General features: G+C 46.8%; 1 protein-coding gene across 1 annotated transcript; it reads left to right on the forward strand.

The window, feature by feature from the left end:
- Positions 1-2,442: 2,442 nt before the first annotated feature.
- On the forward strand, positions 2,443-46,569 carry LOC118833391 (the record flags this gene model as incomplete). The annotated part of the gene is made up of 5 exons (XM_036740747.1): positions 2,443-2,491; positions 18,771-20,540; positions 30,600-30,741; positions 37,842-37,951; positions 46,465-46,569. Coding segments are annotated over exons 2-5 (2,070 nt in total), but the record flags the coding sequence as incomplete, so codon positions are not given.
- Positions 46,570-50,491: the final 3,922 nt, after the last annotated feature.

The following is a 50,491-nucleotide window of genomic DNA, read 5'->3' on the forward strand; positions in this document are numbered from 1 at the left end:
ACCCTGGACAAGTTCCTTCCATGCTATGGGCCTCACCTTCCCCATCTGTAAAATGAGGAGATTTGGACTAGAATGGAGCTCACGGTGGGCCAAGAGAACCCCTATAGGTATCCATTTGGAAAGGAAAAGGGTCAGGGCTGGAACGCTGGGAAAGGCTTTGGTTGTTGCATCAGCATGCAGGTCAGTGAGTGCCGGGCATTGGGTGGGCAGAATGAGCCTTTCAGGGCTGTTGTAGACCCATCATCCACTCCCCCTGCTCACTAGGCCCTGGGCTTGCCCCTCCACCCTCTCGAGGGTCCTTTCCCTGGAGCTTGCCTAGAATGTTCCAACCACACAGAAGGGAAGTCAGTCACCCCTATGCTCATCACAGGAAGCCCTGAGCCAGTAGAAGTAATATAGGGATTATAGAAACTACCCTTTCGTATGCTTTGCTGACACCACTCCTGAGGGGCTGGTAGTGCACATATTATTATTCTCAGTTTACAGATGAGGAAACTGAGGCCCAGAGAGGGAAAGGGATTGGCCTATATCCCACCACTAGTAAGTCTGAGAGTCAGGATTTGAATCCAGAGCTCTGGTCTCTGAGATAGACTTTCTGCCCCACTGCCCTCATTCCCCCTCCACCCCTGCCCATGGATAAAGTCATTCCCTTAGGAATCCCCTCCGACTGAAAGGGTAGACTGTTTTCCAAGTGGTAGTCCGAAGGTGGCTGCCAACCCTCCCCACCTAGAACTAGAGTATTGAATATTATCAGGCAGAACATTTTGGGCTTAATATGAGGAAGAACTTCCTTACAATCAGCACTGTCTCAAAAAGGAGTGGTCTGCCTTGGATAAGGTAGTGAGCTCCCTGTCACTGGAGGTTTTCATGTAGAGGCTGAACTTTCACTTGTTGGAGAAGTTAGAAAAGGGAGTCTTATTTGGATAATGTTTGAATTAGATGGCCTCTAATCTGCCTTTGAGTTGAGATTGTATGATTATTTCTAGGAATGTGGTTAGGGTTTTTTTTTTTGAGGGGGGGGGAGTGGAAGGAAACTTGAGGTAGTAACCTGCTGTTTAGATTCTGTCCAGCAGAGGGCAGTGGTGTGACATTTGCTGGCAGCCTTCTACACACCACCCCCTTCCTCTCACTGGCTGTGGGATGTGGGATGCTCCCATTCCACCATGACAGTCTGATCACTACCCACTGTACTGCTTTGGCTGGTGCTATCTTGCTAGCTACCTGTGGGATAATGTCAGGGCCCTTGGGAGTATGTGTTGGAGGAGGGGGGGGATGGGGCGGGGGAGAGGAGTGCTGACTGGCCTCTAAAGGACTCCCTCAGCCTTCCCTACCTCTGGGTCACTCACCGCTTGGCTTTCTGGACTACCTTTGTGGGCTATCTGCATCCCCCTGAACCCATCAGATCCAGAAGGCAGGATTGCAGAAGGAAGACTTAAGGCAGAGAGATTAATTAAGCAAAGAGTTCAAATAAGAAGTTCTCGGGACCTAAAATGGTGACCCCGTGCATAGAAGGGGGCAGATTTGAGAGATGCTAGAAGAAGAAATCTGAAAGACTTGGCCATGGAAGCCTTCCAAGGCTGAGTAAGAGGGAAGAATTGCCTCTACTTGTTGATGCCTTTTAAAAGAAGTTTCTAGTCAATTCAACATGTTGCTTTTGAAACCATTGAGTTTATCTGTGTTTCCTTCTGGCCTTCCTTCTCGTCTGTATTTAAAAATGCTTCGCTGAACCTTTTTTTTTCTTTTTTTGGGGGGAGGGGGGAGCAACATTATCACTAGCCCCTGTCCCTCACACCAACGAATAAAGAAAAACACAACCCTTTCAGCAAATATGCAGAGTCAAGCAAAAATAGATTCCCATGTTGTTGGCCACATCCAGAAATGTGTATCGCATTCTGCCCCTGGACTCTATCACCTTTGCATCAGGAGGCGTGAAATGTCCAATCCATCGCCTCTCCGTCAGGAGGGGTGAGGAGCCTGAATTACCGTATCTTTGAGCTTGCTCTCTCTCTGCCCTCCTTTCTCAAATGCTTTCCCTCCTTCCATCTGCCTATAGAGGTTGGTCCTGATTAGTGTGAACACCCGATGTGATCACATGCACATAGTGGAATTCATACTCTGAAGTTATAATGCAATTACATTTAATTATATATTATTAAATATGGTCATTGGTTACAGCTCAATTGTAATGTGCAGTGTCAATTCAAATAATGGGACTGCTTCAGGGGAACTTGTCATTTACACTGGGTGACCTGACTGTAATTGCAAGCTTCCTTAAAAGCTCAGCCCTATTGGCTAAAGCCTTTCTTCATCCTCCCTACTGCTAGAGCCTCCCCACTCCCAAATTAACATAAAAACAAACAAACAAACAAAACCCCTTGTATTTACTTATACTTGTGTGTTTTGTTTCTGCCAATAGACTGTAAGCTGTTGGAGAACCGGGGACCATCTTGATTCTGCCTTTGTGTCTCCATCGATTCCTGGCATATAGTAGGTGCTTATATGAATGCTTATTGTGTTATTCTAGATTGATTCCTGGGTTGTGAGTCTGGGTGACTAGAAGAATGGGGATCCCTTTAACAGAAATGGGCAAGTTAGGAAGCGGGGGAAAATATAATGAAGATATTTTAGGCATGAGTTATTTGGAATGGTGTTGGTCCACTGAGAAGGGTGGGCGGGGCATGGATTATCTGTCCAGCAACCCAGAGTGTGTTCCCCTTCCATAATCCAAACCACAGGTAGGTCTGTGTAGGACCCTATGGGAGAGAGAAGGTCACTGGTATGTTAGGGTGTCCCAAGCTCAGTTTACCTTTGAGGGAAGTCCAAACCATGGAACAATCAGTCATCCCTTCAGTCCTCTGTCCTGTGTCTCTCCCACCTCTGACACTCTCTGTTCTAAGAAACCAGTGCACATTTGGGGGATTTCTCAGTCTATGGACCTATACTTGTGTCACTGATTCCTTTCATTACGATTTAGGGACAGCCCATTCCTACACCTTACCTGCCCTGCCTCCTCCTGTACTATATTGACCTTAGGATTGAATCTGGGATAGCTACAAATCCTCCATCCCCATCCCAGCTCTAATACAGAGCCCCCTGACGTGGCTCTTTCTTCCTAGGTTTTTAATTCAGCCCCGGTGCTGACTCACATTGTGACCTTAGGCAAATTCCTTTGTAATGATGGTAAATAAAAATAATAAGGGGGCCTTCAATTTCTATAGGTCCGTTCTTCCAAAGATCCCCAAACTTTCATAGATAGGATCTTATGTAGTCGTCATAGACTCCCTGGCAGGTACAGCAGGGTAGATACTAACTTATCCAGTTTACTGCTTGGAGAAAGCAGATCCAAAGAGGCTGAATTTCTTGCCCAAGGACATACGTAGAAACTTGGTGTAGAAGCATCGGGGACTTAGCAAAATGAGCACTGGCCTTCGAGTCAGGATATCCTAGATCTAGAGCTGAGGGGGATCCTAGAGGCCATCAATCCGGTCTCCTTATTTCACATAAGAGGACACTGAGGCCTAGGGAGGGAAGGGATTTGCCCAAAGTCACATAAGTGGTAAGCCAGACTCTGACTCTAAATGCCATCCTCTTTCCCACCAATCATGCTCTCTCATTTGCTACTCTACTTTTGACAGCTGTAGAGTTCCAGCAGATAGATATCTGGATAATTGAAGTCTCCCATCACTCACTCCCATATTATTCCTCTTTGCCAGGCTTATGATCTGTTTTACGAAGTCTGTATCTATTTCCTCTTTCTGACCAGGTAGTCTGTAGTATATTCTGATGACAATATTGTTTCTATTTCCACTGATGTTCACTCAAATTCTCCCTATCATGCTTCCTTCATTGGAATCTGGATTTTCTTACCTATTTCTTCTTAATATGTTGTTGTTGATTGTCCTTTGTTCTCAAAGAGGACCATGGCATCAGGAAGGTGATGTCATGACTTGCAAGTGGATTATTTTAAGTGAGGAAGTGCTGTGCAAGGTCACCAACCTCACTTTCTCCTCCAGAGCCATCTGGGCCCAGTGGCAAGATATAGATCAGGACCACTGGGAGGGGAAGACCCTCAGGGTTTCTGGCCAAAAAAGAAACAGCTACGATTTACATTCATTACATACATACATTACATACTGAGCTGTAGAAGCCCAAACCAGGACTAGGTAGAGCTTGGGCTGGGACTTCTTGTTGGCCAATCAATGAAAGCCAGAGTATAGTATTGCCCTTCCCCCTTTTGCATATTCAGGTCATTTTGGATAAGGTTGCACATTCACAGCCTTATTTCAGGCATGAATTTCTTCCCAGCAAGTCTCAGAGATACCCACAAGAGTGACTCTGCCTCCTGGCATTAGGGCTCCTAATTCAGTTGCTTTTTATTCGTGTTATGGACCTTTGTGTACTGGCTCCTCTCTCTTAAATTTTAGCTTCTGTGACCTTTTGGGTCCCTGCTGCTCATCTCCTTTTTTACACAGTAGCTACTTCCTGTAGTTTCTAACTTGGTGTATAAACATAGGCAGATTTCCCTTTTTTTCCTACCTTTTTTCCCTTTCACTTTAAAGGCCTTTTATTAGATTTGCAAGATACCAGACAAATACTTTTATTTTTAAGAATAAATCTTTATTGTAAATATTGCTCTATTTGGGTTTTACATTGCCTAAATTTCTCCTGTATCCCTCCCTCACTTTCTCCCAGAGAGCCATCCCCTTTAACAGAGGGTTTGTTGTTTTTTTTTTTGGGGGGGGGGGGGGTTTGGTAATGATTTTTATTTTAAGCTTAAATACAAAGTGAGAAAAGGGGGGAAAAACATTGCCATGTACACAGCAGACCATAAGAGAGGATTCAATATAAAACAAATTTCCATTTCAAGAAAACCTGTATAATAAACACTACGTGTTGTTTTCAAAGCTATCCAACTTTTCTTTGCTTCCTTCTAGGTTTTCTTTCGTTTTCTGCCATGCACTTTTTATTTGTTTTCCCCTTTCCTCCCCCCTACCACCCTAAAGAAGGCTACAATTAAGCATGGATATATACATATACATAAACACACACATATACGCTCATACACACATATGTGAGACCATGCTATGTTTACTGCCACCTGTCATCTGTTTCTCTGAAGGTGGAGAGCATCTTCCTTCGTAAGTCCAAGTGTTTCCATGTTTTTCTAAATCAGCTAGATCATCACTTCCTATACCACAGCAATATTCCAACACAGTCATATCCTATCTGAGAGATTGTCTATGAAAGGTTTTTTCCCCAATTTTCCACATTCTTTCTATTCTTGGCTATATAGGTTTTATTTATATAAGAAAATTTTAATTTAAAATAATTAAAATTATCCTTTTTTACACTTCAACAACCCTGTAGTTTAAAGTCTGATACTGCTGAATCTACTTCCTTTACATCTTTTTTCCCTGGTTTCTTTGAAGTTCCCGACCTTTTGTTCTTCCGAATGAACTTTGTTATTATTTTTTCTATCTCAGTAAAATAATTTAGTAATTGAATTGGGATGGCATAGAATAAATAGATTAGTTAGGTAAAACTGAAATTTTAAAAATTATATTGGCTTTACCTACCCATGAACAATGAATACTACTTCAATTATTTAGATCTGACTTCATTTGTATAAAACGTGTTTTATGTTTGTGCTCATATAATTCCTGTGTGTGTTTTGGCAGGTATACATTCAGGTATTTTATACTGTCTATGTATTTTAAAGGGTCTAAAACAATATTTAATAAAATTCTTGACACATAGTGTAGTTTCCCTATTTTTCTCTTTTGATTCAATCTATTTTAGCTTTAACTTTGTCTGAGATCATGATTACTACCCCTGCTTTTTTTTACATGCTAAATTCTTCTCCTGCCCTTTATTTTATCTTTGTGTGTATCTCTCATTTTTTATAATACTTCCTGAAAACAACATATTGTTGAATTCCAATTTTTAATCTGCTATCCATTTCTACTTTATGGGTAAATTTTTCCCATTCACTTTCTAAGCTACGATTAGCTACAATTGTGTATTTTCCTCCATCCTATTTTTCCTCGCTATCCTTCTCACTCTATTTATCCTACTCCTCCTCACTCCTCTGCTTTACCCACTACTTTGTTCTCCCATTCCTTAACCTACCCACCCCTCTAGGAGTCCCTCCCTTATCCTCTCCCCCCACCTTATCCCCTTGCCCTCTTGTTTCTTTCTGAATTTGGAAGACTTTTATACCCTTCTAGATATACATGTATTGTTCTCTCTTTAACCCATTCCTGATGAGAGTAAGGTTCCAGCACTACCTGCTCTCCCCCCTACTAACTTCTTCTGTATCAGTTCTTTTTTTATGCCTCATTTGTATAATTATTTCTTTTTATCTCTCCCCACACAGTTTTATTTTTTTTAGAATCACCCCATTGTACTCAGCTCAGCCCAAGCCTTTCTTTCAAACTACCCAAATAATGATGATAATCATAAGAGTACTGCTAATATGTTCACATATACAAAGTAAACAATTTGACCTTATTGAGTCCCTTATTACTGGTCTTTAATGTTTACATTATATTTCTTCTGGATGTTGTATGTTGAATTTTCCCTTAAGTTCTGCTATTTTTGTCACCCAAACCTGCAAGTCTTTGAGTTTGTTAAATGGCCATTTTTTTTTCCCACTCAGGATTATACTTAACTTTGCTGGGTAAGTTATCCTTTTAATCTATGGAATACAGTATTCCAAGACCTATGGTCCTTCAACGTAGTAGCTGTTAGGTCTTGTGTAATCCTTATTGTAGCTCCCAGAGTTTTTTTTTGAAGAGGAAATCAGTAGAACCAGTCAATACATAGGGAAAATCTGAAAAGCTATGCAACATAACATACCCATGGCTCTCCCATCTCTGCACAGGAGTGGGGAGTATGTGTTTTCTCATATCTCTTCTTTGGGACCTAGCTTGTTCTGTGTAATTTTACAATATTTATTTTTTATTGTTTTAGGATGGTTGTTCTTTCCATTTGCATTGTTAGTCTTTGTAGTATAGCATTTTCCTGGGTCTGCTCACTTTACTTTGTATCAATTCATGTAAGTCTTCCCATGCTTCTCTTTATTCCTCACAGTCACCATCTCTTCTATTTTTTTTTGGAGGGGGGAAGGCAGGGCAATTAGGGTTAAGTGACTTGCCCAAGGTCACACAACTAGTATGTCAAGTGTCTGAGGCCAGATTTGAACTCAGGTCTTCCTGACTCCAGGGCTGGTTCTCTATTCACTGTGCCACCTAGCTGCCCCTCAGTCACCATTTCTTACAGCCCAGTTATATTCTATTCATGGATCACAAAGTTTGTTTAATGGCTCCCCAATCGATGGGCATCCACTTTGTCATTTCCAGTTCTGGCAAAAAAACATTCTTACTGCTCATTGTTAGGTGTTCTCCATCTCTGTTCTGCCATTCTCTTCTTTCAAGCAGTGGTCCAGAAATCCAAATGTCATCCCTGGAGCTTTCGACCTTGAGCAGATGTGAGTCTGAATTGGGGTGCTGGCACTACTTAGCTGTCAGATGGAGATAATAAGGCTTGCATGACCTCCTTCCCAGGGTTTTTGGGAGGAAAGCAATTTTTAGACCTTACAATGCTAGAAAAATGTGAGTGATTTCTTGCCTCCCAGCCTGCCCAGGTTAGCAGGCGAGATTCTTTTCTAAAGTAATGACAGCTGACTTTTGGACAGAACAAAATGATTACACAGCATTTCATCTTCATCATTTCAACTGAGCCTTGAAAGAGCCCCGTCAAGAATAGAGGGCTTAAGCTTTGTCCTCACTTGACGATGAGGAAACTGAGACCCGCTTAAGGACTTCTATGTTCTTTCTTGGCACCTCTTTCTATCAGATTGCTCTTTCTTGGTGCCAGAGTGGCTCTGCCTCTGTACGCCAGGACCAGGGAGTCACAGAGGCTGATGCAGCAAGTGTCAAGGACAGAGGCAAGGTGACAGAGTTCTCTTTGTTGTTCATCCTTTGTTTTCGAGGAAGACCAATGACATTACAGGTGACGTTTTGACTTGTGCATGAATTGGATTTAAGTGAAGCAGCTTTGCACAAAATCATCAACCACATGCTCTCTTCCTGAATCATTGAAGTCCAGTGGCAGGACAAAAGTCAGGATGACTGGTGATGGCCTGGGATGCAGTAGATGACCTTGGAGTCTTCCACATATAACCAAACTCTAAGCACTCCACAGTACCTGCTTCCATCACCTTCATGGCCATTGGAACAAATTGTTCTTATCTGCCCATTCCCCCAGGGGAGGTCTTCACATGCTTGGGGTAGACATCCCCCTAACTCACTGATGGGTTTGAGACCTGTCAGTTATACTTAAGGCTAGCACACTGGGCGGCTAGGTGGCGCTGCAGTACATAGAGTGCCTGTCCTGGAGTCAGGAAGACTCAACTTCCTGAGTTCAAATCTAGCCACAGACACTTACTAGCTGTGTGACTCTGGGCAAATCACTTCACCCTGTCTGCCTCAGTTTCCTCATCATGTAAAATGAGCTGGGGAAGGAAATGGCAAACCACTCCAGTCTCTCTGCTAAGAAAACCTCAAATGGGGTCAGGAAGATGACTGAAAACAACTGAACAACAAAGGGGATAGCACACCAGACTTGGAGTAGGAAGATGTGTTTTCAACTCTTGGCTCTGTCTCTGCCTAGTTGTATGACCATGGGGAAGATGCTACTCCTCTCCAGACCTCAGTTTCCCCCTTTGTAAAATGAGAGAATCTGACCAGGTGATCTCTAAGGTTCTGGTTCTATCATCTGGTAACCTATGAACTTTTCTGAACAGAACTACAGAATCTCCTTCCTAGAAGGGACCTTAGAGATAACTGAGTCCATCTCCTCCCCTCCACATTTAAAAGAAGAGGAAGCAGAGGTCCAGAGAGGACAAGGGACTTCAGAGGCCGTCTAGTCCAAGCCCCTGACTTTACAAATGAGGAAACTGAGGTCTCCCCCTCCCCCCACAGAGATGAAGTGATTTGGCCAAGGTCACACAAACAAGAGGCAGCAAAGGTGGAGTTTGCGCCCAGGTCTTCTGAGTCACATGGAGAATATGTGGCTGAGCTTCAGCTTGAGCCCCGTGTTCTTGATTCCCAAGTCTGGCTTTGAGGTACCTCCAGCCCCTTGAGGGTCAAGGTGGAGTGGCTTTGGAGCCACAGGACCTGGGTTCACAGTCTGTCTCTGATGCTTACTATATGTGTGACATTGGGCAGGTTTTTTCTTTAGTAAAATTAGAGAGTCGAACTAGGTAGGTAGAAATGGAGAAGAAGAGGGGAGAAGAGAGAGAGGGAAAGGAGAGAGAGAAAGAGAGAGAGAAGAAAGAGAGAAAAAGGAGAGAGAAGAGAGAGAAAGGAGAGAGAGATGGGAGGGAGGGAGAGAGAGGAGAAAGATAAAGGAGAGAGAAGAAAGAGGAAAAAGAGAGAGAAAGATAACGGAGAGAGAGAAGAGAGGGGGAGAGAGAAGAGAAGAGAAGCGATCTGAGAGAAGGGAGAGAGAAAGATAAAGGAGAAAGAAGGGAAGAGAGAGATCATTTATTAAGGCCCTAGGTGCTCTCAGGGGCCCTATCCACTTCTAAAACCTATAATCCTATAGATAAAATGAGCAAGCAGGCCTGCAGACCAGCTTGTAAAGGGAATCCCAGGGCTCCATGGACTGGAGAGCCAGGAGGAGGCTGTTGAGCTGTGCCAAACCTTGCAGGAATTGAAGGCTTCTTTCTGTTCCCTGCAGAGACTGGGAATGAAAGCGGTATGGGGGTAGCTGTGAAGGTTTCAGGAACTGAGACTGATGCTAGCAAAGGGAGGTAAGGAGGGATGAAGTCGGGAGAGTCAGCGTGGTGCAGCTGCTGGAGGGCTGGCCTTGGAGTCTAGGAAGCCTGGCCTCAGGTTGTGCCCGTGACTGGCCAGCTGGGTGAGCTGGAGCCTCTCCTCAGACCTGCTGCCGCTGCTCTGTCATGCTCAGTCTCAAATGAGTTGTGGTTCTGTGTCTGGTGGAGGGAATTTCCACACTGATCTCCCAGGGCTGGACCAAGTTGGCACCAGCTAAATGGAAGAATTTTGACCAGAAAGTTTAGGGGGCCGGTGTTTATGTTACAGTTAGGAGGTTTGATGTTAAGAAGATTGAAGAAGACATGCATTCGGATTGGTGGGGGAGAAGAGCAATCCTTTGAAATGAAATCATACCATGTCAGAGCTGGGAGGGTCCTTAGAACCCAGAATGGCTGGGCTGGGAGGGACTGTTTTTCATCATCTTCACATATGTGAAGCAGTTTGCAAACCTGAAGGTGCTATATAAATGTTGGCTCTTCCTATTGTTATTTGTTTCTAGTCCAAATATACCCCTCCCCCACTTCTTTTCCTACTAGGCATCCTTTGTAACAAAGAATTAAAAGGGGAAAAAAAACATCAATGCATCAACTGAGTCTGACGGTATATCCAATGTTCTACACCCATAGTCCCTACCTCTGCTAAGAAGGGAAAGAGCTGCATTTTCTTACCTGAAGGAGTGGATTTAAAAATTGGGGAATGACCCCACCCCCAAACAATTCAGAAAGTTAAAAGAAACCTTTAGAAATTCCTCAGCGTCCTGGGTGCATAACCTGGGCATCCTCATGTGGCTGCCGGCCTAGGGAGAAGGAGATTTTTGACATCATGAGCCACACTTTTTCATATAATAAAAGATTAGATAGAAAATGAACATGTGATAGACTTTGGAATCTTTAGAAAGAAGGTCATGACATCAAAGGTATCAGGAGAAAAGCCAAGGCATTAATGAAGAGTCATTTCTTCAGCTTGGGCCCCCACTTCCCCATCTGTAAAATGAAGAGATTGAACTGGCTTTGTGGCCTCAGCTAGGTCACTTGGCCTCTCTGGAGGCCAGAATCTCTGTCCTCCTTAGGAGGAAGACTGGAGTTAGTGTTCTCCAAAGTCCCTCTCCCTTGTCACATTCTGGGTTCTGAGGTCCGTTCCAGTTCTGCTTGATGGTCCTTCTAAGCCAGGGGTGGGGAACCTATGGCCTCGAGGCCACATGTGGCGCTCTAGATCCTCAAGTGCAGCCTTTTGACTGAATCCAAAACTGCCCCTGTTCTAAGCTCTAAATCCAAAGTTCCTATATTCATGTTTAATCCATAGGTATGAATCTCCAACAGCGAAATGTCAGGTATTAGCAGGTGAAAAAATTGGGAATGGGAAGAGGATGGGAATTCCTGGTGGCCTTGTGACGTGTAGCAGAGAGAGAGACAGAGACAGAGAGAGAAACAGAGAGGAGGGAGAGACAGAGAGAGACAGAGACAGAGAGAGATACAGAGAGGAGGAAGGAGGGAGGGAGAGAGAGAGAGAGAGAGAGAGAGAGAGGGAGAGAGCGCAAGAGAGATATCTCCTGGATGTCTTCATGGATAACTACAAGCCTTCCCACCTGTTAGTATCACACCGCCCCCACCCCCCCACACGTTCAGGCCCCTTTGACTTTAGAAAAATTCAGGAAATCCTAAACAATCAGCCGGGTATCCGGCCCCAGGGTCCTCAGCTCTAAATTTTCTGGCACGTAAAAGGATGCCCAATTTTAGATCATTGTTTCACAGGCAGTTTCAGAACTGAGAGAAAGGGAACAATGAGACACAAGCCAGGAGATATTGAAGCTGTAGCTTCGGTTAGCCTCAGCCCCCATCTGGGAAATGGATCTTGGGCCATTATTTATTGCTGGGAAAAACAGTTGGGGGAGGGGCCCTGAGAGTGGGCCGGAGTCAGGGTTGGCTACAGTTCTTCAAGGTCACCCCAGTGGGTTTGTAGATTTCACAAACTGTTATGGTGGGATGGACTCTCAGGGCCCAGAACATCAGATGGTGGTATTGGAAGGGACCTTGGGACATGGAATGACTGGGCTGCTTAGGACCTTGGGATATAGTATATCTGGACTGGTTAGGACCTTGGAACGTGGAATGTCTGGGCTAGAAGGGACCCTAAAACATAAGAAAAGCAGATGTTTCTGATTCAGAGAAGCAGTGTCGCAGAATAGATTGGGAGCTGACTTGGGACTCGGGAAGACCCAAGTTCAAGGCCTGCCTCAGACACGCTGGGCAGCTCTCTCAGCTTGGTATGTACTGGACAGGGCATTGCCTTGCTGGGAGTTCCATTGTACCAATGACATCACAGGTCCCTTCCAAAGAAAAATTGCTATACAACTTCAGGGCTTACAAAGCACTTTACTTAATACGCTCTCAACTGATCCTCACAACAAACTTGTAAGGCAGAAATGCAGGTGGTATTCTATCCATTTCACAGCTGAAGAAATCAAAGCTCAGAAAGGGTATGTGGTTTGCCTATGATTACACAGCCATTACATGTCAGAGACAGGATTTAAACTCAGGTTTCTCTTGACTGAGTCCAAGTCCATTACCCTGTACCCAGATGCCCTCACGTTATGGCATTTCAGAGTTGCTAAAATAGTGCCTTCTATGATACCCAGCCTGCCTTAGTCTGATGAGATCTGAGAAGGAAATCAATTGCTTATGCAGAAAACCATTTCCACATCCTAAATGTAATCAGGCAGCAAAAGTTGGGAGGGGCCTTAGAGTTCATCTAGTCTTACCACAACCCTCCAAACATTTTCTAGAAAAGGAAACTGAGGCCTATAGAAAGGAAGTGACTTGTCTAAGGTCACACAGAAAGTTTGTGGCAGAGAAAGGATTTGAACCCAGTTCAAGAATTAATTTGGTCAGAGGATCCTAGATCTCAAGCTGGAAGGGATCTGCGGGGCTTCACACATTTACTAAGTGCTTGTTGTGTACCAGGCACTGTGCTAAGCTCTGGAGACATGGGAGCTCACCATCCAAAGAGGGAGGGGAGACAGAACATAAAAGGTAGCTGCCAAAAAGGGCAGAGAGGGTCTACACCTGTGTGCTTCTGCTTCATGAAATCAGAAGCACAGCTGGGAGGGGGAATGAACGTTGGCCACCAGGGACCTCTCCCCAAAATAGAAGCTCCAAAAGGAACTCACTAATGGGAGATGGATGAGGGATGGTCCAGGATGGGAAGATCTTAGGGAATATAGGTGTTCCAGTGTGAGGAGGCCTCAGGCACTGAGGCAAGTTCCAGGATGAGACTACAGTGGAGGAAACCACTGACAAATGAGGGAGTTGGATTAGGTTGCCTCTGAGGGCCCTTTTACCTTTAGACCTAGGCTCCTATATATCCACAAGATGGGAATTTATTGCTCAGAGGCCATCTGGTCCAAGCCCTTCATTTTATAGATAATTTAACTGAGTCCCAGAGAAGGGAAATGGCTTGCTGCAGGTCAGAGGTAACAAACATCCCTTCTGATTCCAGAGCCAAGACTCTTGCCAAGTCTCATCTTGTTGGATGATTTTATATTTGCTTTCAGACTGCCCACCCAGCTGAGCAGCAGAAACTTGGTGTAATGGCAAGTGCCTGAGACTGAGCGTTAGGACAGCTGGTTCCAGTCTTGGCTGTGCCACTGAGTCTCCATGCGAGCTTGGGCCAGTCACTCTCCCCTCTGGGCCTGTTTCCTCTTCTGTAAAATGTAGGAGTTGGACTAGGTGATCTCGAAGGGCCCTCCTAGCTCTGATATTCCGGGTTCTAAGGTTCCCTCAGCTTTGAGCATCTGTGTTCTAAGTCCCTTCTCAGGCCTGCCATTTGGTTGTCTAGCTGTGATGTTGATACCTTTATACTTAGGAGTGTTGTATGCTCCTGAGACTTCTGCCTGCTGATGGGGGAGGCCTTTGGTGGCCCCTTTTGGACAAAAGGATATGAGCCAGAAGGACAGCCAGGCTCCTTGTCTTTGTCTGAGAGCTATTCCAGGCATCAGAGGAAATGCAGCTGCTGGAGCAAGCAGGACTGAGGGCAGAGGCCATCAGGGGTGGAGCGGGGAGGGGATAAGGGAGTGGGGCTCAGGGTAGGGAAGGATTCAGGCTTTCAAAGTATGAGTAAGAACAATAGAGATAGGATAAGACAGTCTGTCTGGGCTTGAGGTAGGCTGAAAGACATGCTGTCCAGGGTTGAGCCACATGTGTATAGCATTCAGGGCCACCCATGCAGATTACTCAAGGGCTTCCTCAAGCAACTCCCATAGTCCCATGGGATCAGGCTCCCTGTCAGTCTGGTTGACTGATGGCATCACAAAAAGGGGCCACTGGGACCTCAAACTTCCCTCTGAAACCCTTCTGAGCTGGGGGGTAGGTGGAGGTGGGGGGAGGGGGAGAATGCCTCCCTTTATTCTGGAACCCACTCCATTCTCTTTTCTGCCTGCTGGGTTTTGTGCCTGTGTCTTCACACCCTCCCTAATCTTCTGGAGGGCAAAAATTGAGTTATCATCATTGTATCCCCAAATCTGAGCCGAGCACAAATCAGGTGCTTAATTCCCGTTTCTTGAATGGAGTTGTGTGACAATAAGAAGGCACATTTCTCTAGGGCTCCAGAGTTTCCAAAGTGCTTTCTCTTTGTCATAACCCAGTTGGGTTAGGAAGGGCAAGTCTCGTGATCCCTTTTTTATGGAGGAGGAAACTGAGACTTACTAAGCACTCAAGGGAAATGATTTAGTCCTCTGGCTTGTCAGTGGCCAGTATTGCAGTTCTCTTTGCCTGCCCCAGCTCTGCCTATTTGGGTATAACTCCTGAGGCCCTGCCTCCAATAGTCTTTCTTTTCTTTGATACCTTTCAGCATTTCTTTTGAGATTTCCCAGGACCTCCCTCCCCTTTAGGTCTTTAGTGGGATGTCTGGGACAAAGAACATGATACAATTTACTCATTCACTTTTTGAACAGAACTCTTTGAAGGTATTCTTTTTAGAGTGGTTGGAGTGATTCAGAATTCCCCCAATGCCAGTATAGTAGTGAGCCTGTTTGCCCACAGACCTGCCAACATTGATTCTTTCTGCCTTTTGGCATCTCAGCCAATTTTCAGTGTTCTTGGGTTCTTTGAACACTGGGCTATGTTTGTTTGCTTCTTGGTTGTGCTGTTCGCTTCTGTTCCAGTTACCTACTTTTCTGTCTTTTAGCCAGCCTCAAATAGTTTTGGTCATTTCTGCTTTATATTATCTCTGAGACTCGGTTTCCTCATCTCTGAAGTGAGCAGGAGGGTGGATTTTTTCCCTACCTCCCCTAATACTTCTCTGGGATGGTTTCCTCATCTCTTAAATGTGGCACAGGGTAAGCGAAGATGTTCCCTGAAAGTCCCTAACAGCTCTGAAAGGCTTTGCTTTTCAGACCGCTCCCTGGCTCTCAACAGCCACACAAGGCCTTCTTCTGCTTCTGTCTCCTCCTCTCTCTCAAATGGCAGCCAGCACCCAAACCATGCAGAGACACAGTCCAAACGGCTCCTTGTTTATTTGTTCAGTCCCCTGGGGTGACAGTATACCTCAGAGGAACAATTATCCTGCAGAAAAAAAAACCAAAAAACAATTCTCCTGGTTCTCTAGGTTGAAACATCTGTTTCCTCTTTCCCTTCTTTTCAAGAGGAACTCCAGTGTGGGCCTCATCGTCTTCTTTTGTGTCCCTCCCTTCTGTCTGGGGCTGCAAAAGCTGGCTACCCCAGTGTTCTGGGTCAGTCACTAGGGCCTGGTTCTCCCTTCTGCTGCAGACTTCTCTTTGTTCTCTGGGTGTGATTCCACCCCTTCCCATTCCCCTCCCCGTCCCCCTGCATCCCCAGCCCAAGTTTTGCCCTTCACTCCCCATCTGGGCCCAAGTCAGAACAAGGACAAGGCTCCCTGTGGGTTACTGTTCCCCCAAGGCCTTTGAGATTTTCCTGTGGCATGCAGAACTCAGCTCATCCTAAAAGGAATGACCTTATTGGCCTTAGAATGGAGACTGGAAGGGCCCTTAAAACAAACATTATCCTCCTGACATTCTGTATTCTAAAGTGTCTTCCCCACCCCACCACCCACCCCCAGCTTTGACAAACTCTGTCCTAAGTCCCTCCATACTCCATGGTCTGGGAGGTAGATGCTATTATAAGCCACAATTTTCAGATGAAGAAACTGAGGCAGGTTAAGTGACTTGCCCAGGGTCACACAGCTGGTAGGTGTCTAAGCCAGGTTTGAGCTCAGGTCTTCCTGACTCCAGGCCCGGCATTCTATCAACTAGATCAGGAGTTCTCAAAGTTTTGGGTCTCAGCACTCCTTTATACTCTTAAAATTACTGCCGACCCACTCCAGCACTCTGTATTCTAAGGTCCTTCCTGTCTCTGCCATGCAGTGCTTTACATTTGAAGGTACTTTTCTAAGCATCAGTTCCTGAAGCAGGTTATGGAATGAATGTAACTCCCTCCAGAAATGTGAAATCAGGAAGGGTTTCCCTGTAGGGGTCCTGGGAGCCTCTTCTGGAGGCCTGCTGTGTGGGGGGAGGCCCTGAGGGAGGGTGCTATATTGAAAGCTTTCTTCAAATGGACACCTAGTTCCCTGGGTGTGAGCTTTCCCCACAGAGTCTTGTAGGAGCGGAGACTCTTCTCTGATTCGCCTGAGAAGCCTTCTTCTCCACTCTCCCAACTTCTATTAAGGGTCTGAATGACTCTGAGAACATTCACTTTTGGCTTTTTGCAACCCAGGGCCTAGCCCTAGGCCTGGCGCCTTGTAGGAGGGTATAATTGATTGCTATTGAGGTGTCAGTGACTGATAACATCCAGTCTTTCCCTCTCAGGACTATTTGCATTTTTTTTTGGTTAACTTGATTTTTTAATTTTTTTAAATTATTTTTTTATTTTTAGTTTACAATACCCGGCTCCACACAATTTTGAGTTCCATATCCTCCTCCCCCCTCCCCCCTCCAAGATGGCGTGGAATCCCATATAACTTCCACATATAACTTCGCATTGAATTAATTTACACAGTAGTCAAGTTGTGGAGAAGAACCATGACCAACGGAATGAATCATGAGAAAGAAGAAACAGAACCAAAAAAAAAACCCCACAAAAACAAAAGAGACAAAAAAAGGGGGGAGAAAAGGCGAGCATGAAGTGTGCCTCAATCTGCATTCATACTTCACAGTTCTTTCTCTGGATGTAGATAGCATTCTCCATCATGAGTCCCTTAGAGTTGTCCCTGCACCTTGTGTTGCTGACAAGAGCAAAGTCTATCAGGGTTGGTCCTCACGGAATCCATATATCTGTGGTTGTGTATAATGTTTTCCTGGCTCTGCTCTGCTTACTCAGCATTATGTCATGTAGGTTTTTCCAGGTTGTTATGAAGTCCGTATCATCCCCATTTCTTATAGCACTCCATCACCTTCATATACCAAAGCTTGTTCAGCCATTCCCCAATTGATGGGCATCCCTTTGATTTCCAATTCTTAGCTACAGCAAAAAGAGCCACTGTAAATATTTTTGTACATATGGGTCCTTTTCCCACTTATGTGATTTTTTGGGATACAACCCTAGAAGTGGTATTGCTGGGTCAAAGGGGATGAACATTTTTATAGCCCTTTGGGCATAGAGGACTATTTGCATTTTTGAAAGCTGATTTTTAGCCCAGCCTCCTCCAAAGTAAATGTCTTCATTAGTAAAGTTTTAATTATCCATGCTTTGCTGGATGACAATGCCAATAATAACAACCACCTCACCTTTCCAAGCCAGACCACATCTATGAACTCATTTAGTCTTCATAATAACCCAGTGAGGTTCACTGGCTAAGGGTTATTGTTCCCATTTTCCTGCTGGGAGCACTGAAGCTCAGAGGGACCGTCACTTACCTATGGTGATACAGTTAGTAGATGACTGATCTTGGGCCTCATTGGAGAGAAGATTGGGTTTATAGTCAGAAGCCTCCAGGCTTGAATTCTGGCCCTGTTAATCTTTGCGGAACTTTGAGCAATTTGCTTAACCTTGGGGCCTCAGTTTCCTCAACTGTAAAATCAGGAGTTCTCAGTTCTCTTCCACCTCTAAGCCCCATGACCCAGGCAGACTTTAGACTGGGGTTTGCTGAACTCTTTTAGAGACAGGCAGTGGGGGAGACTGAATGAGCAGTGGTCTGGGAGTCTTGGGGATTCATGTTTCCACATGGTTTCTGACACCAGCTGTGTGACTGGGGATTTAACATCTCTATGACTCATCTTCCTTATTTGTAAAATGAAGATATTCAGGCTTGTACTACCTACCTCCAGGATTATTGCAAGGAAGGTGCTGTGTTTGAGATGCGGCTAGGTGATCCCATTTAGTGGTTCTTAAAGCATGGTCTGTGTTCTCCTGGGGATCCCCAAGACCCTTTAAAGGGATTTGTTTCAAATATGAGAAATATCAATAGATATGACCCACATAAACAAAAACTTGTTGGGGAGTCCTCAGTAATTTTTAATAGTATGAAGGAGTACTGAGACCCAAAACTTTGAGAACTCCTGATCTAGTTGATAGAATGCTGGGCCTGGAGTCAGGAAGACCTGAGCTCAAAGCTGGCTTCAGACACCTACCAGCTGTGTGACCCTGGGCAAGTCACTTAACCTGCTTCAGTTTCCTCATCTGAAAAATGGGGCTTATAATAGAGTTGTTGGAAGGACCAAATCAGATAGCACTTGTAAAGTGCTTGGCAAATGTGACAGGCTAGAGAAAGTGTCAGCTAATGTTATTTTTTAAAAACTTCTAACATGATAGCGAGATGATCTGCTAGTGTTGCTATTTGCACTTCACTGGCAAGATACTAATATCTTGGGAGGATTCTGGGAGCTCAGGACATTGTTTATATTTCACACACGTGAGTCCTATGCATCTGCACTTGCTGCTCTCTCTAATGTATGTTCCCCCTTTTCTTTTCCTTCCAAAGGAAACACCTGGCAGTCCATGACTCTAGGACACCTCCCTTGCCCATTCTCTGGTTACCATGGAGCCCCTCGATGGCTGCCCTAGTGCCCAGTCTGAGCACGCACCCAATGGCTTTGCAGGCGTGATCTTGAGCCAAGCCAGTGCAGAGATCGAAGTGGCTGGTGCGATGGAGCTCAGTGATCCGGAGCTCTCTGCTACAGCAGGCAGTTCAAAAGAAGAAACAAGCTGGCTGAAGAAGAACACAAAAGTCAACAGGATTTGGAATTTTGTTAGCCGGAAGAAAGGGCCTCTGGGCCAGGGGAAGAGGCCCCAGTCCATGATTGTCCTTGGAGACCCCGTGAAGACATCAGAGAACAAACCAAAAATCACCTTCATGGACCGAATGAAATCCATTAAGAGGCTCCGATCATCTTCCAGTTTGTCTAAGGGTGCCACTCAGAGGACCTTCAAGGCCCAGTCTATCCATGACTGCCCCACTGACCAAGAAGATGGCCTTTGGCAGAAGGACCTTTACAGAGTCAAAAGGCTGTCAGATAACCAGAAGCCATTTCGTCACTCCTATGCTGGGCACACAGAGGACCTGGAGGCCTGTTTTGAAGACGTGGAGTTGAGTGCCCCAGGTCCTGAGACAGAAGCCAGTGATGGGAAGGGCCTCCGGGATGCTGAGTTGCAGACAAATGAAGACCAGGAAGAGATCTGTCCTCGAGAGCTGGAGGACACAAAAAATGAAGATCTGAATGTTCCATCCCACTCCTTGAGGGCTGGCCGGGACTGTCGGAAGAGATGCCAGACCCTCCCCCAGGATAACCGTCGCAGGAGGACCTCTGATGTCTGGAGCTACTTGAAAGGGATCTCATTGGCAAGCAAAGACAACTCTAAGGCCACTGAGTCAGACCCAGAAGGCAATTTCCAGGACGTGGAGAGTGCAACAGCGAATTCAACTCTGTATTTGGACTTTGAGGCAGGCCCCGAAGAAAGTCTTAGCCAACCGAGAAAGGGAAGCAGTAGTAACAAGGCCACACACTTTGGGGGTGTCTTCAAATTTTTCACCAACATGGCAGAAGCAGCCAGGAAGTGGCGAGGGTCTTCCAGAACCCCCTTTCAGGAAGAACCCAAATCTTCATCTCAGGGAACCCAACTGCAGCTACAGGAGGTCCCAGAGAATACTACCTTCTTGATGAGGCTATCGCTTCAGTCTCCTGATTCAGGGATTTGGGGTCACTCTAGCCTGCATAATTCTACATGGAGAGATAATGGACAGCAGGATCTGGACACAGAATCTGTTCATGTTACTTGTTCTTTGGGACTGAATAGTGAGACCCAAGGTTTGAGCCAAGCTGCTTGTTCCCAGCCTGATGTCTCTACCCCCTCTCTCTCAACCTTTCAAGGTGATGGTCAGATTTCATCAGACCCTCCAGCCCAGCTATATACCCAGGAGCTCTCAGAGCCTCAGCCTTCTTCTCAAGACTTCCATGAAAAGCCAGAAACTATGGACAGCTTCCTAGAAGAGAAGGAAACTCTCAAAGAGTCCTCTGAACTGAATGAGACTATTGGGTCAAAGCAGGCTGTGAATGAAGTGGCCTGTGATAAGGGACATACTGATTTCAAAGAGAAGGAGGAGAGGGACAAGAATGGCCTCTGTCAGACTGAAGAACAAGACTCTTTTGAGCTCTTGGATGAGACGGGACATTCAAAATGCAGCCCCAAGTGTCGCCCATTCCAGATGAGCCTGTGCACCATTGTGTCCCTCGCGGAAATAAACAATAGGAAGGTAGGATGGCTGACTTTGACCACCACGTCTAAGGCTGTGTCCAGTCCTTTATTCCATGCTTTATATTTTAAGGGCCTCTCCTAGATCCCTTCCAGGGCTCACCTTTATGTTATTTTCTACCATTTGTTCCAACTCTGGCTTCCCACGTGCTGTATTCTAAACCTTGTCTAGCACTAATGCTCAATCCTTCTATGACTCTGACCATGCAAAGCTTTTGAAACCTCAGCATTACCTTCAATGTTAAAACCTCCTATAACCCTCCCCCCATTCTGCTTGACCTCTCCAAATTCTGTCCATTCTCTAATACTTTAGGCCTCAAAGGACCGTCTGGATTTTGTCTATTTTTTCCCCTACATCTTGGCAGGGATGCCCCTAAACCAACCTAAAATGATGAGTTTTTCCTCCTCTTGGAAATCCAGTAAGACCAGTTAAAACTGGCTCTGTGCCTGCTCTCTGCCCAGCTTCATGTTAGGCTATACTGTGAGGGAGAGAAATCAAATGTCTTTTCAGTCCAGGAGTTGGCAGGTATATTGGGCAGGGGCCAGGAAGGCAACAGTGAAGAGCACGGAGAAGCCAATTAGACCATGGTGGTAGAACTGGGTGATTCAGAAGAAAGCAGGGAGAAGGGCCAGTCTGTGGAGCATGGTTATCTGGGTAGCTTTCCCCATGTGTCTGTCTGTGTCCACCTTCATGATGTCTGTCTGTCCCTGTCTATGACAGCCTGGTGCATTTGTCCCTGATCTGCTCTGGAGTCTTGGTGCAACGTTCGCCAAAGGCTTGGGTGACAGTGACCATCCCAAGATCAGCACCAAGAACATTCTGACCCCTTGGGCATTCCTGATTTGTGGGCTACCAGAGACCCTGGTCATCAGTGGTCTTGGTACCATGGCAATGAGGAAGAAGACACAGTCTCCCTCAGGATGCTCACAAATGGAATGATTAAAGAACAGTAGGAGAAAATAGACAAAGATGTGTCCAATGAATGGTAGGAGGTATTAGAGAGGAAAGAAAGTGACTGCTGAAGAAGAGAAGGCATCCTGGAACATGTGGGACTAGAGGCTTCGGCCTTTATGTATGGGTTGGGTTTGGAGAGCAGGAAGGGAAACACTAGGGCATTCTGCTACTCTGATGTGTTTGGGGAGGTCTGAATGTGGCCAGCTAGTGTAAGATTCTTTATGTGAGGATATGATGGAGCAAGGGATGCAATTATTCCTTCCTAAGACTGTGGTATTCCTTTATGAATTGGACAAGGAGTCAACTGTGAAGCTTGGAGTGGGTGAGTTGATGGCTGTGGATGCAAGTGATTACTATAAAGTAAGCATAACAAACTCAGAATCTCTGAGCCGGAAAGCACCCCAGAAGTTCTACAGTCGAGGAGTAGGAATGCTCAACCTAACAATTGGGCACCCAGCCTCCAATCAAGGTCTCCGATAAGGGGAGCTCTACCTCTGTACTCAGCCCATACCTCTTTCATAGAGTTCTAATCCTTAGCAAGTATCTCCTGACATGGAACCAGAATATACTCCCCGGAGTCTTCCACCTCCTGGTTCTAGCTCAGCCCTCTGAGATCAATCAGAACATAGCTCACTCCTCTTCCCCATGACAGCCCTTCAGATACTTGAAGAGAGCTCTTATTTCCCCTCTGAATTTTCTCTTCTCCAGCTGCTTCGACTGAACTTTGTGTAGCATACTTTCCATTCCCTGAAACATCTTGGTCCTCCTTTCTCTGGACATCAACAAGTGGTCCTCCTAGGATGCTATGCCCCAAATGGAACCTAATACTCCAGATGAGCTCAGATTTTCTTGACTCCAGGCCCAGGGCTCGATTCACTGCACCCCCACATTGACACCTTTTGTAATTTGGAAGTCTTAAAGAGTACCCTGGGTACTCTCTAGGTACACTAGGTATCCTGGGTACACTGAGAAGTTCAGTGATTTGCCCAGGGTCACACAGTGTGTGTTAGAGGCAAGATTTGAACACAGGTCCTCCAACTCCAGAGCCAAGGCTCTTTCTGTACCATGCTTTGGACAAGGAAAAATCAAGGAAGGCTTCTTGGAAGAGATGCCATTTGATCGGGCCTTTGTCAGCTAGGCTGGAATTCAGCAGGCAAAGAGGAGGGACAACATTCCAGGCAGAGGAAACAGTATGAGCAAAGTCAGGGTGATCAGAGGGCCTAGGTATAGTCAGGGGTTCAGAAGAAGATCTAATTTAACTAGTGTAGTGTGGGGAGAAAGCTGATAGGAGATAATGCTGGACAGGTCCTTCTCATTTTAACCTTTGTTCTATTTAATGACGCCACTACCCCTCTCCCATAACACACCGCCCCCCCCCCCCACCCATGGACATTTCACCAATCCTCTAGTATTCAGCAAAGAAACTTTCCAAAGCAGTCTAGTTCTGCCATCTGCTGGCTGTCTGGGGAACTTCATGGGTTGTCAGTGATGCTTGAAGAGATGTAGGTCATTGAGTACCACAGAGATTTACAATCTATGTTCTACTCTGGATGCCAGGCCCTCTCTGACAGGAACAAGGCTCAAGCATAGAAAGAGCTAAATTCCAACAAAGTTTGGCATGGATTGGGAGCTATGTAACAAGCAGAGGATGACAGGAAAAACAAAAACAAAATCAACCAAAGAAGAACAAAATCCTTGTAATTGACTTGCATAGCCAAGCAAGACAAATTCCCACCTTGGCCATGTCCAAAAACAAACACTTCTTTCTGCACTTCTTGAGTTTATCACCACTTCTTGAGTTTATCACCGGGGCACCTAGGTGGCGCAGTGAGTAGAGCACTGACCCTGGAGTCAGGAGGACCTGAGTTCAAATTTGACCTTAGACACTTGACACACTTACTAGCTGTATGACCTTGGGCAAGTCACTTAACCCCAATTTCCCTGGCCTCCCCTCTAAAAAAAAAAAGAAAGAAAAAAAAAGAGTTTATCATCTTGGTCAGAAGTTATCTTCATGAGCTTTCAGAGACGACTAAGAGTGACCTGGTCATCCCGTCTACCTGTTTTCAGATGGTCAATGAGTTCTTTGAGCATGTACATCCATCTCTTAACACCCCTCCGTTTCCCTTCCTTATTGGAATTGCTTCTCCATATACCTTCAGAATTGAATTCCCAAGAAACTTCTTGTTCCTTCTGGGCTGATGTCCTCTCTAGGTTTTATTCCAGGAGATCCCACCTATCCTTTCTCTGAATTTTTCAAAATCTGCTCTCCTCAAATCTTGGGTGGGTAGTGAGGCAGATGAAGGCTTTCCTTTCCTCTATCACAGACTCCAAACTTGAGTGAGCACTTCTCCCCAAGCTTCTCACCATTTCTACTTCATCAAATGGTTCTTCCTCATTAGTATGAATCAGATCCAGAATAGAAGCTCCCCTCATTGATAATGACATTTTCATTAAGGAGGAAAGTACATTTGAACATCTGTTCTCTGGAACTAACATTGGTGGCTGGCTTCTTTTTCATGTTCATTTTATTTAGATTATTGTTTTTGTGTATATTATTCTCCTGGTTCTTACTTGCTCATGTGAACTGATAGAAATCTTCCTATATTTCTCTGACTTCTTCCCATTTGTCATTTCTTTCACTGTTGTTACATTTCATTCTGTCTACTCATCTTTCCCAGTCCTGTCCTTTGCTACCAGTGCCCTCAATATTTTGGAGTGGATGGGATCTTTTTTTTCTGTCTCATACCCCTTGGGGTAGTCTATATCGGGGCTTCCTAAACTTTTTCCACTAGCACCCCCTTCAGTGCTTCTTAAACTGTGGGTCGTGACCCACAGTTTAAGAACAGCTGGACTATGCAAAAATGGGACTTCTGGGTCAAAGGGCGCAAACAGTTTAGTCACTTTCCTTCCCATGATTCCATATGGCTTTCCTAAGGCTTGTTAGCATCCACAGCTCCATCAATAATGTATCAATGAACCTTTTTTTCCACAGTCTCTCCAACATCGACCCCTCCTATCTTTTGTCATCTTCGCCAATCTGATGGGTATGAAATGAAATGTCAAAATTGTTTTAATTTACTTTGTACCTTATCATGAGTAATTTTGAGTTTTCATATATCATTCAAGGTTTTCCTATATTAGTCAGTAGTTTACAATTCTTTTAAAAACTTTTTGTTAGCCAGTTGTGGTGGTACCTACCTGTAATCTCTACTGCCAGGGTGACTGAGGTTAGCCAGTCTCTCGAGTTGGGACTTTCTGAGCTGCTATCAGCTAGACCGATTGGGTGGCTGAGCTAAGTCTGACCCTAAGCTGGTGAAGCCCCCAGGAGTGGGGAGATCAGGTTGCCTAAGGAGGGGGCAAATGAGTCCATCTCAGAACTGGAGGAGGCCAAGGTTCCTGTGCCCATCAATAGTAGCATCTGACCCGTGAGTGTCCCCTGTACTTGTGGCCAGTCTCGAAAAAGAAAGGAAAATTTATGTTCATATCTTTTGGCCACTTTTATTTCTGACCTATCTTGCTTGGTCTTACATATTTTTGTCAATTCTCTGTATAGGCTAGATGTCACACTTTTAATCAGAGACAAATGAGAGAAAGATTTTAATAGTTTCTCTTCTATTTTCACTGAATTTGTGCAAGATCTAAAAAAATTTAATGTAATTGAAATTGTGTATTTTATGATCACCTCTATCCCTTGTTTGGCTAAGAATCCCCTACCCCCCATCCTGCCCAGCCACAGTTGTAAAAGGTACTTCCTTTCTGCTTCCTTCTGTTCTCCATTTTTTTAAATGCTGTGACTTTTTATAAGCTTTTTTATAAGGTCAAGAGTCTGTTTGGAACTAATTGTAGTAATGGCTGACATTTATCTAGTGCTTGAGGACTACATGTATTTTACATACATTAGCTCATTTGAGCCTCATAACAACCTTGGGAGAAAGATGCTGTCATTCTTAGTACTGTTTTACCAATTAGGAAATTCATGTTCATAGTAGTTAAGTGACTCACCCAAGGTCACGCAACAAGGACGTATCTAAGGCAAGATTTGAACCCAAATCTTTCTGATTCCAAGTCCAGCTCTAACCTCTCTTCTATGTCATGCCAATTCTACCATATTCTTCCTCTCCCTCTTTCTCCCCCCTCTAAAATCTAACCTGTTCCTTTGGATTTTTTAAAATTTTATTTCATTTGTTTAAATATTTCTGTGCATCCTTTATATGGCTTATATCCTCTTTCTTTGGAAAAGCTGGACCTTTCTGAAGCCATAGCCTTGGTCTCGTGCCTCCAAGTATCAATGTTTCTATGGACAACTTCCCTCCTTATGTTTGGATTCCTAGTGGGTCTGCTTTGCTTTGGGCATTTGGGTACAGGCACGAGGCCGTGGGTTTGCTGGACTGGCTTATTTCTTGGACTTTTGTCTCCTATGACCTTTTCAGTATCTTCTTTCTGCAAGATAACTCTTCTCTGGGATTCCTAGTATGGTGGCTATGCAGACGCTTTTCCCCTTCTCTTTTCTCTTCCTTTAAAGGCTTTTGAATTGGATCGGCCCAACTCCAGGAATACACCACCCTTGTTAGTTAGGTACATTCTGTCCTTGGGTAGGAAGCGGGTCATTTCTGTGGTTGAGATTCTGAAATCCGTACATCATTCCCCAGATAGCCTCTTCTCGACCACCCACCGCTCTGAATTGGGGGCTAAGTAGGACAAATCTTATCCCTCTTCTGCATACCAGTCCTCCAAATATTTGAAGACAGCTTACTCCATCCATCTATCTTATGTTCTCCAAGTAAAATATCACCAGTGCCTTAATTGAGACCCTTGAGAAGCTGTGAGATGCAATTGACAAAACAATGGCTTTGGACTGAGGCCCCAAGTTCAAATCTCATATTTACTGCTTACTACCTGAGTGACATTGGGCAAGTCCCTTCTCCTTCCCGGGTGTCAGTTTCCTTCTCTGTAAAATGAGAGAATAGGACCAAATGGCCTCTAAGGTCCCTTCCAGCTCCAGATTTCAGGGCCCCAGTCCTTCTACCATCCTGCTTACCCTCCTCTGGCTGTCCACTAGCTTTTCTATGCCCATCTTAAACTGTAGAACCTAGAAATGAACATAGGACTCCATCCAGATTTAGGCTGGGAGAACCCTTTGAACCCAGAATGTCCGAGCTTCCCACAGATTTTCAGGGCTAAGAGAGTTCAGAGAAGGAAGAGGTCAGTGTGGTCTGGAATGACACTGACCAGCTCTGGGACTTTGGCTAAGTCATCTACTTAATCCAGGCCTCAGTTTCTTCATCTGTAAAATGGAAGGGATAGGCTAAATGGCCCATCAGGTCCCTTCCATATCTATAGCCTATGATTGAGGCTTTGAATGTTGGATGGTAATGATGATGATGACGATGATGCCACCACCACCACCACCACCAACAATAATAGTAAACATAAGCAACTCTTATTTCTTCAGCCTTTAAAGTTTTATAAAACCCTTATCTCATCCGAGCCCTATGAGGTAAGGAACACACCTATTTTTCTATTCTTCCAGGATGGTGCAGTATTTGGGGTTCAAATTCTGCCTCAGAGACTTGAGTTGCTGTGTGGCCTTGGGCAAGTCACCTCTGTGAGTCTCAGTTTTCTCAGTCTGTAAAATGGGGATAATAATCACTCAATAGACTCCCAAGTCTGTTGTGAGGATTAAATGAGATGATGCATGTAAAATGCTTTGCAAGCCCATACAGGGTGTCCCAAAGTATTAGCTGTTTTTCGCTATTAAGGCTTGAGGCTGCACTAAGACTTTTGGGACATCTGCAGAAATTGGAGATGCTCTTTTTCCTCCTTTTCTAGATGGGGAAACTAAGGCCTTGCCAGCTTGTGACTGGCACAGGATTTCACAGATACTGAGTCTTGGGGTTGAGATTTGAACCCAGGTGTCCTGATTCCCAGTCAAGCATCTAGTTGCCAGGAGGGCGGTTGTGAGGCCTCTGCACAGTGAGAGTTCAGTGTTTGCTGCTGACTACAAAATGAGGCCTGGTGAGACTCCAGAGTGAGACAAGTCACATACTTCCCTTCACTTAGGAAGCTTATAATCTCATTAGGCTCCCAAGGCCTAATTCAAGAAGAGCCAGACAGGTCTTTCAGTTGGGTGACAAGGAGTTCATTAAGGAAGTTGATCACATCAAGTGGCCCGTAATGGACACTGTGGCCAAAGCCAGTCTCCAGCAAATGGAGTCTGAGCATGTCAACCCTGGAAGGGCCCTCAGGACACAGGATGTCAAATATCTGAATTACAGAATTTTCTTGATGCTGGAGGAAGGGATTCCAGTAGCTTGCCTAGTTCATTCCCACAAAGTGCCTGCTCCACCTCTGCTTGAAGTACTTTGGGGAGGGTGACCCTCCCACTTCTCCAGAAATCAAGCCATTATCTGCCTCTCTGGACCTTCCACTAACTGATCCTAGATCCTAGGTCTAGAGCTAGTAGGGACTTCAGTGGCCATTTGCTCCCCCTCGCTCTGCCCTCCTCATTTTTACAGAGGAGGAAACTGTGGCCCAGGGAGGTAAAGTTATTAGCCCAAGCTCTCACAGATAGTAAGTGTCTGGGAAAGGATTCGAACACTAGTCCTCTGTCTTTTGAACCAGAGCTCTGTGACAATGAAAAAATGTTGGAGAGACGTCATTTCTGGCTAATTTAATCATTTAATTAATAAAGCCATCATTTTAACAAAAGGATGGTCATTTGGCCTTCTCTCTCTTAGACCAAAGATAATCATGGTGCTGGCTCACAGTTGTTATGCCCTTGGTAGAGGAGGTGTTCCCTAGGGTAGCAATGAACCCTGATTGGTTAACAATTAATGAGAGAATGAATATTACAATTAGGAGCTGGACCTGAACTTTGATTAAGTCATCTCCTTCTTAAGTCAGCCCTAGCCTTGGGCTGTCTGTTCAAAGAATTTATCCCCACCCAAACCTGAGTAGAACACAATGGCTACCCCACCTGGGTGGGGTCTGAGCCAGAAAGTTAGTCCAATCTCATTATCAGCAATGTCCTCCAAAAGACTGAACTTTTAATCAGGACTTCAGAAAAAGAGTGTGGGGGATTCTGGATCTCCCCAAATCATTGGTTACTAATAATCATTTCTCTCAGCCCTTTCCACCACAGCAGGAGTTTGGGTCCCCAAATGAAAACTATTGGTGTCAAGGGTTCTTAATAAAAACAGGTCACCCAACTTGACCCAAGAAAAGAGATGAAAAAATGTACTTCCTTCTCTTCTTTTCAGAGGTGGAGGTCTATGGGTGGGGAATCCTGCATACACTGTCAGACATGTTTGGTGAGGGGCTTGGTTTGGCTAAACCTGAATTCATTTCTCTCTGAGGAAGGGAGGGATAGATTCAGAAAGTGATGCAAAAAAAAAAAAAGGTTCTCAGTTAAATTAAGAGTAAAATTAATGAGAGGTTATATGTCCAGGACCTTACAGTTTACATACGACTTAACATGGAACTGGGCAACGAAAAGAGGTCTGGTTTTGGAGTCAGGGAACCCAAGTGAGACGGAAACTCCAGTAGTCCCTAGCCCTGGGACTTTGATGTCTCTGGCCTCCACTTCCACATCTGTAAAATGGGTTAATAACATTTGTGCAACCTAGTTCTGAAGGTTGTTACGAAGAAGTTCTTTAATAAGTCTTGCTGACATAAAGAAGCAGGATTTGTTGTTCTAAGTTCCTAACCCTGGCAGGTGGGCAAGAAGCATCATGGCATGGTGGGTAGAGACTCTTCCTCAAAGGCAAGAAAGCCTGGCTTCCCTTTGCCGATGACATCCAAGTTTAGGCCCGTAAGGTAAGGAAGTAGGAAGAGATTGGTAGAAAGATCTTCTCAGAGACCACGAGGCTGCTACTGGACGTTGTAGGAGAATGAATAATAGTTGAATCTGTTAATCTGCCTCTACTTGGCCAGAAGGTGAGCAACCTCCCAGTTAGTCTCTGCACCAGAAAGTTTAATAGAAAGCCAAATATTAGAGTCAGGGGTCTAAGTTTGAATCCCAGCTCTCTGACTTTCTGACTCAAAGTCACTCCCCCACTCTGACACTCTGAAAAAGGACAGAATAACACAAGGCTTTTGTGAAAAGTGAAAGAGATGCTGGATGCCAAAGAGCTTTGAGAATCCTAGTGATACTGACTGCTTTGATGGAAGGCACTCCCAGTGAGCGAATGCCCTTCTCCGAGACACGTAGTGCCTTCTCTGCAATTTAATCTGAGTGACCTAAAGCGAGAGAGGTTAGGTGACTTCACCTGGTCACACATGTGTCAATGACAGAGCTTGAGCTGAGGCCTTCCTGGCCAGGAGGCCAGCTCTGTCCCTTTCACCATCCTGCCTGCCATTGCGCTACAAAATCTGGATCAGTATACAGTTATCCCTTCCACATCACGACTTTCCCCATTGAGGTTTCGATATATCATGGGTCGGCATAAGAAATTAAATGGGAATTTGGGGGGAGTTTGGGGGAAGCCAAAGACAACACGTGAAGACCAGCAGATGACACAGAAAAAAGTTTAGAAACTCAGAAATGCACAAAACATACGTATAATATTATCCAATACCAATATGTTTTGTCTTTTAATACCATAATCATTCAGATGTCTTCTCTGGTACAAAGAGAGGGCCAAAAAAATTTTTGGATTTTCCAGATCTCGGAGGGTGGGGAAGGGGGGCAACCATGCCCTTAACCCTCAAGATATGGAAGGGATAACCATATATGGCTAGGAGTGATAAAGACTAAGAGCCTCGAGGGACCATTGAGCCTAACCTCCATTTCGTCCCCAGAAAGCTAGGGGGCCAAAGGAGGAGGCCTGACAAAATGATGGACCCCTGTAGCTTCAACTCAGGCCCTGTGGTTCAGAGACCAGGGCTCTGTCCATTCTCCCAGACTGTGGTTCAGAGACCAGGGCTCTGTTCACTCTCCCAGGCTGTGTACCCACCATCTTTCTTTCGCTGTGAATGCCTCCCTCACCTCTGAACTCTGCCCCTCCGGTTGTGTCCTGCCTACCCCCACCCTTGGCCCCCACCCCCAACCTTCACACCCACCCAACTCAGGAGCAGATCAGTAACTGGCATGTCCTTGCTTTTCAGCCATCTTGCCACCCTCCTCATCCATCACCATCACCACCGCCCTTCAAGGTTTTGGATCGATGCCATTCTTTACCCCTTTCTCAGAGCATACCCATGGGACTGGACCAAATGGGCTGGAGAAAACGCTTGCTTGTCAACCCAGGTAGGTTCCCTCAGGTCTTGGTGCTTTGGATGCTGTGCTGGGTGGGCCAAGATGTGGCTGGCCTGAGCTCTAAAAGAAGGGTCTCTTCCCTCCCCCAATCAGAGCTAGTAGTAATAGCACCTACTATGTATCAGGGACTGTGCTAAGGGCTTTACCAGTATTACCTATTTGATCCTTACAACAACCCAAAGAGGTAGGTGCTGTTATTATCCCCAATTATACTGAGATAAACAGAGGTAGAGTGACTTCCCCAAGGCCACCTAGCTAGTTAAATATCTGAGGCCAGATGTGAACTCAGATCTCCCTGATTCCTGGGCAACTAGGGCCTGGAGTCAACTCTGAGCAAGTCACTTCACCCTGTTTGCCTCAGTTTCCTCATCTGTAAAATGAGCTGGAGAAGGAAATAGCAAACCACTCCAGTGTCTTTGTCAAGAAAACCCCAAATGGGGTCATGAAGAGTGGGACGGGACTGAACTCCAACTTCCTGAGTCCCAGGGAGTTGGATAGAGGTGGATAGAGGTCCAGGGCTCTATCCACTGCCCCACCTAACTGCCTATCCCTGCCATCTAGAGGCAAGAGCAAGATCCTCATCCAGGTGCTGCTACTAGCACACCTTGGGACTTTGGGGGTGCTTCTGGCTCTCAGTTTTCCTATCCATGACCTGAAAGGCTTGGACCAAATGATTTTTTATTATTCCTCCAGCTATAAGCTTCTTTTGCTCTAAGGTTCCACTGAGGACATTCAGAGATCCTAAGCTCTTAGCTCTCAAGCTGGAAGGGACCTTCGAGGTCATCTAGACCAACTCCCTCATTTTACAGGGGAGGAAACTGAGGCCTTAAGTAGGGGAGGGGGAAGGGAAGAGAGTTGGCAGAGCTGGGAAGTAACAGGTAGGATCTGATCCCAGGTCCTTAGACTGTGGGGACCTTAGAGTCCCAAGCATGGCCTTCTCTTGGGAGGACTTTTTCAAATGCAAATCCCTTTGGGAGGTAGAATGCACTGACTCCCTGTACCTGAGTGGGAAGCAGAATGCCCCAATCGGCCTTCTGGGAGAAGGGCCAAGATGGACATTTAGGATTGGCCTTGGGCTTCCTGGCTATGAGGGAAGAGCCTGTGTTGGGACGTGGGAAATGATGACTCACCAGAAGAGCAAAAGTTTGAGTGGTTGGCGGCTATCAAGCAGAGCTTAGAGTGGCTGGAGAGAAGGCAGACTTAGAGGCTAGAAGACCTGGGTTCGAGTCCTGCCTGTGAGACATCCTTCCTGTGTGACACTGGGCAAGTTCCTGACCCTTTCAGTGACTCAGGCCCACCTTTGAGCGTTGCCTCAAAGTTGGAGAGCAGGTGCTGATGGGCCTTGGTAGAGGGAGTTTCTTCTTTGAGAGCTCCTCAGACCAATGAGAGCCCATTTGTGGCCAGGTGAAAAAGAAGAGAAAGCCTAGAATAATGATTTCCATTTACATATTTTGATATAAAGTGCACAAAGGGTTTTCCTCACTACAACCTTGTGATCTAGGCAGTAATACTATATATAGCATTATCCGCTTCCATTTTAGAGGCTGAGAGATGGAGGTTGGGGGAGGGGGAGCATTAGATCCCTGAGGGCATGGACAGTCCTTTGTCTCTTTGTATCAGAAGCCCTTAGCTTGCTTCCTGGTACTGGTAGGCATTTAATTAATGTTTGTTTTTTTTTGTTTGTTTTTTGTGTGAGAGGGGAAGGCAGGGCAATTGGGGTTAAGTGACTTGCCCAAGGTCACACAGCTAGTAAGTGTGTCAGGTGTCTGAGGCTGGATTTGAACTCACGACTTCCTGACTCCAGGGCCAGTGCTCTACTCACTGCACCACCTAGCTGCCCCAATAAATGTTTTTTTTGACTGATTGAGAAGAGGGAAGGGATTTTGTCAAGGTCACACTGTGCTAATAGGTGAGAGATTTGAATTCAGCCCCCAATTCCAGATCGAATGCATTTTTTTATTGTACTGCCACATACAGAGTGTTCAGAGGAAGGTACACAGGATAGCGAAGGACATCCCCTATTAGGATCAGCCAAAGGAACTTGGTGGGTTTCACCCAGAGAAGGGGAGACACAAGGGGGCGACCATGAGTGCTTTCTCCAAGTATCTAATGGGATATCATGTGGAAGAGAATGATGAGCCTGGTTCTGCTTGGCCTAGAGACTGGCACCAGGAGAAAGGGGGGAAGGTATAGAGCAACCAATATAGGCTTGATGTCAGGAAGAACTTTCTATCCCCCAAATGGGCTGAGTTATCTTGGTTTCCCCCTTCCTTGGAGGTAAGCTGAGTCTAGAAGACCTCTGGGGGGGACCCTTGTGATGCTAGGATTCAGAGATGTTGTGACTTGCCCAAAATCATGGATGGAACAGGTGGATGTGGCCCTGGACTTAGAGTCTAGAAACCTGCATTTAAGTCCTGTCTTAGTCACTTACTAGCTGGAGAAATCAGTCTCTGTGCCTTAGTTTCCACTTCTGTGAAATGAGAAGAAGAGATGTCAGACTAGATGACTTCTAAGGTTCCTTCCCACCCTAGATCTATGATCCTGTGTGTGACCTTGGCCAAGCCACTTCCTCTCTCTCTAACTCAGTTTCCTCCTCCATAAAAGAGTAAATGGCCTCTGAGGTTCCTAACAGCCTTACCATTGTTTGATTTGGTGACCAACCAAGGTGACAAGCTCAGGGAGAAAAGGCCCGTCCATAGAAGGCTGGCTATCAGCTGATGAATTTGGTTTTGGCCACAGCAATTCAGGATATCCTTCTTGAAGACAGAGAAGGCCTATGGCAGCCTGGATGAGTAGGGAAATGCCCACTTAGAAATCACAGGATCTTGAAATATGGAATTAAGCTAGAGACAAATCCATATGCTTCATGATTGGACACTGGTCCTCAGAGGGGTCTCCAGGGTGATCTGGGTAGGCAAGAGCTGTCAGGAAAGGCTTCCTGAAGGAGGTGGTGCTTGGCCTGAGCCTTGAAGGATGGGCAGGATTTGGAAGAGCGGAGGACAACCCAACAGAACTCAGGTGGGGGACAGTAGGATAGGTCTCAGACTTCTCTTCCTGGGTGTCAGGGAGAAGGGCACTGCTCAGCCTCTGGATTCTTGCCTCGTGTTAGAGGAAGATGGGAGGCCAAGCAACCAATGGCTGGACTGTCCTGTCCAAACCCTTCTCCCTCCCCCTCTCCCAGAACTGAGGAAGAGGTGGAGGAGACTGATGGGGAAACTGAGTCCTGAGACATTGTGATAGCTAGAAGGTAGCTCAGCACATCACGGCTTCGTGGCCACATGTGTGCTCAAAAGATCTGACCCCAGTCCTACTGTTGCTGCTCCCTGTGTGGCCCTGGGCAAGCTCCTTGCCTTTCCTGTAGAGTGAGCGGATCACACTAAGACGTCTAAGGGCCCTCCCAGCTCTGGCATTCTGGTAAGGACCATTCTAACACTGACATTCTTGAAGTCTGTGGCTCACTCCAAATTCATTCCTCCCCTCAAATTGACAGGTATGTTCCCCACAGGCCTCCGCTGGCCCCAGGGAGAGCCAGAAACTGTTCCTAGCATTTGCTCAGCCGCTACTACCCTGATGCCCACAAGTAGCTGACAGTGGTCCCCGGTGGAGAGCCCAGTAGGGATGGAGTTAATCCCCAGTCGAAAAGGGTGTGTGTGTGAGGTGTGTTATTTATAGGTCTGGGGTGAGATATGCGCCCCTGGAAGCTGGCAGGCTCCACCACCGCCACAGCCACCACCACCATCACATCACCTTAACAGCTTGCTCTCACCTTGGGGATATAAGTGGCTCCCACGTAGCAGCTTCCCTTCTCGAGGTCCCAGCCAGACACCTTTGGCTAAAAATAATCCTGGGGAGGAGGCTGACATCAGGACCCTATTTGGGAAGCCGGTTTCTATCAGCTCCTCCTCTCCCAGGCCAGCTCCCTCCTTGGTGAGGTAGATAGAGGCCCACATCTGGCTAGTGTTGAGAAGTCAAGGCTTCAGTCTTATAGAGGTGATTATTACTTATTGTAATTATCTATAATTTTATCGTTGATAACTATTGTGTTGTTATATTGACCCTATTGTGTAATAATAATGTTGATTGGTGTTTCTGCGGCTCTTTAAGGTCCATGGTATTTTTTTCACACACCAAGCCCGTGAGATAAATAATGTAAGCTTTCTTTTCTCCATTTGGAAGATGTATCACAGATCTGGAGAGCTGGAAGGGATCTCGGGGGCCATGTAGTCAAACCCTTCCCCAGAAGGAATGTCCCCTATTATATCCCTGACAAATGGTTGCCTGGCTTCTGCCTAAAGCCCTGGCAGCCCCTTCAGCTTGGGGCCGATGCTCATCCGCCCATTGAGCAAGAATTTGCTTCCCTGTAATTTCTACCCACTGCTCCTTGTTCTGCCCCAGGGGGACAAGCAGAATCAAGCTAATTCCTCATCCACTTGACAGCCCTTCTTCCAGCGTTTCCCATCACCACCTTCAACTCATAGCAGGCTTTCTATTCTCCTCGATCCTGGCCACCCTTCACTGGATGTGCTCTGGCATCCACAAGAGAACCCAGCACCATAGATGAGGTCTGAGCCTGGGGCCAAGGACTGAGGGCGTTTCGTTGGCGTATTCCTAGAAGCCAGCTCTGATTCTCCCTAGGTGACCGAAGCTCACGTTCGACTTGGCCACTGCCATGTCATGTCGCCGACTCCTGTGGAGTTCGCAACCCACTAAGAACCCCAGCTTTTTTTCAGACCAACCAACATCTAGCCATGTCTCTCTCATTCTGTGTCTCTCAAGTCACTTTCTATAACTCAGGTGCAGGACTTTGCGTTGACCCCCATTGTTTCATTTAATTTGATTCAGCCCAGTTCTCTGACCTGTCAAGATCTCTTTGGATCCTGACTCTGGCATCCCTCAATCTCTCCCTCCCACCTTTGTCAGCTGCAATTCTGATAAGGCTGCCAGCTCAGCCAAGCCTTTATCTAAAGCATGGCTGACAGTGTTCAATAGCCTAGGGCCCAGCACACAGCCTTGGGACATTCCGTTGGATATCTCCTGGACTTTTAATGACTACTCATTGAGATTGCCCATTCATACAGCTCAGACCCCATCTCACTGGGCCATTTCCAGCCCCCCACCCCCACTGCCCTCCATCTTTTCCACAAGAATAGTGTAAGATACTTTATCAAAAGCTTGGAGAAAGTCTGAGCAAACTGTAATGACCACTTTCCTTTGATGTGTGGGTTCAGTCAGTATGTGAACAGGAATGCTCTCTAACATCTCTGACTTGTGGCTTTCTGGCCTTGAAGACCTGGCCAGGCCTTGGACTTGGACTCAAAAAGTTGTGGGTTCAGATCCTACCTCAGACATTTTCTACAACTCTGGACAAGCCATGTCTCCCTCCCTGGGCCTCAGTTTCTTCCGCTATAGAATGAAAAGGTTGGACTAGATGGCCTTTGGGGTTCCTTCCAGCCCCAAATCTAGGATTCTGTGACCTTATGACCCACAGTTAAAGGTGTAACTAGGAATTTTTTCACCTGGGACAAAAACAGTTGCCTGGCTCTCTGGGCCTTCTCCTCTTGCCCCCAGAGAGATGGGGTGGCAGCAGCAGAGGGCAGAGGGTGAGGTTGGATGGGGAGGCCTAGCCTCAGGGGCCTAGAGCTTCTGCAGACAGACAGGGGCCAAGCTGCTCCAGGCAAAGTGTGAGAGTCCTGGAGAGAGCCACAGGAATCCTGACCAGAGGCTCCAAGCTTCTTCCAAGAAAGGGAATTGTCCCCCTTTAACAGGAATTTTGCTTGAGTAGGCAAGAAAGTTACTTAGATCACTCCTTTTTTCACCCTCCTCCGAACTCTGAAGATAAGGCTGGTCTGGAGTATGAGGGGTGAGTGAGGTGCCAGCCTGGGGTACCTTGGACCAAGAGGCGAGGGGTACAGGAAGCATGTCCCCTGGGTGTCAGGCCACTCTGATGACCTCTGCCCCCACCCACCTCCCAGCCTGCCAGCAGACTCGGAACGTCCATGTACAAAGAATGGCATGCTCCATTCGGGGCCTTTTGAAATCATTCTTCCTAATGATGGATTTTTCTGAGGGCAGTTACATGAGCAGCACAGCCTGTACTTAGCCAAGCATGTGCTCCAGGACTGGCCCAAGGAAGGTGATGAATCAGCCCCAGGGGACATGAGAATGGGAGACTTGGCCAGCTCCAGAAATTGGGGCCCCAAGAGAGGAGAGAGGGGCAGGAACGGTTTGGACAGGAGAGATGCTGAGAATGCTAAAGAAGCGGTGTGGGGCAGCAGCTCAACAACTGGTCTTCATTCCAGAAAGGCCTGAGTTCCGGTCCTGCCTGCAGTACATCCTGGCTGGGTGACTCTGGGCACAGCACTAAACCTTTCAAGGGCCCAGGCAAATTTTTTTAAGAGCAGAAGTTGCAGAGAAGGGCCTGCTCTATATTGGTATGAGGAGTTTCCCCATATGGGAGTTCCCTATACCAATGAAATCACGGATCTGACTGTATCTAGCATTTATATGGTGCCTACTATGTGCCAGGCAGTGTGCTAAGCTCTTTACAAATATGATTTCATGTGATCCTCACAACAACCCTAAAAGGTTGGTGCTGTTACGTTCTCTATTTTACAGATGAGGAAACTGAGGTAGATAGAGTGACTTGCCCAGGGTCACACAGCCACTAAGTGTCAAGAGGCAGGATTTGAACTCAGGTCTTGCTGACTCCAGGCCTAGTGCTCTAGGCACTGTGGTGCACCCCTAGTAGCCTGTAAGAATGCCTCATACTTCTCTAGCACTTTAAGGTTTCCAATGTAACTCCTGCCCAAATGTCCCTGTGCAGTCTAATATTATCGTCGCTTTTCAAATAGTGAAAGTCAGGCTCAGGGTGAAGTGAGTAGCTTTGGGATCCCAGCAGCATGACCCTGGACAAGTGATTTCTCTTCTCAGGGCCTTCATTTCCTCACCGTTTGGACTAGTTGACCTCAGAGGTCCCTTCCTACCCCAGTTCTGTGATCCAATGAGTTCATTCCCTGGGCCTCAGTTGGACTAGTTGGGCTAGATTTCCTCCAATGACCTTCCAACCCAATTTCTTTGCTTTATCCCCACAGCAAGCATGGTCCTAAGCTCCAAGACCCTGGAAGTCCAGAGGGATAGCCGAAGGAAGAGACAGTATTGGAAACCCCTAAAGCAGGGGGCTGAGCAAGTACTGGTTAACAAAGTAAGGATTTCCTTCTTGTTCCTTGGGGGGCCCTGGCAGCCTGTTGGCTTTTAGAATTGGGAGGCTCTCCTCTTGCTGGCCACATTTTAAGTGCCAGCCCTTCCACCAATGGGAGTAGAGGTGATTTTTTAAAATGGGTTTCTGAGTTATTATAGGGAGACACCAAAGTTGGGAGCATTAACCTTTGGTTTTTTTTTTTCTCTGAGATTAATTTCTCTGAGAGATAAATCAAAGGCCTTTTATGGGCTCGCCGCCACCCACTGCTGCCCTTGACTTTGGCTGCTTTCCCCAAGCAGATGGGGAAACCGTGAGATTTCAAACCCAGGGTACTTTGGCTGGCTTTTATTACATCCTGTGGGCTCCTGCCTGTCTTCAGTGCTCTCGGGTGACATGTTTACGGGCCTATCTCTTAAGAGAAGTTGTTTCGAAAATATCAAGGCAAACTGGGGGCTCCAAGGGTGAGTGTTAGCAGGACTGTGTGCCTGCAAGCGTGTGTGTGTGTGTGTGTGTGTGTGTGTGTGTGTATGTGTGTGTGTGTGTTTGTGTGTGGGTGTGTGGGTGTACCCACATGTAGCTATCTTTTATACGGCTGTCCATGCATGTGGATATACACGTCTGCCTAGAGGATTATGTATGTTCATGTGTCTTTATGCACATGTATCTCTGTGTCTTGTTGCCTGGGACAACATGGAAGAAGCTCCATAGCAAAGTGGAAAGAAAGAGAACTTTCCCTGGAGGCAGGGGATCCGCATTCTAATCCTGCTGCTCTCACTCCCTACCATGAGTATGAAGTATTTCATCTTCCTGGGACTCTCCATCTGTACAATGAGAGGTTTGGACTACATGCCTTATGAAAGCCCTCCCTTCCAGCTCTATACGTAGGAACCTCTGAGAGTGTCTCTGTGTGTATGTGTGTTTGTGTGTTTGTATGTATGTATGTATGTATGTGCTTGTATGTGTATGTCTATGTGTTTGTGTGTGTATATGTGTGTGTTTGTGTGTGTATCTCAGCTTTTCTGCATACTACTCTCTGTGTGCCTGTATCCATCTGTGTATGTTCATGCTTTCTATGTATATGTGCCTTTGTGTGAGAGCATTTGTACATGTAGACCTATGTGCCTGCAGTGTACACATGTGTTGAAAAATGCAGGCATCCCATCCTCTGAAATATGGCTGGCTGAGAAGACAGACAGTTGCCTCTGCTGTGGTGCCCCCTCCCCTCCCCCAAGGACAGTTCCTGCCCACCTGGTTGCCTGTTCTCTATGATCAGGTCCCTGCCAGCTCTGAAAGTCTGGGATCCTCTGGTGTCTTGAGCGAGGCCTAGGGGAGAAGCTGGCCTACCCCTGGCTGCCTCCCCTGGAACAGTCCCTCTTGGACCCCTCCCCACAGGAGGCTCGCTCTGAGCAGGCTCTTTGGAGCCAAAGAGCAGGAACGCTGAGGCCCAGATGCCTGCTCTGTCTGCAGATTTCACTTAAGTCGATTTCCTCCTTGGCCATAGAACAGTCAGACTGCCTCAACCCTGTGAAATGACTGTGTTTACTTGAAAACAGCACTAAGTTATGGGAGGTTTGAAGTCATCTTACGCAGACAGTGACTCGGTGACCCAACAAGGTTTCTTAGAGTCCACCAGATTAAACAGTCTCATTTGACAAAAGAGAGAATTGAGGCCCATGCAGGGGAAGCCACTTGTCCAGGTCCCACAGCTGGTGAGTATCTGCATTAGAATTCAAACCCAGGGCCCCAGACTCCACTGCTCTTTTCTTTCTAATGCACTAGGGCCACCATGCCTCCTGGGCCAGCTCCACTTGTCCTGATGAATATCAGGCCACTGGACCCAGATGGCTGTGGAGGAGAAAGTGAGGCTGGTAACCTTGCACTGCCCTCCCTCACTCAAATCAAAGTCAACTGCAAACCATATCATCATTTCCCTGATATCATGGTCCTCTTCAAGAATGAAGGACAAACACAACAACAACAACAACTGGGGCCACCTGAGCTCTGAATTGGCTTAGGATGAACAGAAAGGACTGGAGGAGACCAAAACCTTGGGCCCCTACCCCTTCTTCCTGGCTTGATGTTGGCTCCCCTCAGCCACTAAGAGTGGGGCTAGCAGGCAAAGCTTCCTTTCTTCAGAGACATCTCAGACACTTGCCGAGCTGTGTGGTGTAGGAAACATCTCTCCCCCTCTCTGGGCCTCAGGTTCCTTGTCTTGTCAAATTAGGGTTTGGGACTGGTTGATCTCTTAAGATTCCTTCCATCTCTAAATCCTTTGCTGCTCTGGGTTCACCAAATTCCTTCATTAAACAGACAAAGAAGCCAATTTTGGCTAGATGTTGAGGAAAAAACTCCCCGATAATTAGACCTGGCCGAAAGTGGAACAGGCTGGCTTGGGTCCCCGCCATTGGACGTCTTCAAGCAGAAGGTGGATCAGCACATGCTGGGATGTTGGAAAGGGCATTCTTGACCAGGGAAAGGTTGGGCTCCATGCCCTCTCACCTCAGAGAGTTTGTTGAACCTCTGCCAAGTGCCGGGGGTGGCACTGTGGGGAAATCTCAGTGATTCAGGAGTCTAACCAATGGCTTAGGATCTGAGGGGTCTATGGGACCTAGCCAAGCAGTTAGGTGATTTGTCTAGGGACACATAGCCAGTATGTGTCAGAGGAAGGACTTGAACCCAGAGCTGGCAGACTCCAAAGCTACTATGAGATGAGGCCTTTGTGATGCTTAAACTTTTGTTGTTTTGTTGTTGTTCAGTCATTTTCACTCATGTCTGACTCTTCCTGAGCCCATTTGGGGTTTTCTTGGCAAAGATACTGGAGTGGCTTGCCATTTCCCTCTCCAGCTCATTTTACAGTTGAGGAAACTGAGGCAGACAGGATGAAGTGACTTGCCCAGGGTCACACAGCTAAGAAGCATCTGAAGTGAGATTGGAACTCAGGAAGGTGAGTCTTCCTGACTTCAGGCCTGGCATTCTATCCACTGCAGCGCCACCTAGCGGCCCTGGTGCTTAAACTAGCAAGTATAAAAATGGGATGTGTTGATGTTCTTGGTGCAAGTGAAAAGATATCCATGGAGTCTGATGAGGAAGGGTCATTACTGATGGGTGTGGGAGGAATCAAGGAAGGCTTCCTAAAGGAGGTGGCATTTGAACTGGGCTTTAAAGAGTGGGAAGGAATTCATCAGTGGGATCCTAGGACCCTAGATCTAGAGCTGAAAAGGACCTCCGAGACCATCCCACAGGTGGGGAACCTGTGGCCTCAAGGCCACATGTGGCCCTCTAGGTCCTCAAGGGCAGCCCTTTGACTGAATCCAAACTTCCCAGAATAAATCCCCTCTAGGTCCTCAAGGGCGGCCCTTTGACTGAATCCAAACTTCACAGAACAAATCTTTTGATTAAGGATCTAACCCCTGATCTAACTCAACCCCCTCTTTTGGCAGAAAAGGAAACTGAGGCCCAAGAACATCATAGAATCCTCAGTCTCATGCTGAAAAGCATCTCAGAGGTCTAGTCTAGCCCTTATTTTGCAGAGAAGGAAGCAGAGACCCAGAGAGTTGAAAGAGATTTGCTCAAGACCACACAGAGAATCCTAGATATGGCACTAGAAGGGATTGTAGAGGCCATTGGGTCCAACCGAATCATATTATAGATAAAGTCATCAAGGTACAAAGAGATAAATGACTTGGCCAGGGTCCTAGAGCTAGGAAAAGCTTAAGGCAGGAAGTGACCCCCCAAGGTCTGCCCATCATGATATGGGCACTTCAGGCCTATGTCCATCCTAGCTGTCAGTGATGCCCCCAAGTAAGTGGAGGAAGAAATGGAACATCAAAGGGACAAACAGCTTCAGATAATCAGAAAACCTTGTAGGTGACACTCCAGGAGATTCTACCCACTCCCCCAGTCCATGGGCCTTACAGAAGTGGGTTGGGGGAAGGCAGGGAACAATAGTTTTTCCCCTCCCTGGATTTCCTTCCATATCCTCTTTCCCTTCTGAGAAGTACAGAACCCTGCCCCCCCAATCCCTATCAAAAACCAACTCAAACTTGCTCCCGCCCCCCAAGAAGTTAAAATTAGCCCAGCTTCTCTCTTCTCTGGTGCTAGGCTGAGAAAATATTTTTAAAAACTAATTCATTAATTACTTGATAACTGTAAAAAGCTTAAGAGGAGTTGGGGGTAGGGGGCAGGGTTGAAATTCTAAATCTGTTCCTAAGCCTCCAGTTCAGCACCTGACTGCAGGTGGCCGCCTCTTCAGGCCCTCGTGGGGTGGGCTGGCTGGCCCGCCAAAGTGAGACTCCAAATAAATATTATGCCTCCCTTACAGCTCTTCCATTCTTTCAACCTCCTCCCAATGCCATGAAGTGACCTTAGGGGTAGGTGAGCTACTCCCTCTAAGCAGCTCCCCATCCTGGGAGATTTGCAAGTGGAGGTTAGAGATTTAGTTTGGGTTTCAAAAAAAAAAAAAACAAACCAAAGCCTTCCTAATCATTTGACCCAAATGAAATAAGCTGCTTTCTGTGATAGTGAGTTCCCCATCCTTAGAGGTCTTCAAGCAGAAACTGAATGCTCATCGATTAGCTTTTTTGGAGAGGCCATCCTTGACTAGGCACAGTTTTGACAGTTTCTTTCCAATTCAGATGCCATGATTCTGCTGGTTTTTTCTCTGCCTGTACTGAGAGAAAGCATAGTAGCATGGATAGAATGCTAGGCTTAACCACTGTCTGCCTCAGTTTCCCCATCTGTAAAATGAGGCATTTGGGCCCTTCCAGACCTATAATCCTGGTGTCTTGAGGTGAGGAGAAAATTTAGCTTTAAGGCAGATTTCTCTCCCAGTAAAAGTGGCCTCTCCCAAGGGCTGGTACCATGGGGTGGAGGTGGGGGGTAGCTGAGCTGCTGGACTCCAAAGTCAGGACAGGTAACAGTAGCTTGTGTTTTTAGAGCACTTTAAGGTTTCCAAAACACTTTCTCCCAACAGCCCCCTTGGAGGGAGAGGGAATATGAGGATTATCGAGTCTATTTACAGAATAGGAGAATGAGGCTTAGAGGAAGTGGTTTGCTCAAGATCATACTGCCAGTTAGTGGTGGTGTTGTGGTTTCATGATGTGTTGTGGTAGAACTGTCTCAAAGAATTCAGAGTCAGACCGTCTCCAATCCAAGTGCAGGCATTTATTGAGATCGACACTTCTCATGAAGAGGAACTAGCAATTTCAGAGAAAGCAAGATAGATTTTTATAGGGTAAAGATACAATTACATATTATGAATATTAAAAAGGCAGGAGAGGCTGGTTAAGGGATTAGATAATAGGGAAGGGGTTCCAGCCTCAGTGAAACTGCACATGTGGTTACCCACAATACATACAGAAAAACCCTTTGGGGGGTATGTATGTATGATAATGATATTATAATAAGCCTCTCTATGTCACAAGTTCACTTAAAGGACAACTTTTACAATTACTGTGCTGGTACCTACTTAAGGAAAGTCCCTTCTACTGTTTGGGGGTCCACATCTTGTTTGGGCACCCTCGTGGTGCTGTCTGCTTGGCTGGCTATTGTCTGAGACTAGATGGATGAGGTTGTGGTTGAGTGCATGGACACACCTGCTGTTTCTGTGGGAAATATGAGGAATGGGTCTGAGGGCAGTGGCTAGCTAGAGGCAGTGGCTGGGATCCCATCACATGGATGCACGTGCTGTTCTGTGAGAAATGAGTTCATGAACACACCTGTTCTAGTGAGCAGTGAAGCATATGCGAAGAAGTTAGGACATTGAGTGTGGGGGAGGGGTGGGGTGAGTGGCTAGGTAGGAGCAGTGGGCCTGTTGTTCAGTGGAGTCTATAGGGAAATTAGAGTATTGGGGCTGAGGGCAGCTTTATTAGGATTCCATCAGTGTGACTACAATGAAAACCTCCCAGTTCAGGACTGACTTTAATACAGAGATGATTAATCATCCATTAGAGTGTGGCTATGCTTTGGGGCAGTTGTCGGACTTGAGAGACAACTCAGGAGAAGCAGCCTAGTGAAGGTGCAGTCCGATATTTGGGTTCCAATCCTAGCTCTTCATTCTGGTCTGTATGACCCTGGACCTTCAGCCTCACCTTCCTCCTCTGTAAAATGGATCTGAGGTCCCTTTCAGCTCTAGGTTCCACAATAGGTGATGGATCTGAGGTCCCTTTAGGCTCTTGGTTCCATGAGAGGTGGTAGATTCTTTCTCCAGTGGTCTGGGGAAAGGAGGAGGGGGAATTAGTCTGCTGTGGCACAACCACTCTGAACCTCAGTTTCATCATCTGTTAAATAGGTCTGGTGATAATACTTGGAGTACCTACCTCAGGTGCAGGCTTGTTGGGAGGCTGAAATGAGATTAAGGATATCAATTGTCCTGTAAGCATGTGGAGCCAGTACTGGCTTTCCTCAGAGTGAATAATAATGGCTGACATGTAACAGAGGAGAAAATTGAGGCTTGGAATCCAGGCCCACAGTTTAACAGCATCACTCACTGCCTTTCTCACCCTGGGTATCATCAGAGCTCTTCCCCTCCCTGAGGCAAAGGAGATATTAAGCAGTAGCACATATTAGGTGTTTAATAAATGCTTATTCCCTTCCCATACTGAATAGGGAGGGGTTTAGAGAATGCCCTCCCCCACCTTCCTGGCCTCCTGAAATACCCTGTGTGGATACTACTTGCTCGAGCCATTCTGAAGATACTGATGGGGGGCAGAGGGTTGACAAGGATGGTCTGGGGCAAGCCTGGGGTCTCCAGCTGTACCTTGGCACTGGGTGGCTTGGCAATGAGGATAGCTCTGAATTTGGAAGCAGGTCTAGGTTCAAGTCCTGGCTCTGCCACTCTCTAGCTGTGTTAGCTTGGGCAAGGCTTTTCTCTCCTCTGGGCCTCAGTTTCCGCCTCTGTGGAATGAATGGGTTGGACTCATTGGTTTTTGGCATCCCTCCCAGCTCTAGTCCTAGAATCCTCTGGTCACTTCAATTCAGGAGACATGATTAAGCACCTACTATGTGCCAGGCAGGCACTGTACTGAGCACTGGTCTTTTGTAGGAAAGAGAGAAGAGGAGGCTGAAGTTGGTTTTGGTGCTGGGGTCCATTGATCCTGATGGGTATGAGCCTACACTAGAACTGCTGACAACAGTGCTGACCTGGCCAGGAGCTGTCCATAGCTGAACCCTCAAACTCTCTCTAAGGGCCCTTAGAACACACAAGGGGAATTAAGAGTCCAACCTTATTTTACAGAGCTTAGGAAGCCCTCCGGTGGAAGGTAGGAGGTCTAGCCACAGCAAGAGGTTGTAGTCTTTTGCTGGCCCCTGGATGAAATTCCTGGAAACTCTAAGCGTCCTCATGGCCTAATTGTGCCTTTCAGCTGTTGACAGGTGTGTATGGCGGCCATGACTTGGCAGGGTGACTGCCTTGACAGGCTTCAGTGGCTGTGACGTCTCTTAGAAAGTTAGTACTGGGTGTGGATGGGAAGCAGGCCACTGGGGAACTCAGCACTTGGTGATGACTGTTCTCTCTGTCTCTTTGTTTCTGTCCCTCCACCGCTCCCCCGCCAACCAAAGCCCCTCAGTTCTCACTCTCATGCCTTTCTTCTCTTTCAATTTCTTTCTCTTTCTCTCCAACCTTGTCTCCCACTTAGTAGAATTGTTCATTTCTCCATCTCGTTCATTCTTTCTGACTCTGCACCGTGATTTACTTTTTTCTCTTTTATTCGTCTGAATCTTTTCACTTTGACTTTCTCATTCCCCCTCTCTCCCTTCCCTCCCCCACACTTTCCCTCCTCCTCCCTTCCCACTCCTCTGCCCCACCCCTCCTCCCCAACCGCTCCTCTGTCTCCTCTTTCCCCTACCTCCACCCCTCTCCCTCCTCCTTCCTTTCCCATTCCTCTCCCTCCCCCATCCCTCTTCTCCTTCCCATTTCATTTCCCTCTTCTTGCTCTCATTCTCTTTCCCTCCCGATCCCAATCTTTCCTCTACCTCCAATCTCCCATCCTCCTCCTCCCTGACTTCTTATACTCTTCCTTCTCTCTCCCTTCCCTTCTCCTCCCCTCTCCCTGCCATCAACCATTCTCCCCCCTCCCTCTCACCACCCCTCCCCTTTCCCCCCTCTCCCTCCCTCCTCTCCTGTCCCTCCCTGGGCCTCCTTCTTCCACCCTTCTCCTGTTACCCCTCCCCTTATACCTTCCCCCTTTCATTCCCCATCTCCCTGGATCATCCTATCCCCATTCTCCCTCTCTCCTTCCATTCCTCCTCCCTCAACTTCTCCCATTACCCCATCTCTCCATTCCATTTCCCTTGTTCCTTGCCCTTCTCCTTCCTTTCCTCCATTCCCAGGCAATCTCCCTCCTCCTGCTCCTCCTCTCAATTCCATGCCTCCTCTCCCTTCTCCCTCTAGTTCCCTCTCTCCTACCCTCCTATTTCCCTTTTGTCTTCCCCATCCCATTTTCTTCTTCTCTCCCTAGTGCCATTGCCCCTTTTCTCTCGATCTCCCTCCATCTCGCTCTCTTTCTGCTCCGCATTAGGGCCTGCAGAGCGGTGAATGCTCCCAGAGACTGCCTGCCCACCTGTCTGCCCGGCGGCCAGCATCCCTCCCTGCCTACCTGCCTGCCCTCCGGGCCCTCCCGCCAGTACCATCATGCCTCCTTCCAAGCTCCAGACTGCTCGCTTGCTTGCTTGCTTTGTTCTCACCGTTACCTGACCCAAGCAGCAGCAGAGGACATTGAACCTCTGAGAAGGGCCAGAAGGGCCTGGGGCAAGGATGAGCCATTCTAGAGGCCTGACCCGGAATGGCCAGCCCAGCATCTGCCCCCTACAGCGCAGCATGTTACTAACCACCACAGGGACCCATCCAGCTGTTGGCTAGCCTGTCTCTCCTTGGAATTAAAGTATCTGAACAGCCTGTCCAGTTTTTCTTCCAGGGATTGAGGTTCATTTGGACAACCCTGCCAGGGGCACCCGCATTACAGCATCCACTGCCTGGCACTTGGTGGGGGACACCCAACTGAGGGGGATGTGGGGGAGGACTTACTTGGTGGGGATGGGGTGGAGGAGGAGTGATAACAATGGGTTAGATGTTTAGAGGGGAAGATTTGGGAATTGCCAGTGGTGGGGGAAGGGGGAATAAGGGCTCCCCTCCCCCATTTCTGTGCTCTAAGGTCCCTTGTATTCCATGTTCTAAGGGCCCTCCCTCCCAGCTCTAACACTCCATAGAAAAGGTGCCTTTTCTTTTTGACATTCTAGGTCCTTAGGCCCCTTCCAGCCCTGGTAGGCTGGTTCTTATAATTCTCTGAGAGTATCTTGTTCTGTAACTTATATAACCTCCTTCATTGGGATTAGTGGTGCTACTTCACTGTGGCAGAGTCTTAAGGAGACAGTCCATCTCAGGCTGCCCTGTAAATAAATCAGCATGACCCAACCCCCTCCACAGACCAATCCCCACTCCTCCCCTACGGTGGGCTACGGTAGGCCCCCACATTAAGCCTGTTCCTGACATCCAATCAGAATTGTTCTCAGGCTCAGCTGGGCTAGGCTGGACTGGGCTGGGCTGGGCTGGGTTGGGCTGGGGGGTGGGGGACCACTGTTGCCCTGGAGAAAATACAGAGGCTTAGCTGAGCCTCAGGGGGCCCCAACTGAGAGTCGCTTGATTCAGAGGGAAGCTGCATTATCTTAGAGGAGAAGCTGTATTTTCCCCCAAAGAAATAGTCCCGGTAATAAGATGATGGTTACCAATAATAATAATTCGCACTTCACTCCTGGTGCAGCCTCAGCGGACAGCAGCAAGTATAGACACTTAGAGCCTTTTGGTGGCTTTATAGGCTGGGGCAACCAAGAGACCCGGTATGGAGAATGGGCCAGCAGTCACAGAAGCACAGTGTTTCAGACTGGGAAGAACCTTCAGAGGCCCTTTGGCCACCCTGATGCTGAACAGGAATACCCTCAATAGCATTCCTAGCAACTGGTCATCTGGTCTTTCGAACATTTCAGTTGATGGGGAACTCACTACTTTAAGACATCCTATTCCATTTGGAGGCATCTTAAATAATGTTGTTCTTTCCCCTCCCCCCCAAAAAAAGCCTAAATCTGCCCCTCTGTATCTTTCACCCTTGCTACCCATTTGTAACTTCTGGGGCCAAATCAGGGGTAGGGAACCTGAGGCCTCAAGGCCACATGTGGCCCTCTGACTGAATCCAAACTTCACCAAACAAATCCCTGGATTTGTTCTATATATCAGACCTTCAAATCCTTCAAGATAGTGTGAGAAGGGGGTCAGATCAGTCCTAATAGCCTCTCACCCAGAGTTGTAGCTCTTGGTGAAACAGAGTTTGAAGATTGTCTATGGCTTGCAAAGAGGCAGAGTGATACAGTGGCTACAGATCCAGCCTCAAAGCCTGAGAGCCTTGGGTTCAAGCTGGGCCTCTGCTGCATCCTAGCTATGTGACCTGGGAGGGCAAGTGGCTTCACCTCTCAGTGCAGCTCTCTAGGCAGCTGGCTCAGACTGGGAGTTGCAGAGGTGGTGATAAACTGCATCGGAGAAAGAAATTTCCTTACCTGGGAGTTCCAAATGACTCCACAGGCCCAGTCCCCATCCCACTGTGGCTCACAGAGCTTCTCTAATGACTTCAAACTTCTCCCAGAAACAAAGGCCCATCTTTTCACTATCAGTATTCTCCCTAGAGGTGGGCTGAGTGCCCACTCACTTCTGTCCATGCCTCTACTTCTCCCAAGGGTGCTTATAGTGGGACCGTGAGACATGGACCACAATAGTTTCCCAAGTATTGAAAAGGAATATCATACAGAGGGCAGTGGTGAGACACACAGTGGGTGGCAACAAGCTACAGCCCAGAAGCAGTGAGGGATTTTAAGGATGTCATGAGGGAAGCAGATGATAGGAAGAACAGATGGTCTGGTCACATGGTGGGGGTGAGGGATGACAGGCAGATAGACCCACTGCTTCTCTGGTACCCTTGTCCTCTAGCATCATGGGCTGGACCCCCTGTGGTGAGCTTAGGGGAGGATGTGGACAGCAGCCACCCAGGATGGGCAGGCAAGCACATGGTTGGAGGAAGGTACACTGAAGATCGGGGACATCCCAGATGCATTGCAGTAGCTAAGGTAGAGACTAAGGATGGAGGGAGATGATTCAGACCTATCTAGCCCCAGCGACCATGGATCTGATCGCCAAGGATGATGAAATGCATCGGACACCACCATCTAAGACCATTTAGCTCTCCTGGTTCTGTCACTCTCGAGTTCTGTGGCTTTGAACAGGTCATTCGCCTCTCTGGGTATCAGTTTCTTCATCGGTAAACTAAGGGAGTCAGATTAGATGAGGGCTAACAGCCATGGTTCCAACTCTAGCCATTCTGTGTTACAAGGCCATGTCCAGGTTTGTTATTTTTTCTTTTATGGTCCCTGATGGCCCCTATTGGTCTATGTTCTAAGAATTTCTGAGCTCCACCATGTTCTAGGGTCCCTTCTTGCTGCGATGTACTGTGCACAGTACATATACAGCCCTTTTGGCTCTCATGTTCAATGACGCAGTGCTCAGAGGCCCCCAGTTTCCTCAATGCCCTCTGTTCCAAGGTTTCCCCAATGCCCTCTGTTCTAAGGTTTCCCCTAGATCTTCATTCTAGCTTCTAAGGTCCTTTCCTCCTCTGATATGTAGGTTGCTTCCAGCTCTGGCCTGGAAGCCCAGGTAGGGTGGCTCAGTGCCAAGAGCCAGCCCTAGGGCTGCAAAATACTGGCAAGCCAAAGCCCCCAGCTGAAGTGACTTGCTCAGAATCACACAGCTAATAAGTATCTGAGGTCGAATTTGAACTCAAGTCTTCCTGACTCTAAGTCCAGTGCTCTATCTATCTACACCACCTAACTGTTTTATCATAGATTGATTTAGAACTGAGAGGACAGGTCCAACTGCCACATTTTACAGATGAGGAAACTGAGGCAGAAGTTCAGTACCTTGCCCAAGGTCACACAGCTAGTAAGTATCCGAGGCAGGATTGGAATCCAGATGACTTCAGGTCTATTTTCCTTTCCATTGCACCTGTGTCCAGGGGGCCCCAAACCAGAGTCATATGTAATTGGGAAATATTTAACAAAATAAAGAAAAATACAATAAGGCATAAATAATGTTAATATATAGTTTTCTAAGTCAATATGTGCTCATAGAGAACTCTACTCCTGCAGAGTTCAGCAGTGGCTGTCAAACTCTATTTGAGTTTGACCTCACTGTATTATACCAGGATGCCTCAAAGACAATGCTAAACAAAAGGGATGCTTCTAACATTGTTAGAGTATCTTGTTAGTGGGTGAATGTCTCTAGTTCAAACCAGTTCGCTTCTCTCTGTTCCTCAGACACAGACTGTGACCCTAACCTCAGCTTGCCATGAGCCAAGTTCATTCCATTGGTCTCAGGTGGGTATGGGAACGAGCATGAATAGGTAATTCAGCCTGTTGTCCCTTCCCAGAAAAACATCTCCCAGCATAACCTTATTGATGTCAGGTGGGCAGTAGATCACCAGACTGAGAGCCCTCTGGGGCTCTGACTCT

This window comes from Trichosurus vulpecula, unplaced genomic scaffold (assembly GCF_011100635.1).
Source record: "Trichosurus vulpecula isolate mTriVul1 unplaced genomic scaffold, mTriVul1.pri scaffold_85_arrow_ctg1, whole genome shotgun sequence".
In the NCBI taxonomy this organism is placed as follows: Eukaryota; Metazoa; Chordata; class Mammalia; order Diprotodontia; family Phalangeridae; genus Trichosurus; species Trichosurus vulpecula.